The 71,726-nt window shown below is 38.1% G+C and overlaps 6 protein-coding genes, 1 long non-coding RNA gene and 1 other non-coding gene across 9 annotated transcripts; 5 read left to right on the top strand and 3 right to left on the bottom strand.

Moving 5' to 3' along the window:
- The first annotated feature begins 2,721 nt into the window (after positions 1–2,721).
- On the top strand, positions 2,722–5,918 carry LOC141658506 (uncharacterized). Its single transcript, XR_012549286.1, has 4 exons — positions 2,722–2,891; positions 2,991–3,058; positions 4,171–4,257; positions 5,728–5,918. It is a non-coding gene; the product is annotated as an uncharacterized LOC141658506 (long non-coding RNA).
- Positions 5,919–28,589: 22,671 nt separating this feature from the next.
- LOC141586168 (transcription factor MTB1-like) lies at positions 28,590–31,306 on the top strand. The gene has a single exon (XM_074407305.1). It carries the CDS (start codon positions 29,241–29,243, stop codon positions 31,050–31,052), a length of 1,812 nt encoding a protein of 603 aa, XP_074263406.1. The 5' UTR covers positions 28,590–29,240; the 3' UTR covers positions 31,053–31,306.
- An 832-nt stretch (positions 31,307–32,138) lies between these two features.
- Positions 32,139–36,676, bottom strand: LOC141586169 (uncharacterized). Its single transcript, XM_074407306.1, has 5 exons — positions 36,302–36,676; positions 35,274–35,379; positions 34,309–34,399; positions 33,106–34,171; positions 32,139–32,524 (listed from the first exon to the last, which is right to left on the bottom strand). The coding sequence occupies exons 1-4, from the start codon at positions 36,587–36,589 to the stop codon at positions 33,106–33,108; spliced, it is 1,551 nt and encodes a 516-aa protein (XP_074263407.1). The 5' UTR covers positions 36,590–36,676; the 3' UTR covers positions 32,139–32,524.
- A 37-nt stretch (positions 36,677–36,713) lies between these two features.
- Positions 36,714–36,785, bottom strand: TRNAQ-CUG (transfer RNA glutamine (anticodon CUG)). The gene has a single exon. It is a non-coding gene; the product is annotated as a tRNA-Gln (tRNA).
- Positions 36,786–42,206: 5,421 nt separating this feature from the next.
- On the top strand, positions 42,207–47,651 carry LOC141586184 (cytochrome P450 703A2). 2 transcript variants are annotated; one of them, XM_074407330.1, is made up of 4 exons: positions 42,207–42,303; positions 42,459–42,509; positions 43,967–45,048; positions 46,787–47,651. In XM_074407330.1, the coding sequence occupies exons 3-4, from the start codon at positions 44,119–44,121 to the stop codon at positions 47,426–47,428; spliced, it is 1,572 nt and encodes a 523-aa protein (XP_074263431.1). In that variant the 5' UTR covers positions 42,207–42,303; positions 42,459–42,509; positions 43,967–44,118; the 3' UTR covers positions 47,429–47,651. The 2 variants fall into 2 exon arrangements, with proteins under 2 accessions (XP_074263431.1, XP_074263432.1); XM_074407331.1 differs by lacking the exons at positions 42,207–42,303; positions 42,459–42,509 and adding an exon at positions 43,581–43,807.
- Positions 47,652–50,228: 2,577 nt separating this feature from the next.
- On the top strand, positions 50,229–54,390 carry LOC141586183 (E3 ubiquitin-protein ligase SINAT3-like). Its single transcript, XM_074407329.1, has 3 exons — positions 50,229–50,826; positions 52,285–52,671; positions 53,653–54,390. Exons 1-3 carry the CDS (start codon positions 50,575–50,577, stop codon positions 54,013–54,015), a joined length of 1,002 nt encoding a protein of 333 aa, XP_074263430.1. The 5' UTR covers positions 50,229–50,574; the 3' UTR covers positions 54,016–54,390.
- Positions 54,391–55,840: 1,450 nt separating this feature from the next.
- On the top strand, positions 55,841–56,281 carry LOC141587448 (uncharacterized). Its single transcript, XM_074408934.1, has one exon. It carries the CDS (start codon positions 55,841–55,843, stop codon positions 56,279–56,281), a length of 441 nt encoding a protein of 146 aa, XP_074265035.1.
- Positions 56,282–56,788: 507 nt separating this feature from the next.
- Positions 56,789–59,506, bottom strand: LOC141586167 (phosphatidylinositol 4-kinase gamma 4-like). The gene is made up of 2 exons (XM_074407303.1): positions 58,118–59,506; positions 56,789–57,461 (listed from the first exon to the last, which is right to left on the bottom strand). The coding sequence occupies exons 1-2, from the start codon at positions 59,393–59,395 to the stop codon at positions 57,084–57,086; spliced, it is 1,656 nt and encodes a 551-aa protein (XP_074263404.1). The 5' UTR covers positions 59,396–59,506; the 3' UTR covers positions 56,789–57,083.
- Positions 59,507–71,726: the final 12,220 nt, after the last annotated feature.

The raw sequence follows: 71,726 nt of genomic DNA, 5'->3' as shown, positions 1-71,726 counted from the left end.
CCTTTGCAGACCACTTTGGACCGGACCTGTCTGAGGATATCCTTCGGAGGATGGGGCTGAACAAAGATAAGACCGTTGCTGATTTGCACCCTAAGGCTTTAACCCGTTACCGCAGAACGTCGCCGAATGATCTCATGGATCAACAACTGAAGGGCTTGGATATGGAGGCGGCCCAGGCGAAGGTTGTTTGTAGCATGGCGCGTCGGACGCGGAAAACAAAGTCTTCGGCGGCGACGGCGTCGACACCGGTTCCGCCTCCCATCCCCCCCCTTAAGAAGGAGACGAAGGAGATCGTTGATATTACCGATGGGGGGGACTCTGATGCGGAGGAATCTCCCCTTGTCCGTAAGAGGAAGCGGCCGACTCTCTCGCTAAATCCGACCAAAGAAGGAAATGCGTCCTCCGGCCAAGAAGGCCAAGCACGGTACGTATCTATCCCGTGGCCCAGATTTAACCGGTTTATTAGACGTTTCCGATGTCAGGCTCTTCGGTATGTCCATGTATGATGACATGGATGCTTTAATTAAATTTCGTGCAGATCACTCGTTGTCGGCCGTTGCTCTTAATGAGCAGCGAGTGGAGAAGAGCCCCGTGCAGGTTGGTGATCAAAACGTCACTATCGTCTCTTCATCCCAGAAGGCTTCCCAGCAAGTGCAGGCTGGTTGTAACAGCCCAAGGTAACCTGCTAACGTGATATTGTCCGCTCTGGGAGACACAACCCCCTCACGGCTTTAAAACGCGTCACATTAGGAAGAGGTAGCCACATGATTATAAACCATGCTTCGTTCCCCTCTTCTACCGATGTGGGAAGGTCACCTTCCCTCCTCCCCAGAGGAGAAGGCAGCGTCCTCGCTGCCCACCGGCACAGGCCCCGGCTCTGATACCATTTGTAACAGCCCAAGGTAACCTGCTAACGTGATATTGTCCGCTCTGGGAGACACAACCCCCTCACGGCTTTAAAACGCGTCACATTAGGAAGAGGTAGTCACATGATTATAAACCATGCTTCGTTCCCCTCTTCTACCGATGTGGGAAGGTCACCTTCCCTCCTCCCCAGAGGAGAAGGCAGCGTCCTCGCTGCCCACCGGCACAGGCCCCGGCTCTGATACAACACGGAGTAAGGTTTATGATGTGATTTTGGAAAGAGATACCTTTAGGATGTTGATAGCCATACATAAATTGATGTTACCTTATGACATTGTTGTTTGAGATTTGAGTATCTGACTTTTCCTTGTTGTCTAATTTCCCTTTCTCCTTGATCATGAGCGTTACCGTTCATACCTCCTTTCCTCGCTTCATCTTGCTCCTCCTTTAAGTTTGACACTCGTATCTTGTGAAACTCTATCTTTGACATCCTTGTAAATTTGACTTCAATCCTTATCCCTAGGAAGTTCATCATACCTCTTTTGATTAGTTAAGTTTGAATCCTCTTAGCATACTTGTATCTATGATGTCTAACTTACTTTTCATTTCGCACAATTTCTAAATATTTCAAGCTACCATTTTTGGTTCGTTGTTAAAAATTTATGTTACTATTACAAAATTTTCCCTATTTGTAAAGATTTGGAAAATGAAAATTCGATTTAATTCTCTAATTGTTCTTTGAGTATAGACTTCTTTATCATGGTTTTGAGTTGCTAAACCTGAGATTTTTGTAAATTTTATCCAATCTCTATTCACTTTGATTTAATCATAATGCCTTTGTCAAAGTTTAATATTATATTTCAGGAATTTAACTCCCCTTTTAGTTTAAAGGTGAAACCTTTATTTCTACTTTGGCTTTTGCAAAAGAAAATTTGAGTAGATTACCTTTCTCTTATTTTGATTTTAACGTTGATCGGATGTTAGAACTAGTTATTGGAAACGTTTGATAACTTGTTCTTTGCTTGTCGGCGAATAGTTTTTGTTTTAAATTTGTCTCTGACTTGGAAAGTTAGCGTTCTTGTGTGCACGACAAGAGCAATTCCGTTCCATGAATGAGACTTATACTTTTGAAAACTCTTCATTAATGTTTTATTTTCATAACCTTCCATTTATACTTTCAAGTTTCGAGGACGAAACCTTTTAAAAGATGGGGTGATAGTAACACCCCGTATTTTATTAAGTTGAATAAAATTCTTTTAATTGCTATTTTGAATTTAATTACATCATTTAACGATTTATATATATATGCTTAGCTAATTAATTAATTTAATCATAATTCGATACGTTAATTTTAATAATCATTAATAAGTTTATTGAAAGTTAGTTCAAGTTTATTAAAGTTAGTTCGAGTTTGTTTATTTAATAATTTCCGTTTCTTTACGAGTCCTTATGAAAGTTGTTTTAAGTGAACCCGAGATGGATTTTGGGAACAAAACCGTCCAATTAGCTATTTTGAGCTTATTTCACTAAATTAGCAATTTTTATTAATATCCGTTAGTTTCGTAAAAATCGCTAATATTTCCGATTCAAGCTGATATCGTATTATTTCCGTTAACTAGCTGAGTTTATTTTATTTTCACTCATTAAATTTATTTATTATTAATTCCGTTTTATTAATGAAACTTTTACTAAAAACCGATTTTTATTAACTCGAGACGGTTTTAAAAACGAACGAAATTACTTAACGATGAAGAAACGTACGTATAATTAGAAGCTAGCAAGCTAGTTTGGTGTCTCATTATTATTATTATTATTATTATTATTTTATTGTTGTTGTTGTACACCCCCGTCCCTACCCCTTCTTTTCCCTTCCTTTTTGCGCGTTTCACCAGCAACAACAATCAGCATCCACCAAAATCATCAACACCGTTTCCGATCATTCAAACCCCAGATCCCGCCTCCATTCTCAACCAAATTCCGTAATTTTTGTACCATTCTCTTCCCCTTTCCTTCCTCCTCCTTTTAAGGTAAGAAAGTCTCCTTTCTGTAGTGGTTTCGTCTTTCGCCGTCTTATAAAAGTGTCGTCTTTTAGCTTCTTTATTCCGTTTTCTTGCCCTTTTATGAAGGATTCGAAGACCCGGGGTGAGGCTCGTGCCTTGTGGACCATTTATTCGGAGAATAAGGAGCGTTTAAGGTAACGGTGATAGGATTATTCGTTACTAAGTCGATTTTGTATGCTAGTTTGTATATTGGATGCTTACTTGTGTTAAAGTTTCATTCTTTATGAAATTTCCATATTATTGTAGCATGTGACGGTCTTATACAAGATTTACTTATTAATTTTGAGAAAAGTTAGTACCTTTGGATTCATGGTGAAGTGGGTAATTATGTTGGGTAATTTAATTGGGTGAATACTATCATTTTAATGCTTAAAATTTCGTCTTAAGACGGTCACAAATGAGCTTCTTTAATAGTGAAAATGGGGTATTTGATTTTTGTTTTGGCACATTTCCTGAAATTATAGGTGTTGAAATTAGGATCATTTTTAAGGCCAAAAATCGGGACATCTTTGGGACTCATTACAATGGGTTGTATGTATTTTAGGGAGTGTGGGTCATAAGGATTAGTGTTTGGAACGGTGTGTGAGGGTCAAAGTCCAAATGTTTCGACTTTGTTCTTGGACCGAAATGGACTGGTATAACACGATTTTCTGGGTGGGAAATTCGATTGTTTTGAACTCGGCTTTGGAGCCGTTAAAGGGACTGAGTCTGATAAGTATTAACAATTATTTAAGTGTCGACGTCTCACGCTCCCAACTCTTCCAGGTTTGAGAATAGTGAACAAATTACTCCATGTCGCATTTAATATTAGAAATTACTGAATTACTACTATCGCTCGGAAAGATATCGCTTTGTATTATTGAATTTGGCTTAAACAGCTATCCCTTTGTATACGATTGATCTTTCCCCAGCTGTTTACATGTTTTATTTTGAATGGGCTGAGTTGTGTTTGAAGTTATAAACCCGTCCTATGGACTGGTTGGTCACAGCTGGTTTTGGGTTATAATGGTGGCTGTTTAGGATCGGGTAAGCGGGCCGTTTGCCGGCCTAGGCAAAGGGCTTGGTGAGTGCGCCTTAGCCATAGGTGGCTGTTGAGGCGGAAATAGGGCTGCTCAAATGGTCCTCGAGTCGTGGTTATGGATTTCTTTAGGCGCCTAGTTTAGTTCATTTGAAATAATTATATTTCCGACTCATATTTTATATAATGATAATTCGTTAATATCGTCCTTTCACATAATTATTTTAGGTGACTCATATGTGGTTGAAGATGAAGAGTAATTTTGGGTTTTAGAAGCTTTCTCAAGTTTATTGCTTGTCTCTTTGCTAGCTTAAGGTAACTATTCCGAGTTACTCGACGAATTAATGTCACATTAGTAGTTAATGTGTGCCTGTTGTTTGATAAGTGTTTAGGTGAATGAATAATGTTAGTAGTAAAGATAATAAGGATGGTAAAATTGTGCTCATATTAATAGTTATCACATATTAGGATAGTTTACAAAATGAAATTGTAATTAATAGGCTCAAATGAATTTTATAGCGATAATTGTAATGTTTTGTTGATTGTGCCGAAAACTGAGCCTTAGTCCCTTTGACTGATGCGATGTCGATTAATTGAGTGATTGGTCACCGCAAATTTGACCCGTACTGTCGCAGGGCTGGGGTTGCGGGTAAAAATTCGGTTGGATGAAATTTTGAATGAATTAGATAGTCGGCCTTTTTCTTGTTTTAGGCCATTCATTATATTTTTTATCTCACATGTGTAATTAGTTGATTTAAGTAGCTTCTTATATTGTAAAAACGGCCCTAGATTCCCCAAAGCCTTTAATTTGGTTAATATTGTTAGAATTGGAAATTGGTATTGAGGATTCTGTTGGTTTATCTACTGATTAGACATTTATATAGCCTTTCATATGATAGAATATTAGATTTTATGTTGGTAAGTAGGACTTTTTGTCCTCTTAAGGTTAAGTGGGTGTCTTAATTGACTTGTGTGGTGAGTCGTGTGTGGTGTGGGCTAAAGTATTCAAGCTGGGACTAGGTCCTAGGTGAGTATTTCGGCCTTCATCATTGATAGGTCTTTATAGTCTCTGACGAGTATATGTTCACTGCTTGATAGCCTTTGTGTTCCTGACTAGTGGATTTAATCCAAGTTGGGGCATGACCTCAGGTACTTATTTTGATAGTATGGGGTCAGCTTAAATACTAGCCAACCCTTCGGTGGTGTCCTTAGGGTACCCACTTCATTATGTTTTAAAAAAAGTTGTGAGTCTTGGGTGCGGTGGTGTGTATCCGCATGTCTAGGTCTGCGCAGATTTTAGGCTAGGGTTGTGTTGTCTCTTGGCCATGTTTTCTTAATAGTAACCGTTGAGCCAAGATACCGGTTCGATTACCTTCCCTACCTCGTGGTATAGACTTGAGTTACAAAGTGACTATTGACCGTACTAAGAACTTATGCCTGTCTTTGATATATTGCCCTTTCTTGTATGGTGATTCTATGAATCATAGAAGGTGAGATGCAAGCCGGCTATGGTTGATAGAGTTTGGATTCCTGGATGTTATGTGATTCACATGATAGTGTAGTATGAGTCGGTCTAGTATTCACATGCTAGGACTATGTGTTGTTATATTGTTGTTCACATGATAAGCACGATTGTCTAGCATCTATATGCTAAGGCTATGTGTTATTCATATTCATATTCTTATGTTTACATGTTATATTAATTATGACATTTCATGGTTTAGAGGACTCGAGTTACTCCCCACTGACTGTGGCTTTCGTATTTGTATAAAATGCGAATGACAGGTAGGTGATGCATATATGGGGTACATGGACGAGCTAGCGAGCAAAGTAACCTTGGGACCTAGACTGGTTTTACTTTATTGCGACCCTTAAACCCCTTTTTATGTCACATACATTTTAGGGACATATGTCTCCCTTTCTCATATTTGGTTTGTATAACTTTCTTTTCGCGACTTTAGCGATGTTTCATTCTTGAGATTTATTTTGGACCTTGCATGTTTGACACCTTCCCTTTTGGATATCTTTATAACAGGTTCAGGTTTTAAAAATTACAGGTTTTTACCCAATTGAACCTATTACAAACATATCCCGTCGGTTTTTACGTAGAATTACGTGTTTACTTTTCCGCGATAAGTGAGGGTGTCACGATTGGTATCGGAGCCGGGCTGTCTTGGTGGGCGAGAGACGCCGCCTTCTCCTCTGGGGAGGAGGGAAGGTGACCTTCCCACATCGGTAGAAGAGGGGAACGAAGCATGGTTTATAATCATGTGGCTACCTCTTCCTAATGTGACGCGTTTTAAAGCCGTGAGGGGGTTGTGTCTCCCAGAGCGGACAATATCACGTTAGCAGGTTACCTTGGGCTGTTACACTGGTGATCAAAGCGTCACCATTGACTCCTCATCCCAGAAGGCTTCCGTCTCCCAGCTTATAGTGGAAGGCACGAAGCTGATCAAGGAGCTGGCGAGGTGGAACGAGCTGACCGGTGCTCGTATCATAGAGCAGGAGAAAGCCGTGGCTCAATCTGTTTTTTAGCTTAATGCTACTAAGAAGGTGGCCGTGTCGGCGAAGCTGGATCTCCTCAATGAGCAGAGGCTTAGGGGAGATGCTGAGAAGGCGCTCTTGGCTAAGAAAAAACTCAGGGAGGACGCTGAAAAGGAGGTCCTTGCTGAGAGAGCCAAGGCCGAGGCTGCGGCGGCCGAAGCTGCTAAGTTGTTGGAGAAGTGTAACCTTGTTCAGAGGCACGCCGACCTTTATCTCCAGCAGAGGAACGAAATCAGGGGCCAGTTTCAGATCCAGGGGAAGATAATTCGGAGCAAGGAGGCCATCATCAGACAAAAGGAGGAGGACATTGAGATGCTCCAAACCGCCATGCTTCCTGATATGTGCGCCCAATACCGGGATCTGGCCGAAGAAGCTGCCAGGGAAGTGATTGGGGAGCTCTTCCCTCTTGATGGCTCCTTTCCGTGGGACAAATTTGACGAGCTGTTTGACGACAAGCTCGAAGCTAAGGAGAAAGCCGTGGAGGAGAAGGCCAAAGAGGCGGTGAGGGTGAAGATAGAGAAAGAGGCGGCCGCGGAGAAGGCGGCTCTCGCTGAGAAGGCTAGGGCGGCCAAGGAGGAAGCCGAGAGAATGAGGGCTGCTGAGGCTAAGGCTGAGGCTGCTGAAGCTGAGGCTGCTAAGAACGCTGCTGGGTTGCCCATAGAAGAAGATGCTGCTACCGCTACTGATGGCAAGCAAAGAACGAGGCATAGGGAGACGGGCGGTCGTCACCGAGGCTCACCGGCGTCTCGGATAGCCAATGCTCGGGAGCCAATTATTAAGCCCTTCCTCCCTGCCATCTTTTGGCGCTTTAAATGACATATTTGTAACCTTTTGCTTTTCTTTCCCTGTATTTTGTACAACTTTGGTAGGTTGTGTTTTGGCTTATCCCTATGGGGACGGCCGTCGTCTGTATTCTCCTCACTTGTAACTTGTTATTATTTTCAAGAAGAGTTCGTTTCTTTTGCCTTCGGCTTGGCCGAGGTCTTTACCTCACTTTGAGCTTCCTTGCGCTAATGGTTGAGCGCATCAACTGTACTTAGCGTCTTTACTTTGCCTCTGGCTTGGCCGAGGTCTTTTTTTTTTTTTTTTTTTTTTTTTTTTTCGTCTTCGTCTGAGTCGTCTTTTTGCTTCCGCCTCGGCCCGGCCGAGGCGGTCTAGAGTGCGCATCCCAACTGTGTTTAAACGCTTTTTAAGGCGTCTCGATCGCTTTTGCGAGTATCAACTGCACTGGCCGTAACTGTCGCGGCGTCTGCTTCCTGAGGGTGATTGCCGCTCTTGTCGGTGTGACAGTGTGAGCCAGCGTCTGCTTCTTGATGTAGACTGCCGCTCTTGTCGATGTGACAGGTGTGAGTCAGGGCGTCGCTTCTTGGTAATGACGGCCGTGGCGTCTACCACTTGGAGTGACTGCGACGGCGTCTACCTCTTGGGGTGACTGCCGTGGCGTCTACTACTTGGGGTGACTGCCGCTCTTGTCGATGTGACAGTGTGAGCTGGCGTCTACTTCTTGATAATGACGGCCGTGGCGTCTACCACTTGGAGTGACTGCGACGGCGTCTACCTCTTGGGGTGACTGCCGTGGCGTCTACTACTTGGGGTGACTGCGACGGTAGTCTGCTTCTTGTTGATGACTGCCGCTCTTGTCGATGTGACTGTGTGAGCTAGCGTCTGTTTCTTGATAATGACGGCCGTGGCGTCTACCACTTGGAGTGACTGCGACGGCGTCTACCTCTTGGGGTGAATGCCGTGGCGTCTACTACTTGGGGTGACTGCGACGGTAGTCTGCTTCTTGTTGATGACTGCCGCTCTTGTCGATGTGACAGTGTGAGCTAGCGTCTGTTTCTTGAGGGTGACTATGGAAAAATGAGCACTTTGGTAAAAAACTTGGATTATTCTACATTAGATTTAAACATGCGTCGGGGTGTCTACAGCTGTCTTGGACACCTCCGCCGCTATACAGAGTTTTTCCCGAGGTTGTCAGTGTCCTCATGGCTCGTCAAAGACACACCCTCCTTAGTCAGCCGTCGGTCGCCTCCATGAAGTTGCCCTCTTGTTGCAAGGATGGGCTTTTTCCCTTCTCTGATTTCTTCGCCACTTTGAAGGATTGCATGTTGCACCCCCTGGCAGATATCTGGACATTGACCACTTCGTCCTTTTCGTCCTTGGAGACGAGCTTATGCGCTTCCCCCCTGTCCGAGACATACATCAGTGTCAGGGCCCGGATGGACATCACCGCGTCAGCCTTGCTTAGCGTGACTCGGCCTATGAGAACGTTGTAGGCGGACGAGCCGTCAATGACCACGAACTCAGCTAGGACATTCTTGGCGTATACCCTTCCGAACATCACCGGCGATCCCATTGACCCTGGGGTACCAGGGCCGGCCCCAAAAGCCGTATGTACAGTGGGCTGGTGTAGGGGCTTAAGTTTTCAACCTTCAGACCGAGGTTGAGAAAGCATTCCCTGAACATGATGTTCGTGTAGGCGCCTGTGTCAATCAGGCACCTCTTGACCAGGTGGTTGGATATGTTCAAATGGACTACAAGTGGGTCGCTATGAGGGGCGATGACTCCCGCATAGTCCTTCTTCCCAATAGTCATGTCGGGGATGTTGAAAGCGGGGACTGCTGTGTTGGGCACAAAGTTGATGGCCCGATACAGTCGTTCGGTGCCGTTTGTGCCCATGAGCGGACCCACCGTTCTCGTTGCCCCGATGACAACATGGATCACTCCTATCCGTTCAAAGACGGATTTCTTGTCCGAACCGCAGCGTCATTTTTGGCCTTTGGCAACGTACTTGCCGAGGCTTCCTTCCGGATCGCTCTTCAATGGCATTCTTCAGTCTTTCGGCTTGTCGATAAGGTGACCGGTGTGGCCGTGGTACTCACGATCGCTCGTGTCACCGTCCCCCTTCGCCTTGGGGGTCTTTCCCATTTCGGCCCTCGTTTTTGCTCGGGGCGAAGACCTCGGCGGCCGATACGACCGGGGGGTGCGATTTTTATACCGGCTGGTAGTACGTTCCCGAACTCCCCGTACCAACCGGGTTGTTTCTGGCGGACTTGTCAGACCGTGACCTATTATTGTCGCGACGTCTTTCACCAGACCGTGACCGATTATTGTCACGGCGTCCTTCATCCGGGTTGTCCTCCCGGCGGCTCTTCTTTTCTGAGGGTTCGGCCTCGCTAGAGCCTACCCAGGTTTTGTGATAGTCCTCCACTTTAATGGTTTGGTCAGCCAATTTTCTGGCGGCGTCCAAGGTCAGGCCGCCGCACTTGATGAGCTCGTTTTTTAGAGCTCCCCTTGGGAGGCCTTTCATCAGTGCGAAGACTGCCAATTCGGGATTAATCTCCCGGATCTGTTGAACCTTGGCGTCGAACCTCTTCACATAGCTTCGCAGAGTTTCGCCGCCCTCCTGTCTGATAGTCAGGAGATCCGATGTCTCTACGGCCTTCCTCTTATTGCAAGAGTACTGGGCTAAAAAGGCATCCCTTAGATCGGCGTAGCAGCATACCGAGCCATCGGGCAGCCCCTTGTACCAACTTTGAGCCATCCCATGCAAGGTCGTTGGGAAGACTCGGCACCAGACCTCATCGGGTTGCTCCCACACCGACATGTACGACTCAAAGGTCTCGGCATGGTCGGTGGGGTCGCTTTCCCCTTTGTATGTGAGTGCCGGCAATTTCAGCTTGGTTGGCACGGCGGTTTCAAGGACATAGGCACTGAGGGGCTGTCTGACCACATGTCGAACGACACGCGGCGATCGGCTCCTCGCATTCCTAGTCCGGCTTCTCTCCTCGTAGCGAGAAGGACTTCTCCTCCGACTCGGTGAGTCGGGCTTTTCTCCAACTCGGCGAGTTGGGCTTCTTTCGCTCCTCCGGGGTGTGCCTCGTTTGTCTTTGCCGCGACGGCGTCCTCTCGCGAGTGCGAGAAGGACTTAGGTCTACCACGACCACTCTGGGCTCCTCCGGTGTCTTGACAGGGTCAGCTTCTCCTAATGCTCCGTTCAAGTTTCTTGGGGTCACATTTTGGGCCCTGGTCTCCTGGACGGTTTCTGTCGCTCTTGTCGGCGTGACGGTGTGAGCGGCGTACTCCCACCAGGGTCCGGAAGCATCTTGGTTTCTTGCATCAACCACATGTCCCATGATGGTGACCCGTCGCCTGACGTGAGTGTCTGGTATTATTGGCATCCCGTACTCGGTTGAATCACTTGACCGTGGAGGGTTGCACAACTCAGTTTGTGGACGGTATCATCTTGGTAGAGTTCGGTTTCGTCGATCACGAATACCTCTTGTTGTTTCGACATCTTTTTAGCTTTTGGGGGTGGGTTTTTTTTGTGTTTATATTTTTGTTTGGGAATGAATGTGACTAGCTTCTAGTGTCTTCCCCACAGACGGCGCCAATTGTTTCGGGTGTAATTCCAGAGCAAGTATTGTTACCACCCGTGGCTTGTAGAATGACGTCTTTGCTTGAATCCTCCTCGCGGTCTCCTGAAACGATGAATAAACTGAGGGCTCGGCTTTGGCCGAGCGTACTCACTCCGACGCTCAAGTCAGTAAACTTAGAGAGGTAAGTTGTTGTTACTTGGCTAAGGATGTATTGTAGAGAGATAAGGAAGATATTACCAGATGAATAGTGATTCTTAGGTTAAATTGTGGATCCTTTCCTCAATGAAGGTTGAGGAGTATTTATAGACTTTCACCTTTTGTCACGTAGTGGCCAAATGGCCAAGTGGCTAGCAGGTGGAAAGACCGTTCTACCCTCGGCCGATGGGCCCATGGCAGGCCGGCCGAGGGGTCTTGGATATGAGTACGCGGATATGTGTCCCGGCTGGCTAGTTGCCTGGCCGAGACCCGGGTGACAGGCCGATGGGCTGCATCGGCTAGGCTGTCTAAGTCGTTGACTTTGCTTGTGGATATCTTTGACCTTGCTCAATATGTTTACTCGGTCAGCATGTGCAGAATATGCCCCATCAGTATAATAAGTTATTGCATGCTGAATGACAGGTTATCCATGACTGTTTAATAATGATTCATTTGTACCCATGTGATCTATCTATGATATACTTGTGAGATGTGAATGGAGTAAAATACTAAAATGAGGTAAGTAGGGTCGATGGAGGTGACCGGAGTCATACTCAGCCTGTGGTTGGCTGATCATGTTACTTTCATTCTTTTTCAGGCACATTAGTATCGGGGAAGGTCAAGAGTGAGGATTTTCAGATGACCCAATAGGATGAATATGTAATAGAGTTATTAGTTTTTAGTTTTAACAAGTGTATTTATCTTTATTCTTGTAAAAGCCTTGTATTCTCCGAAGGGGGAATACGGCGGTGACGCCCTATTTTTCCGCTGCTGTTTATTATTAATAAAAGAGCTATTTTGAGCTGCCTGTCTGTTTTTCGGGGGCGTTACAGCATATTATGGAAGCCGGATAAAAGCTTGAATTCTATGGAAAATTGACGAGCAAACACTCAGATTAATTGAGAGAAAATTGAGAAAAGAGTAAAAAAAACGATGTATAATATTATGATCAAAGATAATTTACATTTGCATATGTACATGGTATTTATACTAAACATCTAATGTTTTAACAACTAAGTAATATCTAGATATTTTCATTAACTAAGTTGACTCAATTACATACGGTATGAATAACGAGACTGCATTATCTTGATCGTGTGTCTTTGAGTCGCTTGTAACTAAATCGACTTCATCCGGAAACTTCTAGAGCATTCTTGGTCGCATTGATCGGCATTGGTTGTGGTCAAATGTATATTGAGGGTGGTGATGTTGTCTGCAAGACTGCAACTGCCATACTTCTAATAGCCCCCCTTCAAGTTGGACTTCGAGGAGACATGACAAGTCCTAACTTGGAAGTAAGGCAAACATGCTGATGTTCTCCATGGGCCTTAGTCAAGGTCTCTGCTATCTAATGTGCTATGCCTATATGTTTGGTTTGAATCAACCCTTCGAAGTCTTAAGTGTTTTGTCCTCTCCTGGAATACTGGATTAGCTGCAATTTGTTGTGCTGCTTTGTTATCACAATGGAGTGTGATAAAGAGTGGAACAGAAACCTCAAAGCTGTGTAACAAAGCTTCAGATTCTGGAGATGATTTGCTAAATGTGTTCTGCTTTTTGGTCTTATGTGATATCAATGAATTACCTAAAAACACACAAAATCCAGTTAGTGATCTTCCAGTGAAAACACAAGAACCCCAATCAGGGCTGGCTTTTAACATCTCAAGGGCACGCGTGACAGTACGGGCCCTCGAATTTTGGGGGCCCAATAGAGTGAGTTAAAAAATATATAGGGTTTCATGCACCTATGATTCACAAAGTGTAACTGGCAGAGGTGGGTTAGTATGTTGTCTATTAGTCTTTCTTATGCATGTATTAGGGTTCGCCTCCCCACATCTACATTATTGATTTTAGATTATTTCCTCCCGATTCCCTATTTCTGCAATTTTAATTTTAGATTATTTGCTTCTTTTCTTCATTTTATTTATTTTGATATGCGAAGTTTGTCTAAAAATACATATCAATAAAACATCTACATTATATTATACTTTTAAAACAACACTCCGTGTAAAAGAAACATGATACTTTTGAAAAAAACTGTGTAAATAGCATTTGGATTTGTTTATATACAAGTAGATACGTAAATATAGCGGTATTGGGCCCATTTTCACAATTTCGCACAGGGCCCCCGAAATCTCGGAGACGGCCCTGACCCCAATCTGCATCACAATAACTGCGGAGAATCAAATCATTATTTGCAGCTCATAGAATAACCCTAAATCAATGGTATGGTTCAGGTATCTCAGCAAATGCAGTGGTGCTGCATATGAGATAATTACTTTTCAGCTTGAATAGACCTGGTGTCCCATGGCCCAAATAGATGTCTTCTTCCAAGCAGTAAGTGAAGGTTGCGCTAATAAAGGATATAGAACTGTTGGGCCTCAACTTTCCAATCAATTGTCTGTCTTTGTATTTTTTTTGTTTTCTTAATAATTTTATACAAAAGTAAATACTCCGTAAATAATAGAAAGAGAGAAAGTATCTGAAATATTATCCATAAAATCATGAAAACATATATCCAAAAATGTCATTGAAAAGGTAAAGTGATGACATTCAATCATTCAACCAATGGCTCGAATAGAAAAACTGATATCACAAGTCTTACCGGCTAACTACCACGGAGATGAGGCGGGTACAATTATCTCACAACACCCATGACCCACCTGACCGCCTCGCCGCGATAACATCCCTACTTGTATCAAAACCTATTGATGATAAAGGTCTTCTATCAAACAATACATAGATGGGACACCACTAACAAATTGAACCCACAAATCAACCAAAGAGTCCATAAAACACATTCAACGGTACAACCCCACCATCACGTGAAATGGTATGGTCCATAATACACCATTACCAAAATGAACCTTGTTAATCAAATATAGTAATCGTACCAGATTAATTAGGTTAGCAACCAAAAGTTAACAAAAAAAAACGCAACTCACATGCTTGGAAAGTTTACAATTTGCATATTTATAACTACTTAATGTTTGTCACGTACATTTTGTTCAACTCACTACTGCCGCCTGCCGTTACTCCCCATACGCTTCACATGCTATTCACGTGCTCCTCACCTCTTTACTTTTTTTTTTTTTCCAATTATATGTCCTTTTAATGTTTAAAAATAATTAAAACCCTTCGTGATAAATCATGTTGACAACATTAATCTAAGTTAAATTAGGCAACTTTTGAATTTTATTTTGAGCTAGTAGTATTAGTAATTTGTAATTTTAGCGGCTTAAACTGAAGTTGATCAAACTTCTACGAGAGGAAATATGGATGTGATTTAATGATTTTAAACAAAGGGGATATTATTCATCTATGACCAAACCTGATATAATCCGAATTTATTATTATGCGGCGAAGTCAAAATTTCAACTTATCGAGGCAAAAAATATTCTGCAGGGAAAAATGGGTAATAGACTAAGACCCTGTTCTTTTGAACGAAAACCGTCTGAATTCTAAACTAAACTGAATTTAACTTAACTGATGGATCTAAACTGAACTAAAGTTAATTTGTGAAGAGAAAAAATGAACTGAACTGAACGAACTAAATTGAACTGAAATGAACGGAAATTAAGTCTAAAAGAACAAGGCCTAATATTATTAGGTAAACTTGAAACACACCCAAAAGATTTTTAACTAAAAACATCGGAAATACTATTTTTCAGAAGGGCGAGTGCTCTTAACTTCCTACTAAGTACTAACCCTTTCCTAACTCCGCTATTAATTATTAACAACTCGGGCCTCGGCTATCCGAAACCGGCAAGATACCATAGCATTGGTAGTTTACTACCCGTCATGCTCTCGAATATAATCTAAAAGGAAGAAAAAAAAAGGTAAAAGGGTATAAAAAGGAAGATTATAGAAGAAGAGAAAAAGGTAAAAGGAAAAGGTTAATGGAAGATCAAGATTGAGAGGAAGAGGACAGATGGGTTAAGAATATTGGATATAAAATCACGTGGAGGATGTGTAAGTTGTATAGTTGAATGTCACACAACACGTGATTCTTTATTGTAGAAGATGAGAGAATTTGAGATGGGAGTATGTCTTGCTTAAAACGGGTTGGATTTTAAGACGGGTCGTTGTGTGAGAGGAAATGGGTAGAGGGGATAAAGGTGGGACCTCCCATGTGCTTCTCCACTCACCCTAAATGGGTATTTTGTGAGAGAATATGGTATCCGTCTTATTAATAAGACGGATACCTTGGTCTGAAATAAGAATTGGTGTTGAGATGGAGGAGCTAAAGTCTAAAAATAAGTTGATGAAACGCGTGTTTTCATTCAATTCTTGGTTAAGTACGGAGCATCACTTTTTAGTTTTTTTCATTGTGACTTGTGCAATTCTTCCCTCAACTAGTCAACTTGGTAAAGTTGTAACTAAATTAAGTGGCTACCATGCATGTTTCATCAAATCTCAACCCTCAGGTCCAATCCTCGATTCACATTTTTTAGGTTTTGGTCTTCGGTCCAGTCCGATTCAAGACCGATTAAAATAGAATTGGTTTAGTCTTCGGTGCAGTCCGATTCAAGACCGATTAAAATAGAATCGGATCGAATAAACCGAATTTCAAGACTTTAAAGACTAATCATTAAAATATCATGTTTCACCAAATGTCAACAATCTTTGTAAATTAATTTTTGAATAAAAATATTTTCTCGATGTTTTTTTTCTTACGTTTGGTATATTGTCCATAAAACCTTTATTCGATTAAAGTTTTTATTGGATGTGAACTTATTCTAGAAACAAGTTTAGAATGCAGCGATTTTTAGTTTTCGAGTTGTTTTGGAAAAAAAATGTATTTTATGAACAAGTAAACATGATTGATGATCAAATAAGTGACAAACCTTACAAGTATAATGTGATTTTTCCGCAGATTCATTTCATCTAAGCTAAAAATACTACTCATCAAAACTTACAAGAAAAATAATTAGTTAAAATTTTGGGCCAAATAAACCGTCTATCTATTTGTTTTATCAAACAGACTCGTAGTTAGCAATTATAATTACTCGTCTACTCCTATGATATTGAAGTACCATAAAAAAAGCCATATACAATCAACTTCTCCCCTCGTTTTAGAAATACTTTCTAAAATATATAGATAATAAGATTTAAGGAGTATAAATACATATACATGTTTCAAGGTGATAATGGTCAGTTGACTAAGTGGATGGTAGAACCTTATGAAAATATATCATCGAAATAGTGAGAAAATATCTAAAAGATTAGAAAAAAGGTTTATAAAACAATAAATAGTGTTGTTGAAAACTATTTCTACTAAAACTCATTGTAGAGGGAAGTTGATTATTTTGAATATAAAATCTAAGATGATAGACAAGTTTTTTGGTGGAAACTATTTGGTATAGTTCGGATTCGAGCCGGGTAACATTGATTCATTTTCCGAGTTTGAACACAGGATTTCTAGTTTAGCTAAAACAACTCCTTTGAGTTAATCTAAGTGTTGATGGGTAAGATGATAGACAAGTTGGGATGGAGGAGTACAGAAGTTGGGCACCTAACGACAAATAACAGAAGAGCATCTAATCTTGAAGGCTGAAGCCATACTCACATGCCCATTTCAACTGGACCACTCATTTTTTAGAAACCCTGCTCCATTTTCTCCTAAAATAGAAAGCTTAGTGAGTTATGGTAAATATTTATTTTCAATTATTAACGACTATTTGTCTCTAACTCTGACTTCTAGATACAAACACGTGATGCATTATTACAAAATTCAATTTCATCAATTATTATGTTTGGTTATTTAAAGAGAAGGGTATTTTAGCTCAAACTCTACTCTTAATTTTGATGTATTAATATCAAAAAGTTATTAAACAAATTCGAAACAAATTAATGTGTAGCAATATTTATTTCAGTTGACTCAGACGGAGTGTACATTTAGAATATATGTCTCGTTCTCATATTTGAGATTTTAATCACCATATTTCCGTATCTTGTCTATCAGTGTAAAGGCAAAACACAATTAACACTCATTATAAGTTATAACTATATATATAAATGACAATTAAGTTGATATGAATAAATACTCAGTATAATATTTCCTTATATAATTAGAAACGTCTTCATGCTATAGTTTGTACTCTGTATAATTATATACTAGTTCAGTCTTAAATTATCATGATCACCCAATCTTTGTCTGAGATTGAATTAGATAGTCAAAAGAACAAGCACATTGGCCTTCATGCTAAAAATGTTGACTTTGTTGCTACCTATAAGGCTATAATGTGAAAGAACTAGGTCCAATAACATGAACAACTAAAGTTATTACTAAATCCATGTGAAATGTCAAAGCCAGTTATTATTGATGATAAAAAGTAAACTCATACTCTGTATTTCATCTATTTCCGCTTATTTAATTATTATCTTTATTCTTTTAAAATAATAAATTAACTAAAACCTTAAAAATTAGAAGCAAAAGTAAATAAATTAGTGGCAACAATAAAGTAGTTAATATACAAATTTATATGATAAAACGAATTTTAAATAAGGCAATGCCACACTTTCTCCGGTCCATACATCATAGATTCATAGTACATGAGTACCATGTGAATTTTAAGTATTACTGCAAGTGGAGTGTGAGAAATCAGTAAATCATCGACACACATATATATGAATCGGAATATGAGATGCTAATTTGTGACTTATTACCTAAAAGCCTACAACATCTCCGTCTTAAACTTAAATACTAACCTAAGATACTTCCGATGATCAAACAAACAACTTATAGAATTATAATTGGTCAATCAAACATAAGATACTTGCCTTATCACAACTTAGATTCAAGCTTCTTAAATTAGAAAGCTCCATACCTATAATTAGTAAGTGTAAATGTCCTAACAGTTTTCAGGTGTTGACATAGAAAAATCCAGAGGAATTGAGGAAGTAGCCTTATAGGTTGACCATGGACCAAGCACTTCGAATCTCAGTTTCCCAATTCCACCCACTGCCCACGGTAACTGGAGACGACGCCGTATTCAATATCAATAAATCTCTCTTAAGACGATACTATCCGTGTTAAGCTTAATTGATTAAGACGGGTCAAGTACATATCACTTGTGTAAATAAAAATGCATAAGGAAAAACAGTATATTGGTCTTATATACATAAGTGATATAATACTTAATCCGTCATAAGCTTAACACGGATAAACAGTGTTGTCTTAAATGAGAATTTGTGAGTCAATACTATGAGTATAAGTCAGGGTTACACGCCTATAACATCGCACCTACTATATTCTATATGCCTTTTACTATTAATTTTGCTTTTATTTTAATGTTAAGTAATCTACAATCATCTTGTACATTATTGCTCTAGTTTGACAATTAACAAAAGCCGATTTTCGATAACAAATTTTACTTTTTTGGGGATAATTAGCAAAATGTAAAATTATGTACAGTCGAAAATTTGACTCACATTTTATTAGCAGTTCGCAAAGATAAATTAGTCATTTTTCATGAATTATTTACTCTCATTGTTGTTTGAATATGCTTCTATTATAGGTCTTATTGAAAGATTAGTAGATTTTACCACGTTGTCCGATTTGATAGGCGGCCTGAAGAAAGAGTTTGCTGATCGCATAACAATTCATTCTTATGTGTAACGCGTTAAGCCACGTCCTTCGAACGATTATAGTACAAGCGTATAGCCACACATCTTGAAGGAAATGTAGAATCATATACAATATAACATACTCATATATGTCAAAACTAATTTGTCATAAAATTAAAACGGATCTTATGCATGCAAACAATAATATAAATAGAGGAGAAATCATGTCCTTACATATTGAATTTCGGTTATTTGGGCACAAAAGAGATCACCTTTCTCTTTTGTTCTTGAGCTTATTCCAATGGAAGAATGAAGATCTAAGTGTAAGATCTCTCCCTATGCTTAATACCCAAGGCTTCTCTTAATTAAATCAATATTATAAATACTAGTTATAATATTAATTATAGTAGAAAATTGAACCAAAAATATTTATAAACACTTAAGTATTTTCGGTTTTGATGAGAGATAAAGAGAGGATTTTATTTCTCTAGAAAACTTATATTTTGGATGAGTTGAATGAATGAATATTATCTAAAACATTTTAGAGTATTATTAGGTAAAATTATAAGAAAAACAATGATGAATTGTTCTTCTCCAAAACCGTGTAAGAGAGGACATAAAGGGAGCCAATGCATGAGGAAATTGTTCTTCACAAGGAACAATAGGTATGCAAGGCTAGGGTTGCCTTTAATCATTGTGTTTTCCCACTAATTATAAACAACATATAATTAGCTTAAGTCCCTCTATTTTTCGGCCCATTTGGTAATATGGAATCCATATTATTTTTGTCAATTGTCTATATGTTACATGTCATATGTCACATATATATTTGTTATGTATTTTTAACATATTAAAAATCAACGTATTAATAAAAATACGTCACATACAAAAATCGACTTAGTAATTTCATAATTACTTGTGCCAAAAATTTTACCAATTATAAATTACAACATATTGTATTTATAACAATTCATTCAAATTTAATTGTTACATTAAACAATTTATTTCATCCGAGTAATTATACAATTTAATTACTCAGACCGTATCTTATTTAATCACATTTCAATATGATACGTAAATTTTACTTCCAAAATCGTCCGTCAATTTTCAAGTAATTTAATTAACTCGTAACATTATACGATTAATTAAATAATCAATTAAGAGGGTTGCCCTTTAGGTATGACCTAGGGGGTCAACTGATCACCACCGTCACACGACAGTAATGTCAAACTCTAGTAAGCCAATCATTACCGATATATGTTGACCATTGACAAGAATAACAAAATTACTTCCCAATTGTATTCATTTTAATGAGACTTAAACATGTGATCATCATGATCAACATCATGATCGCATTATTGTCGGAGGACACATATTCCAACAATCTCCCACTTGTCCTCGACAAGTGTGCGTCACCAATTCTCTTGTCCTATTACTATCTCCCACTCAATGCAAGGTGTCTTTCAGGTCGTACTTGCAAGTGATCATATCGAGAGTGGTTTCCTCGATCTGGAGAATAACTGATTGACCGGATTTATCCACTCTGGATGCCATCCGAGCGTGGCCACGCATTTCCAGTTCATTACTCCTCGAGTGGCCCTGAGATATTGTTATAACCCTGACTAGGGGTGGACAATTCCTATCGCACTCATTCCCTTCGACTAGCCACAGCCATCATAACCCAAAATATGCCCATTTGACCCCATTTACGAAGGTCGTAGTAACACAAATCAAAGTTAATCTGAAACTGTGCCATCTTAGGCGAATAGTCTTTAGTCAAAAGAATCGACTCATTTGAATACTATAGCAGCTCTCGCCACGACCAGGCTATATAAATTTGCCAGAACTCTATAAGCGGTCATAAGGCCCGACAAAATGTTCCTAACAATCCGCCTATGTGATCGACTAGTCATCACACATGACTCTATGGCACTTGAACTTGCCATCAATCGCATCACACTCTAGTCACTTCGAGACGTCACCTCATATAAGTAACTATGGGCATAAACAATGTTAATCCATGTTCACTTTAACGGGGTTCAATTGTCTCCACAACCCGTTTGGATATAACAATGTACCAAGTGAGTTAATAATAACTCAAACGACAAATGTCGACATCACACTCGGGTAGTCAATATCATATTACAACCTTGTGATGTTTATCATAAGTGTAAACACTTATCGATTGCAATAGAAGTTTAACATCCCATGTGTCCACGTGTTCAAACTTCTTACACTTGCAATTTCCTTCACATTCATGTTCTCATACCATGAATTTTACCAAGCATACATCAAGGTTCTCGACCTTGGTTTTGGTTCTTTAACTTGAAAGAACTTTCTTATCGATCATCTCATAATGAACGAATTTGTGATGAATAATACAACTTGTACCGATCAAGTATTCCATCCACACATAATGCACTAGGTATATGTTTTGTAGAATCTTGTAACAATTGACAAGATTATTAGCTTAGTACTTCTCACAAGTCCTAGCTTTATTAGGAAAGATTGTTTTGAATAACCTCTTATTTAACCAAGTATCTTTCCAAAACTCCTCATTTCTCTTTCTGGGCTTGAAAGATTTGGGATTCTCATAAATCCTCATATGTGCTCGGATTTTCTACAATATGTGCAAACTCTTGACACACAATAGAACATCCGTCAATCACTGAAATCGCTCATCGGATTCTACTCGAGAATTCATGACGCTTCTATTATGGCTCACCAAGTCAATCATCATGCTCTTATGCATATGATTCATAATTGGACATGTACATGATTATTCTAATGGCGGAAACATTAGTTACTAATAATCATGAGATCAACCGTTCATAGGTTCAATGAACTACCATGACTGCTAATGGTAATCCCATTTTCATTCATACGAATAACCTACGCGTATGTTGATGTGATGTGTATCTCTTAATACTAATCCAACATCCCATGATGTAATTGGATTCATCATTGTCCATTTTCATCCAGAATTGAAAACTCAAAAGCTTCTTTAGGAAAGAAGATTGTTCCGGGTATAATTCCAGAGCAGTGATTAGTTACCACCCGTGGCTTGTAGAATAATGTCTTGAGCTGAATCCTTCTTGCTCCTATCGTCCCACTCGGCCTCTCCTGCAACAATGAACGAACTGAGGGCTTGGCTGTGTGCCAAGCGTACTCACTCCGACGCCCAAGTCAGTAAACTTAAAGGATTAAGCTGTGTTACTTGGCTAGATGCGTATTGTAGAGAGATAAGGGGGATATTACCAGATGAATAGTGTATTTAGGTTATAATTGTGAGATCCTTTCCTCAATGAAGGTTGAGGAGTATTTATAGACTTTCACCTTTTGTCACGTAGTGGCCAAGTGGCCAAGTGGCTAGCAGGTGGAAAGACTGATCTACCCCTCGGCCGAGGGACCTATGGCAGGCCGGCGGACAATGTTGACTCGCCGCCGAGGGGTCTTGGATATGAGTACGCGGATGTGTGTCCCTACGCAGGTTGTCACGCCGAGACCCAGTGGCGGCCGATGGGATGCATCGGCTAGGCTATCTAAGTCGTTGACTTGCTGTGGATATCTTTGACCTTGCTCAGTGTGTTGACTTGGTCAGCGGTGCAGAATATGCCCCATCAAAGATATTAGCTCGTCATTCTTTAATGAGTAATGAGTTTTATACATTCAAGGATGATAGCTCCCACTAAATTCTATGTCTTCACATGAGAATTTCCTAACTCCCACTCAATTCTACATATTTCGAGATGACTTCTTAATCGAAATTTGTCAAGAATATAAATATAAATTGCTTTGCCAAGTTACTAGGATAAAACCATATATGTTCCCATCATATCCTTTCAAAAATGCCTATTTTGAAGTGGTCTCATCTCAACCTTACGGAAAGAGATTTTAAATCTCTAACACACTCATGTCATAATGATGTGTAGTAATGTCATTATTCAAATACAAATAATATTTAGAATAGGTCCTTCGGAATATCCTTTCGGAAGGAGGTTTAACCATTTCATAGCGAGGTTAAACAATGACATTTGCGTGGTTAAAACGTTGGCTATTGAAGATATCGTAATATCAATCTTTGCAACTTAATCTTGATCATAACTAGTATGTTACCTAGGTTCATTTAGGCTCTTAAGCAAAACTCATGATTGAAACTATTGGTCAAATGATTCATAACCTTAGTCAAAAGCTTGTTAAGACTTTACATTAGTCATTTTTCTTCCAAAACTTCTTTTGGTCTCCTCGTGTAGTTATCTTGAGAATAAACTCTTATGATTACTACACTTGGTCTCCTTAGTTATATTGAACTAACTCGAGACCATAGATCTCATCTATTCGGTATACTATGTAAATAGATATACCTTTATTCAATCTTTATTTACACAAGTACACAATTATCTTGCCTTGTGTGTTGTGTCCTCATTTTTCTCCCACTCTATCTTTAGAATGAATACACTAAGCATTCAAAGATAGCATATGAGACACAAAGTAATGATGTTGAAGTATAAGGAGAACTACCTCATAGGTTGACTAATTGTTATTGATCTCATATGTGTACTTGGTGGTTGACATACCTTTAAGAGAGTTCATAGACTCAAAGTCACTTTATAAATGATCATACACAAGCCTTAAACATGTGGACATATAATGAAACCCGTCATTATAATTGTCTATTAGATCACTTTTAGTGAATGATCTTATGTTTCAAAACGCAAGCATTTAAAGATGAAATTTTAGAACATAAAGGATAAATGATAAAACGTGTGACTTGGGTTGCAAACCAAGTCACTATCATCCAAAATACAAACCATTATCCAAAATACCTTTCCATGTCGAACACGGAAACTTAAAGTTCTAAAAATTCAAAACATGACTTAAAATAAGACAATGAAAAACAAAGCTCCATAAAAGCTATCCTTAGCTTCTTCATGGTTTCTTATGCTTGCTTTTCTTTTCCTTTGTCTTTGCTTGGTGGCGGCCCTATTTACAATAAAAAGGGAAGATACATTATCACAACTTTGCATCATAATACCATAGTTGAATTTGAAACATAAAAGAAGGTTAGTCATTTACCTACTGGAGTGATCTTTCCAGCTTTGATATCACCAAGGTACTTGGAACAATTCCTTTTCCAATGTCCCATGCCATTACAATAATGGCATTTGTCAAGAGGACCCTTCTTGACTTTGGAGGTGCTAGCTTCACAAGACTTAGCTTTGGTGAATGTGGGAGCTTGTTTCTTGCCCTTTCTCCCATTCTTCTTGAACTTCCCCTTACTCTTTGTGCTTATGTTAAACACATCCTTGGGAGGGTTCACATTTAACCCCATGTCCCTCTCGGCTTGCACAAGTAACTTGTGCAACTCCTCAAGAGACACATCCTTGTCTTGCATGTTGAAATTCACCCGGAATTGCACATATGCCTTGACCTTAGACAAGGAGTGTAGAATCCTATCTACGATGAGTTCTTTGGGGATTTCAACCTTTTGAATCTTCAAGGTCTCGACAAGCTCCATGAGTTTGAGCACCTGAGGGCTAACCTTTTGGCCCTCTTTGAAGTCGAGATCAAAGAATGCCGCGGCCGCCTCATATTGGACGATCCGCGGAGTTTGTGAAAACATGGTCACAAGTTTGGAGTAAATCTCATTAGCATTGCCCATTTTGAAGGCTCTCCTTTGGAGCTCCGCCTCCATCGCAAATATTAATACATTTTTCATTGCGGCGGACTCCTTTTGGTAAGCCTCATAGGCTTCCCTAGTGGCCGCGGTGGACCTAGTGGAGGGTTCGGGTGGAGAGGCCTCGGTAAGGTAACGAAGCTTGTCGTCACCTTCGGCGGCTAATTTGAGTTGGGCATCCCACTCGGAGAAATTTGACCCATTCTTTTCAAGTTTACATCGATCCATAAAGGATCGGAGCCATGATGAAGTAGCGAGTGGTGTAGCATTAGGAGTTGGTGTTGGCATTTGTTATGAATAAGAAGTGGTCTACAAAACAAAAATAAGGAGTAAAACAAATGTCGTTTTAATTATACTCGTAAAAATGTATGATTTAAACAAGTTATAAGCATTTTTCTAGTGACCTCTACCCAACTAGATAAATGATTCCAAGACCCAAATTCATATCGATTTAGGCACGGTAGGGCCGATTCATCCTTTATCAACATAACTCGGTGGATTAACGTTTAATCGATTCTACTTTTAGAACTCTTGGTCGATAATATTACATTAACATTTATCTTTAGCCCAAAACACATTCGACAAGGGCACGGTAGGGCCGATACATCCCTTATCAAAAAACTTTTGTTGAGTTCAATCCAAATTTCGAATAAATGTGTCCATGATCCAAATCCATATCAACTTGGGCACGGTAGGGCCGATACATCCCTTATCAACATGAATTCGGTGGATTTAACATTCATCACCCACTTCCCCTACGTAACAAGGTTTGTACCCCGGTAGGGCCGAGTGCACTCCCTCGCGAAATAGGTTTTCATGGTTTCTACTATTTGGTAAGGCTATATCTCAATTAATTGTTTTAGCGAGAGGTCATGTCAATTTATTATCTATCACGTTTTAAGTGAACTAAAGCGGTGAACTACGATAATTCTAATTGACACGGTCGATAAACTCGATAAAAAGACAATGCATGTTTAGTTATGGCGATTTAGCGATGCATGTGACATAAAATAAAATGCAAGCATAAAGATAAATAAATCCTAGTATGGCCTTTCCTAAAAATAGAAAAACTATTAATCTATTACATATTCGGAAACCAACTCCATTGGTCCCTTGAACTTCGGTTGTGGCACGCATCTCGAGGTAACACCGTCTTTATGTATCGTCATTCTTGAAGAAATCCGTCTTTGGGAACTCCGAATGAATAAAATTACATAATAAATTACATAATTTCCTATTATACATTTGTAACTAAAATAAAATAAATCTATTAAATATTACAAAACGGTGATACGAGATCACAATAAAATTACAACCGAATCGATATTCCCATACATTTCGGGAAATACCAATTAAAATCTAAGGCCATACTAAGTAAAATTACATAATTCAAAATTACATAAATTAAAATTATGACAATCATAAGAAAATGCAGCATTATAATATGTATAAACATGCTCAATTTTTATGCTAAATCGCCTTTTAATTAGCCAATATCGTATATTACTCGGTTTTTACGGATTTGCGTGATTTCAACATTTTATAATCACAAAAATACATAAACTCATATTTATGCATAAGTTAATTACCCTAACCTCTTAGGACTCAAAATATAGTCTTCACTAATAATTTGACCATAATTAACCTTTATTTATAAAATTGTTCATAAATGGACCAAAAATTACAAAAATAAGCCATTAAACTTCAAATAAATCCAAAAATTTCAAATAAATTCAAAATTTGAAATTTAAATTCATGAACATTCTGGAAAAATTCCATGACACTCATAATGTTCAAAATCTTAGGTTAAAAAATTCGAAATTTTTCCGGAAAAACAATGTTGCGGTTTATCGATATTTAATAAAATAATCATAAAAACATGGAAAAAAAAAAATATTTTCATTAAGTTTTCAATTTTAGATCTGAAAAATATAATAAAATGCAACATTAGACGTTTTTCCTTAGTCATAGGTTATGTTTTATTAATTTTCAACTAATAATGTCACTATTTATGCCATTTTTCTTCAAAAATTCATAAATCATGCTAAAAGACTTCTTTATAGCCAATTATTTTACACACATCTTGTAAAATTGCATGTGACAACATATAAATTTTCTATGACCAGATTCGAAATTTAACTCATATTAACCTATTTTTCTCTTAAATTCATATTTAATAATGAAAAATTCATTTTTCGAGCATAACAAGTGTAAAAATTATGAAAAATTACAGGTTATCTCAAAATAATATATGTGATAACATATCCAAAGATCAACTTAAAATTCGAAGTATAGCTAATTTTCGACCAAAAATGACATTTTTACTCATAAAATCACATTTAAATGTCATTATTATTATATATGAACAATAAAAATCCGAAAAATTAACCCAAAAATCCTAAAACACTTTAGGACCAGAAATATTAACATGCATGTAATTATTTCGTGATATATCATAATAACACAAATTTTACAAGTTTTATTTTGTTATTCATATAACTCGGAAAAACTTTTAACCAATTTGCATGCAAACAACCGTGGCTCATGATACCGATTGAAGGAAATGTAGAATCATATACAATATAACATACTCATATATGTCAAAACTAATTTGTCATAAAATTAAAACGGATCTTATGCATGCAAACAATAATATAAATAGAGGAGAAATCATGTCCTTACATATTGAATTTCGGTTATTTGGGCACAAAAGAGATCACCTTTCTCTTTTGTTCTTGAGCTTATTCCAATGGAAGAATGAAGATCTAAGTGTAAGATCTCTCCCTATGCTTAATACCCAAGGCTTCTCTTAATTAAATCAATATTATAAATACTAGTTATAATATTAATTATAGTAGAAAATTGAACCAAAAATATTTATAAACACTTAAGTATTTTCGGTTTTGATGAGAGATAAAGAGAGGATTTTATTTCTCTAGAAAACTTATATTTTGGATGAGTTGAATGAATGAATATTATCTAAAACATTTTAGAGTATTATTAGGTAAAATTATAAGAAAAACAATGATGAATTGTTCTTCTCCAAAACCGTGTAAGAGAGGACATAAAGGGAGCCAATGCATGAGGAAATTGTTCTTCACAAGGAACAATAGGTATGCAAGGCTAGGGTTGCCTTTAATCATTGTGTTTTCCCACTAATTATAAACAACATATAATTAGCTTAAGTCCCTCTATTTTTCGGCCCATTTGGTAATATGGAATCCATATTATTTTTGTCAATTGTCTATATGTTACATGTCATATGTCACATATATATTTGTTATGTATTTTTAACATATTAAAAATCAACGTATTAATAAAAATACGTCACATACAAAAATCGACTTAGTAATTTCATAATTACTTGTGCCAAAAATTTTACCAATTATAAATTACAACATATTGTATTTATAACAATTCATTCAAATTTAATTGTTACATTAAACAATTTATTTCATCCGAGTAATTATACAATTTAATTACTCAGACCGTATCTTATTTAATCACATTTCAATATGATACGTAAATTTTACTTCCAAAATCGTCCGTCAATTTTCAAGTAATTTAATTAACTCGTAACATTATACGATTAATTAAATAATCAATTAAGAGGGTTGCCCTTTAGGTATGACCTAGGGGGTCAACTGATCACCACCGTCACACGACAGTAATGTCAAACTCTAGTAAGCCAATCATTACCGATATATGTTGACCAGTTGACAGTAACAAAATTACTTCCCAATTGTATTCATTTTAATGAGACTTAAACATGTGATCATCATGATCAACAGTCGTGATCGCATTATTGTCGGAGGACACATATTCCAACACATCTAATATCAAATCAATTTCTAGTACATCCCAATTCCGTTCCCTCGTACCATAGAGTTAGTCTTTATTTGGGATTGGAGTTAATAATTATGTCTTGAGTGACAAAATGAAACTACGAAACATGGTCATAATTGATTGAGTTGATCGACCAGCGGCATGCGAATGGAAGATCAATTTCAGTTTGTTAAAACCATACATTTGATAGTCTGCTTACAAAAGATGTTACGCGAGCATCTAAGTAACTCTAAGTCACAACGACAAAATAAAAGATAATTAACCACGTTAGATCGCAATCCTCAATCACTGATTAACTTAACTATAAATTTTCCTTTAAACTTATTTTGTTATTTTATCCATCACTAACCATGGTTACAATCTTAACAAGTTAACACCCACATTAACCTAACCATAGTTAGTGCACGAGAAATTTGCTTTGTGATTTAGATAGATAGAGAAAGAGAATTAGAGAAAGAGAGAGAAACAAAACAAGTGCAATTTGCATTGCCTTCCTCCACTTCTTTATTTCTCTCTTTCACTACTACTCCCCCTCTTATTATTATTATTTTTTCTTTTCCATTCTCCTCAAAAATCACAAGCAAAATTAATTGAAAAAAAATATATAAACCCTTCTTATAAATTTATAAATATAATTATAATTTGTTCATGCATTTGAACTGTCTTTTTCCATTGCAAAAGTTATCATCTTTCTTGTGTTTTTACAACAGTCAACAAATTTGTAAGTTGCCATTTATTTAGTTTAAATTAAAGTATTTGTTTTTTTGCATTTTTGTGAATATATTAGATCTGAATTTAAGTGGGTAGTTGTTAGAATTTGGATTAAATGATCAAATGTGCATGTTTTTGTCATTTAGATTATGTTAAGATTGTGTTTTTTGTGTGAAAGATTTGATTTTTATTAGTTGGTTTATATCAATTTGATTTGATATATAATAAAGCCTTATTCCCAACTCCCAACTCCCAACATGGTTCGGGGTCGGCTGACATGAATCATCATCTGAATCCGTCTAGGTTTGAATCTGCCAATACGGTCAAAGATAAATAAACAAAGTAAAAAATACTGAAAAAAAATTGAAGTGTGTTGTGAAATGGGAGGTATAGGAGTAGGTATGAATGAGGAGGATAAGGCTATGATCGCCTCGGTATTGGGTACTAAAGCCTTTGATTACTTGTCAACAAATCCACATACAGCTGCAACTTCAATGGTGAATGCTGAATATAGTGAAAACATTCAGAATAAGTTGGTAGATCTTGTTGAAAAGGCGAATAGCGCGAATTTTAGCTGGAATTACGGGTTTTTCTGGCAGGTTTCGAGGTCTAGGACTGGGGATTTGGTGTTGACTTGGGGGGATGGGTATTGTAGAGAACCAAAGGAAGGGGAAGAATCGGAAGCAACTCGGTTTTTGAAGTATAGGGTTGAGGATGATAGTCAACAGAAGATTAGAAAGCGGGTTCTTCAGAAATTGAATGCTTTGTTTGGTGGTTCTGATGATGATAATTTGGCTCTTAGTTTGGATAGGGTTACTGATATGGAGATGTTCTTTTTGTTGTCTATGTATTTTACGTTTCCTCGTGGTGAAGGCGGTCCTGGGAGGTGTTTTGCTTCAGGGAAGCATGTTTGGGAGGGGGATTTGATGGGGTCTGGGTCGGATTATTGCGTTCGAGCGTTTCTTGCTAAGTCTGCTGGGATTCAGACTGTTGTATTGATTCCGACTGAGTTTGGAGTTGTGGAATTAGGGTCTGTGAGACCTGTGCCTGAGAATCCCGGCTTTTTGAGAGCGTTAAACTTTGGTAATGCATCTACGCCTCAGTCTATTCGAACTAAACCTCCTCAAGTTTTGTCCCTTTTAACGCCAAAGATTGAGGAAGGTACTCCCGCTCCTGCTCCTGATCCTGATCCGTTTGCAAGTCTGAGATTTATTAATGATGGAAATGTAGTCCCGAAGATATTCGGACAGAATTTAAATACAACAATCCGACCCCAGTTCAGGGAGAAACTTGCTATTAGAAAGATGGAAGATAGAAGTTGGGATGCTCATGCGAATGGAAACAAGCTTTCGTTTACAAATCAAATTCAAAGAAATGGCGTCCAAAGTCCTAGTTGGGCAAACATTCCCGGCATTAAGCATGCAACTACGACCGAGGTTTATAGCCCTCAAAATTATAGCTCTCAGAACTCAAGACTGCAAGATTTTGTGAATGGTATTCGAGGCGAGTATCAAAACAATTCTCATCAGAAAAAGCCAGCTCGGATGCAGATTGATTTTACAGGAGCAACATCTAGGGCTGGTAGTACTGATTCTGAACATTCCGATGTTGGGCCATCTGGCCCGTCTGATGATGCCAAGTCCCGCAAAAGAGGACGCAAGCCCGCAAATGGACGAGATGGCCCGCTTAACCATGTTGAAGCAGAAAGACAGCGAAGAGAGAAGCTTAATCAACGGTTTTATGCATTACGAGCAGTTGTCCCGAACATTACCAAGATGGACAAAGCATCTTTGCTTGGAGATGCTATCTCGTATATTACAGAGTTGCAGAAGAAACTCGGTGACTTGGAAACACAACAGGAGGGCAGCACCAGCACCAGCACCGCAAATGCAGATGGACAGGGACAATCACAACCTTCGGTTTCTGACATTGAAGTTCAGGCAATCGATGACGAGGTCGTTGTGAAAGTGCGTGTTCCCCTTAATCGACACCCAGTTGCTCGAGTTATACAGATGTTTCAGGATGAGGAGATTGAAGTTATCGACTCAAAACTTGCATCAGGTACTGATACTGTATTTCATACATTCGTTGTCAAGTCTCAGAGTTCGGAACAATTGACCAAGGAGAAATTCTTGGCTGCGTTTTCCAATGATTCCAAGCCGTTGCAAACCCTTTCACCAACCGGGGGTTAGAAGACTAGTAGCTCTTGATTAGTAGGTGTAATTGTTAGATAGTAAAGGACGTAAAGAAGAAACCCATTTTACGACTTCTTCAGATATTTTGATTTTGCAGCAAGGAAGAGTTAAAATGAAATATAGAGGTAGAATAATAGTCAAATTTACGACAGTCATAGTCGATAAATCGTTCTATCTTGTTCATATTTATACATTACTTTTGCCATAAGCGCGTATTATTTCACAAGTTGGAAGGAATTGGTTGGTTGAACTATTCATTATTACTCGAAAGTTCAGTTTTGTTCCTGGCTACTATCGGTTGTGTTTATTACTTTATTTCCTTTGCCTTTGTGGTTCCTTTGCTAGATTGTGACATGTTCGGAAACAGGAGCTTCATCGGTGGCATTGATGTTGATTTTGCGTGTTACTCGTACTTCCCATTTATAACGACTCCTATGTGAAACCGTTATATGCCTACAACCATGTCATAATCCCGTTCATTGAGATATGTTGCATGAAATTAATCTGTTGTATGCATACTACGGTCTTATTTGAATTTTTATCTTCCAAGTATGTTGCATGTTAAAACAGGAATTTCAAGGTCTTTTATTGTTCAGAGATCTGCTGCATATTTTCGGCTTATTCTTGTTCAAGTTCCGGCATAGTAATTCTGCGCTGAACATTGCATAAATGCCTTCTGCAAGAGTTACTGTAATCCTAGAAGGTTATACCCCTACTGGTTAGAAGTTAAAATCTCAGCAAGAAACCACTTCCAAATTTCACAATAGCAGCGTAAGCACGCGTGGTGAATGTCAGCATTTAAGACGCTAGTATAATACTCCCCCGACTCAACAAATTCTTTACATTTGCATTTTTAGAATGTTTCATCAGATTCTTTACGTTCCCATTTTGGGGAAAATTTAAACAACTCAATTAAGAGTACTAAACTAACCTTGGGTGGCTTATCTAGTATACGTGATTTGCAGGCTATCACGTACACCCGAGGGTTTACCCAGTGCATACCGAAGGTAGCGGCTGCGGGTTCTCTCGTCACCAAAAAAAAAAAAAAAAAATCATATAAAGTAACTTTGGAGTTGCCAGTTATTCCAATCAAAGCTGGTCAATAAAATAGTTATGAATTTTACAAAAACTCTTGAGCCAATATATGCTTACAACCTTCACATTTCATGGGATATCCCTCAGAGACTCGGTCCCTGATGTGGTTCGTGATATTCCTTATGACCTTAACCATAAGAATTTATACGACCATTACAGCAAATACAACATTTTCACAAAGGGCCACCAGCCATATGGTTTCAGTATGGTGAACACGAATCGGATCCTCAGTGCTTCAAACCGACAGCAGCACATCTTGATGGAAAGCAAGGTCTCCTTTAAGTTTGCCAAATCCAAAGCAGCCGAGAATTGGTTAGCTTGATAAATATACCTTGAAAATAAGTTTGATCCTTTCCTGTCGGTCTCCTGCTGATCTGGAAGACGGTTTCAAGCATGGTATTAATTGCCTCCCGATTATATAATGTTTTTGAAGGTTACCATGACTGTATTTTAAACATTAAAGCAGCATCTGCTGCATTTCAAGCCGATGTTACTCTGACTCTATTTTTCCTCACATACTCAGTATCAACACCGTGAGACAAATGTTAAAATTACACCTGGAAATCGGATATTAGAGTATGATACGCGACCAATATTGGGCCTCATTGACCAATTTTGAGATCCAATATGTAGCATCATGGTCTCAAGGCCTTCAACTGTGGGGTTTACGACAAAGCTTCTGACGGTGAGTGCATTTGTGGAGTTTGCGACAAAGCTTCTGACGGTGAGTGCATTTGGGACATTTCTCTTGTTAAGGAGAATGGTGATCATGGTTAATTGGACACCATTTCTCTTGGTACAACTAAGATATGGACAGTAAGAAACAATGATCTGCAAATCATAAAAAAAATAGCCCCAAGTCGTGTCTCTAAACTCTCGGTATAGTTTCGCAAACTATAATCTACTTAAAATGCAAAAATTAAACCTTGGTGGTGGAAATGGTAAAGTAAGATACCTAAGAATTACTTTGCCCTGCAGCTACATCGTTGACTCCCTCAGCAACGACATTATCTGATATAACACTGTCCGTTTCAACCGTGTTATCTTTGCAGCCAGAATTCCGAAACCAGCATTGCTCGGGAAAATGACCCTTTTTCTTACAAATGTTGCAAAACCTAACCCTTTCACGATCAATTTCAGGATATGCCGTGTGCATTCCGGGCCTCTTCATTGGAATCCTCTCGGGCCCAAGTTTTTTAGCAGGTGGAAACACAGGCGATGCAAGCCTTGGACGGAGACCCTCGTTTTTATTTCCGTTTTGACGATACTCCTCTTCGTCTTTTAGCTCATTCATCAGCATCCAAACAGGTAAATAGTCTTCCTTCATCAATTCAACGCTAAATGGTTTCCAAGAAGGGGGAAGCTTGGAAATGATAACGTTGACATGTAACTTCTCCTCAACGTACATACCCGAAGCAATAAGGGAGTCTGCAATATGATGCAACTCCTGAACTTGCTCAAAAACTGATTTTTCTTCAACTATTTGGAATTCAATGTACTTCTTAACCAAAGATACCTTTGCTCCATACTCTTCATATAGATAAGTTACCTTGAGTTCTTCCCAAAGATCTCGAGCCGAGCCTCTTTTTTTTGAGTAATGACTGTACAAATTGTCGCACAATGTATTTATTATGTTTTGACGACATATATGGTCGTCATCACGCCATTTTTCTATTGCTGATAATGTCTCGGACAGTTCCCAATCGGCTATTTCCGCAGCACTTGGGCATGGATCCGAAAGTACATACCTGACTTTCAAATGGGTCAAGTATGACTCCATATGATCTACCCATTGCTGATAATTTTTACCATCAAAACGAACTAAATCAATAGGTACAAGTCTATGGGAAGTAGAAGGCACCCTTGATCCATTGCCCACTTGTTTTCCTCCATCCATAAACCCAGGTCTATGACGTGTGCCAATTTTTAGCATGGGTTCTGCTGTAGCCTGTCGAAAACCATTTGAGTGGGGTACATTTTCAGATATATCAGCATCAGCTTGTCTCTTTTCATCTCGACGCCTACATATGGAATCTAAGTCACACGTTCTCTCAGGCAACTATGTACTGAAAAGACCAATAAACTGCCTAAAGTATATGAAGTACATACGCTAATCGTCACAGTAGCTTTTCTGTGAGACAAAGCAGATAATACCCACCTTAGCCTTGATTCAACCTTTGTTATGGCTTCTTCAATGTCAGGAATGCTCTTACGAAAAATTGACCATTGATCAGCAGACAAACCAATCCCTGCGGGGATCAAATGCAGAAATCATTACACAAAGGGAAAAAGACACGAAGAACTGGGATATTTTCACTAATATTAGCCCAGAAGACTGGAATAGCAACGAAGGTATGATGCAACAATAAAATTAAATCCTACAAATTGTTGACAAGTAATGTATCTTATTCCCTCCGTCCCGGTCATTTGTTGTCCTATTCCATTTTTGGGTGTCTCAGTCAATTGTTGTCCTTTCTATTTTAGGATTGTATTTGATGAGCAATTTGATCATTCACACTCAATTTGGTTCACTTGTCATCTAATAATTGGCCCCCTTCCATTTTCTTGGTCTTTGTGCCAAAACCAAAGGACAACAATTGACCGGGATAGAGGGAGTATCTTTCTGGCTAAACCCAATTTAGTTTGAAACATGTACATTCACCACTTGGATTTTTTTCCCATTTCATCCATATGAGATGGTACACGTGAATCCGGAAAAAAAAAAAGAAAGAGAGAAAAAGAAGCTAAGCAAGAAAACGCTGGACTAAAAGAGCGAAAAACATGCAACCAAGGGAAAAATTGCCTTTTAGTAATGTAGTACCCACCATGATACAATACAAGGCAGGAGTTACATTCGTGATTTGATGTTTTATCTGTTTACAGAGTTACATACTTGCAAGCTGGTGAACGTGGAACCGCTAAAAGAACAAGGAAACCGATGAACATAGAATGCATAAGGATCGCTCAGGAGTTACAGGTTCACTGTGATTACTTCTATGTTCTGATATAGCTATACGCTATCGTTAGACTTATGAGCAAGAAAAATTCAGCAGTTCTAAACATCACAGTAAAATTAAAATTTGCAGTCAAAAAAAATAAATAAAAATCTAAGCATGTAGTTACATTTAGGTGTAAGGATCTGCTTCCCATCCTTGAAGAACGATTCTCCAATTGAGACAACAGTTTTCCCTCCCGAAGTTCGAACAGACACGTCTCTCTTTTGTGACAGCTACAAACATCGAATATTACTGAAGTGAGACAATGCAGGTATACAAACACACATCAACTAATTCTGTAAGAAGTAAGATAACGGTAACGAAATTATTCCTGCATTTACTCTACTTCTTCAATATAACAAAGCAAAAAAGAGCCACTTTTCGATTAATTTTCATACTTCTAAAAAAAGCAGCAATCTTTCAGCATTACAGATCATATACTCCGTAATTTTAACATGAAATACTACTTTCAACTGCAATTCAGTAGCTGGCAACACTACAATCCTATCGGTCCTAATCATTTGTTTACATTTGATTAAAATACACATTAACTAATTCTGTAACAGGTATGTTAACGAAATTATTCCTGCATTTACTCTACTTCTTCAATATAACAAAACAAAAAAGAGACAACTTTTCGATTAAATGTTCAAACTTCCGAAAAAAGCAGCAATCTTTCAGCATTGCATAATGCAGATCATATGTAGTTAACATTAAAAGCCTTCAACAGCAATATTCACTAGCTGCTGCCTGCAAACACTGTCTAATTACTCACTCCGTCTCATTCATTTCTTTACTTTTATTCTTTACAAGAGTTATTTTAATCAAAGGTACACAAATGACTGGGACGGAGGGAGTACAAATTTATAAATTCCAACCGCAATCTTCAAAGTTCAAACCCTATCTCATTCCTCCCTCCGTTACAAATTCTCAATCATTTGTTTACCTTCGATTAAAATACCCTTCCCAAAGAAAATAAACAAATGCAATCATAAATTATCCGGCTTTAGTCAAAATAATTGGGACGAAAACTATTTAAAACAAAGGTAAACAAATAATCGGGACAGGGCAGGCAAAAAGTAAATAAGGCGAGAGAGTAATAAAAAAAATAATAAACAAATGATTGGGACGGAGGGAGTAAAATAAAGGCGTCACCTTACAAATGACTCGACACGAATCCGCAATAACGGGTTTAACATCGATTTCTTCTTCTGGCGGGACTAAAGCGGTATCGGTAGCGACGGCGGGGTCGTGTTGGAGTAAAAAAGACTCGATAATTTGACGGATGAGGATCTTATGCGGAAGGTCGGAGAGGTCAAGGTTAAGTTTATCGGCGGCTAAATTGCGGACATGTTGTTCGGTGACGGAGTCGAGGTCGGAGGAGTTTAGGATGTCTATGACAGTGTTGCGGATTTGAGAGGAATTGTTGGAGTTCAATTCCATTGTGTTTTGTGTGTTTGGAAAAATGGGAGAGATTGTTTTATGGGGTTTGGGAGTGAGAGAGGAGGAAATAGGAAGGGTTTGGGGGGAAATTTGGGAGGGAGAAATGAAAAAAGTGGAAAAAAGAAGGTCCTACCGAGAATTGAACTCGGGCTACTGGATTCAGAGTCCAGTGTCCTAACCGCTAGACCATAGGACCTTTGCACGTTTTCTTTGCCAACTCTTAGTTTATAATTGGAACTTCATGGGGTATTCCCTAAACCAAAAAAGCATAGAAAAATATCTAACTCTTACATTCTCTATGATAAAAAAGCAATTTTATTGTATTATAGAATAAATTGTTAAGGAGCAAGCTCATGTCATACATCAGTGATATAAAGATGAAAGAATATAAGATAAATATCCACCAAATATTCAGGGTTTCTACTTGAAAGGTCTAACATTATTATGGGCTGTGGAAACTAACGTAACAAAGGCTCAATGAGAAGTATCAACGTTTCGGCACTTGGGCATAACAAATTGTAACAAAGTGTAAGGTACACAACTTGGGCCTTGGCCTTAATTATATAATAATGTACAAATGGCGGAGCTTGAAAAGGGGAATAAATAGCATTTGCAAGTCACAAACGCGTGGGCTCGATCTGGCAATCTATTTTGTAGATCTTGGTATTAGTAAATATTATTAGAAGATTGTATATATCTTTATATTTATCATGTATTTCCTTAGTTAGGATATTAACTTATTTAGAGATATTCTCTCCATGTAATTAGGTAACCTCTTGTACAATGTACCTATTTAATCATCTATGATATGCAACCCTAATCAGGGATTCATACACTTTCATGGTATCAGTAACCAGGTCTCATCCTTTGTGATTTCGCCACGGCAACACAAAGCGTCGCCTCTCAAATCCGGACTAGCCTCACGCCAAGATGCCCGGAGAAGAGAAATCTGAAAACCAAAAGTCCTCCCTTCACCCCGTACAATCTTCTAATAATATTTAGGGTTATTTAACAACAATACTCCGAACTATAGGTGGTATTCTTATATTACTCTCAACTTCAATTAATCTCACAATAAAACGATCTATTAACCTTATCTTCTCATAATACACCCGATAACCCACTACCTGCTAGTCAGGTCATCTCTTAAAAAAAATATCTAAAACAAGGATTAACATAATGACCTCGATTAACAATCCCACCCCATTACTTCACCAAAAAAATAAAAAACAATCCCACCCCATTACTTAATTTTCTTCACCAAAATCACTTACCCAGAATCAGTGAACCACTCAACCACCGCCACCACCATCTACCTTTCACTCACCACCACCACCATCGTTACCAAAATCAAACATCATCGCCCCCCCCCCCCATATGACCCCCAATATACCATCAAAATCCTCGGATCAAAACATCATTCCGTTTCATCCTCTTTCTTCTCTATCACCGAGTTCACCACTGTGTACGACGACGCGAGCAGCCCTTCCACATGTTGCGGCGGCTCTACTGCTTCCTTCTCCATCGAATTAGACGACGTCGTAGTTGAAGGTGTTGGAGGTCTTGTTGAAGGTTCTTGATCGTTGTCCATTGATGATGGAGAAAATGAAGAATCCAATGCAAATATGATAAGATTAATATCTTATCTTCACAAAATCCCCAGAAATAATAATCTGGAATTCACGAGCGCGAAATCCTAAGAGAAATCAATAATTATCGCCGGAGATCGATTAGATGATCAAGCATTTCTAGTCGGCATTGTTTGAGTGATTCGTGAACAAATTTGTAACTGAAGGAAGTAAGTTTGCCAAAAATTAGATTGATTCTAATTTTTTCCCCCTTTTCGGAAATCAAACATCACTGAAGTCTGAAGGGGATTATTATTATTATTATTATTATTATTAATGCCACGTCAGCAACACGTCACCTATTACCTGATATAACAGGTCAAAATTTAGGCGATTCTATTTTGAGAAGAGGGTATACAAAGTTGAGTTTATTTTAAGTTAAAACATTGTTCATATTATTTTGAGAAGATGGGTAATAGTATGGAGTATTCATATGAATTAACCCTAATATTTACTAATACTTGGGTCCATGGATAAAATGTTGGTGAGATCTTAGCTTGGGTCCATGGATAATATATTGGTGAAACATTGAGTCAAGACTGTAAGGTGGCAAGGAGCCTTGAGCAAGCCTAGTCCAAGGCAAAATGGATCAAAGGCGCCATAGGTTTATTTTGTGGGATGTTACAAACACGTTTGTGTATTAGAATTGTTGATCAGGTGGAGTCTTATCAAGTTCGGTGTCACAGGTAATTTAATAGTTTATTTTCAAGTTTGATGTCAAATATCATTGTGTTCTAGGATTTTTGCTTAAGTGCGGACCAAATTTAGGGGTATATTGGAGGGAGAGGAAGTTTGATATGCATATGTAGTACGTACGGGGTTGTAAACGAGCCGATCTGAGCTTGAGCACGGGTGGGCTCGGGCTCGAGCCCGGTTTGACCGAGCACAAGCTGAGCTTTGACCGAGCCGATTATGAGGGATCAACGAGCTGGCTTAGATCATTTACAGCTCCAAGCACGTACAATCCCAAGTAGAGACACATGGACATGCATGCAAGACCAGAAAAGCATGTGAGAGCACTCACATAACCAGGCGGTGAAATGTGATGCACACATGGCTAGGTAGTAATTAAGGTGTGTCGGTTAAGGGGTGATTATCATGACTTGGTGATGTTTGGAGTGCCTAGAAATTGGCTTGGGTTGCACAATAAGAGGAGTTTCGATTTCTCCATGAAGGTTAATGTCCGAGTTAAGATGATGGTCCTTGATTTGAGGGGAGGATTGTTAGGGTGCAAACTTATGTCCTACAGGTGAAAAAATGAAAAATCATCTTTATAAGTGTCCACGAAATATAATAGTACGAGTTATTTTGGGAAGGAGACACCAGTGTAGGAGAGGCCAAATAAGAAGTATCAATCTTTATTTTTATTGCCAAAACTAACCTTTGGTTGATGTTGAAGAGCTTTGATGAAGTATATGGTGTCAGTTATTTTATTTTATTTATATTTATATAGATTTTTTAAAATTCGTACATGAGTGTAGACCGTGCCATTAAGAAGAAGAGATCATCCACTTCACAAATTTAAGGACGTTTTATCCTAAAATCAATTGATAACAGAGAATAACTCCTTAATTTATAAAATAGATTATTCTCTTAATTTTCTTCAACGTAAAAGACCTTTATATATGTGAAATTTTCACAATTTTCCGTGTCAGTTTCAGTAGAAATAATGTTGAGAGAAGTTTGAGGGGAATTCAACAAAAAGATGTACAAGGACTGAAGGAAGTTAGGTGATCGAGATGTTTTCCTAAATGCATCGCACCAAACAACATATACATGAAACCCTTCAAGATAATCACAAATACTACTCCCTCCAATTTCATTTATTGTTCCCTTTTTTTTTTGGAATAAGAAATAAAAGAATTAATTTGGACCACACAATACACATGACCCCACATCAAATTGATTTTGGACCACACAAAATTGTCAAAAAAAGGAAAGAGGGAACAATAAGGAAAATGGATGAAAAGGGAAAGAAGAACAATAAATGAAATTGGAGGGAGTAGTATATAATAACTTGTATAAGAGCATTGTACAACTATAATCAATTTAACTGAGTTTATATGTATTTTTTTCGAGCTTTTATAATTTTTGATTTATATTTTAATTTTTTAATGTTAAAAATTGAAATCTAATTGAGCTCATGTATATTATTTTTCAGTTTCATTATAATTTTTTAAGTTAAGTATTTTTTAAAATTCGTACATGAGTGTAGATCGTGCCATTAAGAAGAAAAGATTATCCACTTCACAAATTTAAGGACGTTTTATCCTAAAATCAATTAATAATAGAGAAATAACTCCTTAATTTAGAAAATAGATTATTCTCTTAATTTTCTTCAACGTAAAAAACGTTTATATATGTGAAATTTTCACAATTTTCCGTGTTAATTTCCGTAGAAATTATGTTGAGAGAAGTTTGAAGAGCATTCATTCAACAAAAAAAATGTACAAGGAAGTTAGGTGATCGAGATAGATGTTTTCCTAAGTGCATTGCATCAAACCACATATACATGAAACCCTTCAGATAATCACAAATACTATTATATAACTGGTTATATAAGAGTATAGAACAATTATAACCAATTTAACTGAGTATATATGTATTTTTTTGAGCTTTTATAATTTTTTATTTATATTTTAATTTTTTAATGTCAAAAATTAAAATCTAATTGAGCTCATATATTTTATTTTTGAGTTTTATTATAATTTTTTAAGTTACGTATTTTTAAACTTAGATTCTTTTAAATAAAGCCCGTAATTTGTAGGTTTAAGCTCAAATAAACACATTATAAAGCTCGAGTTTTATTCTATACAAACAGTACAACTGATTGTATACAACTGATTGTATAATCTACTTACTATAGGTAATTTTGTGCTCACTTCACAATATATACAATCAGTATACATCCAATACAATACAATGTAAATATCCAATATATGTTGGAAAACCTCGGACTATAAGTATTTACATAAGATACTATACTCCTTTTATTATTCCTATCATTTATTTTCCCTTTATATTCCTCCCAAGAGATATTTTCGTATATTTAATTAATAAAAATAAATAAATGTTTAGCACGAAAAGAGTATATAAAACTCCTTACAACGGATTATCCGTCTTAAATAATCTTAAAACGGATTAAATATTATCATATGGTGATAATAAAGACAAGTTTTTTTGGCATTTTCTAGGCAATTTGTCATGTGATTTGATATGTATTTGAATCGTTTTAAACTTAAAACGGATAATAAAACAAGAATCTGTTAATAGAAACGTGTTTTGTAACATCATATTTGAATGGAAGTTATATATACACATTAATTATGTTAACTGTAGTTATCTTTTGTTGACAAATACTCTATGGCCCTGTTCTTTTGGACTTAAAGTCACTTAATATAAGTTCACTTCAGATCCTATAAGTTGATTCGATTCGATTCGATCCTATAAGTTGATTCGGATTCTATAAGTTGATTCGATTCGAATCCTATAAGTTGATTCGATTCGATCTTATAAGTTCAATTCGAATCCTATAAGTTGATTCGATTCGATTCGATCCTATAAGTTGATTCGAATCCTATACCTCACTTAATTTAAGTTCACTTGATCCTATAAGTTTAGTTCGATTCGATTCGAATCCTATAAGTTCGATTCGAATCCTATAAGTTCGATTCGATTCGAATCCTATAAGTTCGATTCGATTCGATCCAATAAGTTGATTCGATTCTATAAGTTGATTCGATTCGATTCGAGATCCTATAAGTTGAATCGATTCGAGATCGAGATAAGTTTGATCCAAAAAAACAGGCTTTATGTATGTGATTTATGTGAAGTGTAATTTAGACTGCAGAGCAATTAATTCTTTGAGAAAAGACTGGTAGCAAACTTATCGGCGCATATAATTTGCATGTGGAAAATGCAAACTAGACAACAAGAAGGTGCCAAACTTTACTATAAAGGACCTGAAGTTGCTTCGTTCTCATAATCTCTTCATTTCTTTTGTACTCGATATATTTCCTATCGTAACTTTTATTTAAGAGCGATCAATAAAATCGTAGTACAACTGAAAATAAATTAGCCAAATTGGTAAATCTCTTTAAACTTATACGGAGTATATCTCGATATTACTTTAATTCTTGTGCGCGAAAGTTTATTACTTATGTATGTCATCTACTTTCATCTACCTTTGATATGTAAGCACATAATACATGTTAATATTGTTACCTACTTTTTTTTTGCAGGAGAAAAGATTGTTAGTTCAGTCATCAACTTGGCATGCATACCATAATCAAGCAAGTTTATTAGCCTTAATAATTACTCTTTTTCAATTCATTTTATTTCCTAGGGAAATTGTGATTGATTAATTATAACAAATTAATTTTAAAAAAAAAAATCTTATGGAGTTTACCACTCTAATAACAATATTCCTTTGCTCAATTTTTGTTATCAAGATCTTATATCCATGGCTAACCAAGTACTATACCCAACCACCCAACCCGAAAAACCTAGCTCCCGGTCCACGGCGATGGCCCATAGTTGGAAACCTACTTCAACTAGGCCCAAATCCTCACCGTGATCTAGCCTCTTTCTGTGAAAAATACGGCCCATTAGTCTACTTAAGGCTCGGTAGTATTATCTTATTCTTAGGAAACTCAAAATCAACAAGTTATATAGAATTCTTGTGTAAAACGGACATGCACTAGAAATTTGTAAAACAATAGAGTATCTTTATTAGAAAGAACTCCGGGTAACTTTCATATAAGACGGTCTTATAAAAGAATTTTTAACTCGAACCAAAAATACATTTTCACCATGACTAATGTCTTTTTTTTAGTAAAAATAATTTCGATCAAGATGTATCTTTACTTTTGTTCAAAAATCTCGGACTATAATAATTTACGTACATATATTACAAAATTAACTCGGATGTATACATTGTACATATAATATTGGATTGTATCTGATACATATGATCGCTAAAAAATCTCGGACTAATAATTTACGTACATATATTACAAAATTAACTCGACCTAATAAAAATACTCCCTACAAAATTATCTTTTCCAATATGCTAAAAAATCTCAGACTATAATAATTTATGTTCGAAAGGTATGCACATTATGTTAACGGTAGTTGTCCAGACACAAATTTTTGTTTAAGACGGTAATATTTCTCTTAAACTTAAAAAAGATCACGTGTGGTAGTTAGTTGTAAAGGGAATGCCTCTTAGGGATTAATAAAAGGTTGTCTTATATATACAAGTGAGAGTATATTTGACTCATTTTCATCTTGACGGATTTGTCATCCAAAGGGAGACTTCTACAGTTCTTCTGTATACATGTGGAAATTGTGGATACTTATGTAGACAAGTAGACAACAAGAAGGGGGCTCCTTTTTTTTTTACTATAAAGGACATGAAGTTGCTTAGTTCTCATCATCTCTTCAATTCTCACCTCAAATACTTATAAGAGTGATAATAAAAGTGAATTAATTCTCTTTTTTACTAGTCAATATATTTCTTATTTTACTTTTCATTTAAGAGTGATCAATAAAATCGTAGTATACCCGAAGGATTAACGTAGCCAAATTAGTAAACCTCTTAACCTTATACTCTGTATATCGATATTACTTTGATTCTTATCGTTATTATTGTGTGTGAATGTTTATTTCATGTACTTGACTACTTTCATCTACCTTTGATATGTAAGCACATAATACATGTTAATATGTTACCTACTTTTTTTTGCAGGAGAAAAGATTGTTAGTTCACTCATCAACTTGGCATGCATACCATAATCAAGCAAGTTTATTAGCCAATAATTACTCTTTTTCAATTCATTTTATTTCCTAGGTAAATTGTGATTGATTAATTATAACAAATTAATTTTAAAAAAAAATCTTATGGAGTTTACCACTCTAATAACAATATTCCTTTGCTCATTTTTTATTGCCAAGATCTTATATCCATGGCTAACCAAGTACTATACCCAACCACCCAACCCGAAAAACCTAGCTCCCGGCCCACGGCGATGGCCCATAGTTGGAAACCTACTTCAACTAGGCCCAAATCCTCACCGTGACCTAGCCTCTTTCTGTGAAAAATACGGCCCATTAGTCTACTTAAAACTCGGTAGTGTGGACGCAATAACAACAAATGACCCGGATATAATCCGAGAGATCCTAGTCCGACAAGACGAGGTATTTTCCTCTCGTCCACGGACCCTAGCCTCGGTCCACTTAGCCTACAATTGCGAAGACGTGGCCTTGGCCCCAATGGGCCCAAAATGGAAGAAAATGAGAAGAATTTGTATGGAGAATTTACTAACAACTAAAAGACTTGAATTATTTTCAAAACATCGGGCCGAAGAGGCCCAACATTTGATCCAAGATGTTTGGGCTAGATCCGAATCGGATAAGCCCGTTAACTTAAGGGAAGTTTTGGGTGCATTTTCTATGAATAATGTGACAAGAATGTTGTTAGGGAAACAATATTTTGGTGGAGGAAATGCTGGGCCACAAGAAGCCTTAGAGTTTTTGTATATAACACATGAGTTGTTTTGGTTATTGGGCTTGATTTATTTGGGTGATTATTTACCATTTTGGAGATGGGTCGACCCGTTTCGATGTGAAAAGAGAATGAGGGAAGTTGAGAAAAGAGTTGATGATTTTCATAGTAGGATACTTGAAGAACATAGGAAGGCTAAAGAGATTAGGGATAGTGTTGGTGGTGGACAAGATGGTGAAATGGATTTTGTTGATGTTTTGTTGTCTTTGCCTGGTGAAGATGGGAAGGAACATATGGATGATATTGAAATCAAAGCTCTAATTCAGGTAAGCGCACTCGAAATTTCACGGTTTTTTTTAGGCTGTATTGTTCGATAATTTAACTATTTAAAAATTAAAATTTAAATGCCCTTTTTTCTTTAACATTTATAATTATGGACTTGTAGTATTATGAGATAGAATAGATAAAATTTGACAATCTTACCAGGAATAAATTTGACACTTTAACTAAAACTATTTTTGTGAAAAAAAAAGTTGTTAATGTAACTAAGGTGCTGTTTGGCCAAGATTTACAAGTGCTTTTACAATTGAAAAAAAAATTGAAATTAGGCCAAACACTATAAATTAGATGGATGTAAACTTTTGAAAAGTTAAAACTTAAAAAAAAGCCACTAAAAGCAGAAGCTGCAAATACCTACTTCTACTTCTACTTCTCACAATCTCTACTAGATGGGCAATTGTTTTGGTTTTTTTATTTTTTGTACTCTATAATTGTAATATTTTTCACTCTATTATTGCCTATTTTTTTGTTAATCGGCTGCTTTTAATTGTAAGTTTTTTAAGTCATGTGGGCATTGATTATTGCTATGTACTCCGTATATTGCTTATGATTTGGGTTTATGGTATTTTTTAAATATAAGCTCAATATTAATTATATAAAAAGGAAAAATAATTTACGATTTGAGATGAAAATAGTATGAGACGACCCTTTCAATAATGTATAAGACCGCCTTTTAGTGTGAGACGATCCTTTATATGTAAAAATTGAATGTTTGACTTATAAAAGTAATATCACATAGAATAAAACTAAAAGACAGTCTTATTTTAAAATTATTTTTTTCTTTGGCTAAGTACGTAGTAATTGTTTTGTAGTTCAAGTACCCACCAATATAAATGCTTAATGCTTTTGTTTATAGTTTGACTAATTGATTATATTTGTAGGTGAGTTTCATCATCTTGCAACATAATAAGTTGATATTGCAACTTTCTAATCGAGGAGATAACATCAGCTATGAATATCATAATTATGAGTATTACACAGTATAAAATTGCGGTTGTAACTATGACATTACATAATTTTTATTAGAAAAAATACGCTTAAAGGTGAAAAGTTTGACAAGTGTAACGCAGACCCAGATTATATAGTAAACAAAAAAATCAAAAAAGTCGAATAAAAGTAATTAGGCCAAACACATCAATTTGTTAAGAAACTACTTTTATAAAAGTTAGGCCAAACAACCACAACTTTTTCAAAAAGTAGTTTATGAAAAAACTCATTTTAGAAAGTAAAAGCTATTTCACATAAACTAGGCCAAACAGCACCTAAAACAACTTATGATTTTTTTTAATCTATATAAAATTTTCCAGTGAATTATTGTAATTTTATTATAGTACGAAGTAACTAATATAAAAAAAATAAAATGTACGGAATAGACATTAATTTAACATTATGAAAAAATTATATAATTATTTTAATATTATACAGTATTAATTAAGATACATATATACATGTGAAAAATGTGATAATAATAGATTAAAATGTATTAGACTCAATCATAAAACCTCCCATGTTATACCCAAAATAAATCTAGATTAACCTCTAACAAATTAGGCCCAACTTCTAGCTTGATACTTTTAGGCGGAAAAATTTCTAACTTTTTTATTTTCTTAGTATTATAGAGGATTGTACATGTATTACACCTTACAATAACTTGTATAGTCGTTGTATGTTGTATAACGATCTTACTCGGACCAATGGTACTGATATAGAGGTACTTCTATGCAGGACATGATAGCCGCGGCAACAGACACCTCGGCCGTGACAAACGAATGGGCAATGGCAGAAGTAATAAAACATCCAAGAGTCTTAAAAAAAATCCAAGCCGAGCTAGACACGGTAGTAGGACCAAACAGAATGGTCCAAGAATCAGACCTAACCCAACTCACCTACTTACGCTGTGTCGTACGTGAAACATTCCGAATGCACCCTGCAGGACCCCTCTTAATCCCACACGAATCAACCCGACCTACAAAAATCAATGGGTACGATATTCCTGCAGGGACTCGTGTTTTCATCAACACACACGGGTTAGGACGTAACCCTAATGTGTGGGATAATGTCGATGAATTCTATCCAGAGCGACATTGGCCGGTTGATGGGGTGGGACGAGTTGAGATTAGTCATGGGTCGGATTTTAAGATATTGCCGTTTAGTGCAGGGAAAAGGCGGTGTCCGGGTGCACCACTTGGTGTTGTGTTTGTGTTGATGGGTTTAGCTAGGCTTTTTCATGCATTTGATTGGGAGCCACCTTATGGTATGAAGAATGAAGAGATTGATACTGTTGAAGTTTATGGGATGACTATGCCTAAGGCTTTGCCTCTTTGGGCTTTGGCTAAGCCTAGGCTTGCTCATCATTTGTACCTTTGAGGTCGGTTTTAAGTCGGAAGTGTTTTATGTGTCGTGAATTATCTTGTTAAGTAACTGGAATGTGAATATAGCGTTGTTTCACATGTGTTATATAAGTTTTATGTAATAAAGAAAATTTAAAATGCATGTAAGAGCGTGATACTGAAATTTTCTGTTGTCAATCTTGTAAGAAGAAACGAGGATTGAAGAAAGTTATTATTACTCCGTAATTGGAAAAGTTTCATTTGTTCTCTCTTGTCACTATCTCTTGTCACTATATTGTATCACCGAAGATGTTTTAGTCTAGTGGTTAAGACGGAGGTATTGTGGACAATAGGTCCCAGGTTCGAATCCCCCGTCCCCTCTATTGTAATGCGACTATGTGCGCGCTTCGTAAAACCAAAAATAAATAAATTATATCGTATCATTTCATGGGTTGGCGGCACGAGACTACTGGCACTTCGTATATATAAACTAGAACGAAGCCCAATGTCGAGTTACCCCAATAAATAGTAACCGAGTAATTTAGGCCAAAAACATACGTTTTCTAAATTCTATGCTATGCGGTCAAAATTGATCAACACACAACCTGAAAATGAACCGATGGTATAATCTTAATATAAGCCAAAACAAACATCGATAGTAAGTCTTGTTTAGGTCATGTACTAAATTCGTCAAAACATCATTGTAATCATTTCAATCAGAAGTTTAAGTTGATGGGAGTTCGAGGTCATGAATGATTTTATACTATCTCCTTTAATTCTTAAGCTGACGGTGTTAGAGTATAAAACGAATCAAGGAACTTCAACCACTAGCTTAAGCTTTTGGTTGAGATGGTTTCTTGACATGGTATCAGAGCCAGGTGACCAAAGGTCACGGGTTCGAATCCCACCCCCCTCCATTCTAAAAAAAGTGGATAATCGAACGTGAAGAGAATCCCGCTTCGCACCCACACTTCAAGCCCAAAAAATGGGCCTTCGTGTGAGGGGAGTGTTAGAGTATAAAACGAATCAAGCTTACTTCAACCACTAGCAAGCTTTTGGTTGAGATGGTTTCTTGACACACACGATCGATTAAGTTTATCCGATTAGAGCCCGGAGACTTTTGTCATATCAATATACCTTCTTCTTAATTACGAAGACATTTTCAATTCATCTAGCTACTTAAAGACAACAAAGTTACTAAAGGAATGTTTGGCACTTTGACAAGTTGCTTCAACGGGGCTCTTTGTATGATGCGGATGCACAACAAATCCTTAAGGACATTACCCTTAAATGCGTCACTAGTGTGACATAATGGTGATAAAGCTATTGTTGTTCCTTAAACACAAAAGGAGGCCACTTAACCAACAAGAATCACAGAACAAGACTTTAAAGCATAGATTAATTTAATTGGACTAGTAATAGTATTTTGTAAACACTATATTTTTTTTTTTCAATAATCAATTATAATCGACTTCACGTGACCTCTACTCAACACATGATTCTGCTTAAGTCTCAATTTGACCAACCTCATGAATGGTGGTACAACACGGTAGAGTTGGTAAAAGCTGGCCCGATTCCAGAAATTCGACCCGCATTCAGAACTCGGTCCGATAGAACCTGAAAATTGGGCAAATCGAAACCGACCTGAATCGATAACCAATTGCAGCATTCTTTATCCAACCCGAACCGACTCAGCCCGAACTGTGACCCGATATTGACTCAACACGATGGATGATCTGATAATGAACTATAATAATAATGTACTAACTAAGACCAAATTGACCAAATTATTTTCCCTTAAAACTAGAATTAATACATCTAACCAATGTTTAAACATAAAATTACCCATCAAAAACTAAATAAATAAGATGAAATATATGTTGATAACGTGATCTGGTATTGACCCGCTGATAACCCGACCTGCCACCCATGAATTACCTGACCCGAAGATGAGCCGACATGAACTCCAATCGACCCAAACCCGTCACTAACCCGGCAAAACCAGAACTCGATTTGACTCGACCTGCTTTGCCCCGACCCGTCACGTACCTGAGTGACCCGATTGTCCCTCTACAAGATGATGGGGTAGGAATTAGAAGAATGTCACTGTACTTCATTAAATATCGACCTAAAAGTTATCATAAATATGTAGAAATATTGGATGACAGTCCACAATTGTCATACGGAGTATATATTATACTCCTCCGTCTCAGTTAATTCTTATTATTCTGAATTTGGGCCAAGAGTTATGCCTCGTTAAATTCTTTTGGCTGAATAAACTTTTCTGAACTACAAATTTATAAAGTGGTGTCTTTTTTTTTTTTTTTTTTTTTTTTAAATCATCATTTTTACAAAATCTTTACTTTCAAAAAGAGGAAAAAAATTATTCCAAACTCGTAACCGAAAAAAAAATATCCGATACTACTAAAAACTAACTCAATGTGAGTGCTTGACCAACACCCAAATTTGACTAATAATTTAAATTGACCTATCTTTATATGATCCGACTCAATATTTATTGGAGCGTACTTAGTTAATGACCTGTCAGACAGTAGTTTATACAGAAAAGATAATACTACATCAAAAACAATCCACAAATTCTTACTATTTAAGACAGCGATATCCGTCTTAAGTTTAAGACGGATCAAGTATACCCATATGAGATGAATAAGACAAAGATTTAATGCATGGGGAAATACAAACTGTTTGTCAACATGTGGCACATCACTTGACCCATTTATTCTTAAGACGGATATACCCGTCGTAAGAGAAACTTACACAAAACAATCTAATTCAAAATGATTCAAATCAAAAAGCCGACCAACCCCAAATCGATTGACCCGTTTGGCAGTTGTAGATATTGTGGAGTACATGATGAGTGTAAATTATTCGTCACTCATATTATTCCCAATTACAGAATTTGCTACAAAAACACGCCCGCAGTTACCCAATTAAGTAAACCCCCTTCCACTCTCAACTGTGAAATTGGAAAAATTAGGGTTCTTTCTTTTCCCCTTTCACAATCTCCAGACAGTGTATCCATCCATCTAACTACCCATCTACCCAAATCATATAAATTTCAAATCTTTATAATTTGGGGGAAATCCCAAGTGGGGTTCTTGATCTGGGCAATAATTGAATTTTTTATTAATATAATATTTCATTCAAAAATAGCTTGAAATAATGGATATGGATAGTATTGAATGTGTATCATCATCCATAGATATGGATGAAGATGAAGTGATTCAACATCATCATCATCATCGTCATAATATTCATCATCAATTTTCTCCATCAAATTCAAAATCATATTCAACAAATAATAATAGTAATAATATTGATGCAGGAAATAATAATATTCCCCCATCAACTAGTGTTCATGAACTTCTTGAATGTCCCGTTTGTACTAATTCTATGTACCCTCCTATTCACCAGGTTGAATTTTTTTTTTTTTTTTTAAATTTTTGGTTTTTTATTTGAGTTTAATTTTGATATTTTTGTATTTATTTGGGTTCGGCTGACATGAATCGAAATTGTTTCATAGCGGTTGCACTATTATGGGTTTGTATATTGTATGTGATTGTTGTATGATGTGAGTATTTCCAGCTTTTTAGTATGGATCTTGTTGTTTGTGAATCATGCTTAGTATAAAATTTGAAATTGTGTAAAGATTTCTGATTCTAGGGTTAATTGTGTATTGGTGAGTAGGAGAGTGCTGTGAAATTACTAAGAGAGTAAGTCATTTCATCTTGGGTCATTCGGAAACCACCTCTTTATGTTAACATAGGAGTAAATTTGGGTACTTCCAATCCCTTACCCCGCCTTTTCGCGGGAGGCATTGGGTAATGTTGTTGTTAAGTCACCTGTATCACTAAATTTACAATCTTTTTGGGGTTTTGGCTCTATTACTTGTGTTGATCAGTTTACTGAGTCTTTTATTGTTGGTGATAGTTCCTTGTGAGATTGATTAGATTATGGAAATCTAGACTTTAAATATGATTGGTTTCTTTCGAAAAATGCTGAGTTGATTGATTATAGAAGTGGCTGGTCATGGATTATAATGGAATAAATCAATGCAGTTCTCGACGCAATTTTCATCTTGGGTCATTCGGAAACAGCCTCTTTGTGTTGCTAACACAAGGGTAAGGCTGCGTACATCCGACCCCCTTACCCCGCAATTTGCGGGAGCCATTGAGGCAATGGGGTAATGTTGTTGTTGTTGTTGATTGATTGATTATAGAAGTATAGGCAATGTTCTTCGTCCTTCGGTTTGAGGCGGATCAAAATGGGTTACAGTATAGACGGAGGGAGAGATGTGGTAGCGTTGTAGGTTGATGGCTTTGTGGGAAATTGGTGTTTGTTGCCTGGAAGGCTGGAACTTGGAAGTACTGGGTAATTAGAGTGAAGTACTGATGAAATTACGAAAAATGATCTGAATCAATCGACAAAAATTAAAGGAAGGGATGAAGGAATCAAATCACTGGTTGAATTAGTAAGCAATTTTATTGCTTGAAAGTCACTAGTTTTGAATTAATTACTTGTGGAAGATATCATTATTCACATGCTGTTTTCATGGTTAATTGTTACTCCGCTCACGATTTGGTCCTTCGATTGTGTTGGTTGAGTTGTACCACAGTTGCCCTGGCTGTAGTATTCTGTTTGCATTGATGACATGTGTAATATTGTCTTAACTCTCAGTATCTTAAGTTTAACTCTGCCCTCGTGCTCCCTGGTCATAGGTAAGGAAGTTACAGTCATGCTCTCCTGCCAAAGTTCCATGACTTGTATATATTGATAAATTGTTAGCATTAATCGAGTTCCAGTTCATATTTATCACGTGTAAAGACAATAGTTGGGTGTTCCAGTTTTTCTGACAAATTGAAACTCTTGCAGTGCCGAAATGGACACACACTTTGCTCGACTTGTAAAACACGTGTGCAAAACCGATGCCCCACCTGCAGATTAGAACTCGGAGATATAAGATGTCTAGCATTGGAGAAGGTTGCTGAATCTCTCGAGCTTCCATGCAAATACTATTCCCTTGGATGCCCAGAGATCCTCCCCTACTACAGCAAACTGAAACACGAAGCAATATGTAACTTCAGGCCATACAATTGTCCATATGCTGGGTCTGAGTGCTCTGTAACTGGCGACATCCCTTATCTTGTGGCTCATTTAAGGGATGACCACAAGGTCGACATGCATTCTGGATGTACATTTAACCATCGCTATGTGAAGTCTAATCCACGTGAGGTGGAAAACGCGACTTGGATGTTGACTGTAAGTTTCTTCTTGCTCCCCTCCGTCCTTATGATCCTGAATATCTGGGCAGAACCAGCATTATTATCATTCATCAACCTAACTTTTTGATATGGAGTAGTTGTTCAAAAATTTTTAGTGCTCGACTTTGTAGCAAAATACGTCAGTACATTAGCAGCAGTTTCTTGACGCCTTGTACAAAAGTCCGTATTTCTAAAATTTTACCAATAATTTTGCTACTTAAATTGTACTATACTGTGTATTTGGAAGTAACTTTGGTAAAGAGGCACATTTGCATATCGTCTTGTATTTTCAACAAGAGGCCATAATAAGGGGAACATAGACCACAAATAAGGATAACCAACTCAAATTTCGTATCTCTAGAATAATTGAAGAACTAACGCATTTGATAAATGTTTTCAAATTACAGCTGTGTTAGCGGTGGTGCATTGCATTGCAAGAGGTGTTTTTCTTGTCTTTAGGGTATATGTTTGTTACAGGAAACAAATCTGTAACACTCTCCTTTTATCGTAAATATTTCACTATCTTGGTAACTTTTGCAAGGAATGGTATTGGAAAACAAGAGGGATCCTTTCATTCGTTCCCCTTTCTTATTGTTCTCCAGTGTTTTCCCTATCAGTTGACGAGTAATTACAGCTGCCTGAGTAATTGCATTTGGTTGCCTGTTCACTTTTGTCCTTCTTTTTCCCTGATCACGACCCATCTCTATTATCCAAAACACAGAAATAGAAAGTCTCTTAAAACCGTTTTAATGAAGTAGAATTAGCTACACACATTTATATCGTACCATGACTTATGTTAGGCGCTGAAAGCAACTTTTATAGGGATAGTTGTTACAATTAGCATGTGGTTCACAATCGCACTTCTGTAAACAGCTGTTTCTCTCTGCTCTGTGGTCATGAAAGAAATACTTCCAAGGTACACTTGATTCATGGCTTCATGCAGATGATGTACACAGTATTAATGGATTTCCTTTTCCAGGTTTTCCACTGCTTTGGACAGTATTTCTGCCTCCATTTTGAGGCATTTCAGCTTGGAATGGCACCAGTATACATGGCGTTCGTGAGATTCATGGGGGACGAGATGGAAGCGAGGAACTATTGCTACAGCCTTGAAGTCGGGGGCTATGGACGCAAACTCATATTTGAAGGAACGCCAAGAAGCGTTAGAGACAGCCATAGGAAGGTTAGGGATAGCCATGATGGTCTCATAATACAGAGAAACATGGCTCTTTTTTTCTCGGGTGGGGACCGCAAGGAACTCAAGTTACGTGTCACTGGTCGTATATGGAAGGAGCAGCATAACCCTGATGGAGGTGCCTGTATTCCCAATCTTTGCACTTGAACCTCTAGCCACGTGCCCTCGTCTCGTGTCCACCTGTCTGGGACAAAATAACAGTGTTACTCGTCTGATGTAAAAATTACTGTGTTGCCGATGTGAATAAGTGTATTCTAGTTTAAGATTTTCTAACACTCATTCTCTTGTGCATTGTAATTGACCGGCTATGATTTAGGCTCAAAACTCGGTTACTTGTCTGTTTCTCTTTTACCCAAGAGAGAGAAAAGGTCAAGTTCCTGTCGGCCGTCTGTCGGCAATAATTTCAATTGTACCAGAAAGATGTTAATCTCTTGAAAAAAAGTTGGGAATCTGTGACAGATTCCTGTGTAATGTACTAATGTGTATGCTTTCTTAAATGAACTTGTGTAATGCTGTTCAAAATGATGATGATCTTCTTGCTTTGACACTGATTCAAGTTAATACAGCCTTATCCGAGCATGAAAAGCGATGGTATGATCGACCACAAACTAGAATTGGTCACACTTTTCCGGCTTGATGGAAGGAGCACACAGAACGTGCCGCCTTCAGTCCTTTACTACACTTTTGAGACTTAAATAGTGCAATTCAAATTCGTTAAGTTCAAATCCATTATCATTATTATTTGACCGTATCTCAATCTCGTTCACCAATCTTCAAGTCCGAGTAAAAAAACCGATCGATGATGCGACAAACCCCAATTCCATATTTACCTCAACCCTCAAGGTAGCTTATCTTTCAGGTGATTCCAATCTAGGATTGCTTTAGCTATATAATATCCCTAATGCTAATCTTCAAAGATTGCCTCACTCAATAATTAAATTCACTATACATAGTAATACTCAGTATTGAGCAAACAATTAGTCTCACGGTAGACGGATATATCCGTCTAAAGTAAAAGACGAGTTAAATATGTATAAAGTTGTGACATTTTTGGGCCCCACCATGCAACTTATTGCTTGTCTTATGCTTAAAGTGGGTGAATATTTAGCCCGTGTATAACTATAGACGGATATCTTCCGTCTATAATGAGAATTTGTGTTGAGCAAATTCTCATTTCAGTCGTTAGGTGTCCGAAATGACGATGGAAAAAATGTGACCAGTTTATGATAAAATTCAAACATTTTCTGATAAAAGGTTATCATTACTTAGAAAGTAACAATTTTAGTTACTTTTTATCCTTAAATTATCACTTTTTATTATGACGACATTTTTTCGTCTTTAGTTAAAACCGTCTAAAAACAATAATTCGTGATGTACTCTGTATTCCATATTAACATACTGCGTATGTATGTACAGTAAGATTATAGATAAGACAAACTTTTTTCTAACTCGCTAGACATTCTGTTTTTGTCTGGCCGTCTCATTCTAGTATCTTAACTTTAAGACGGAATATACCCGTCTACCGTCTTAAACAAGAATTCGTGATGCACAGTAGAGTCCCACTAGTCTGCTTTACTCTGACACCTTGTTGTTAGCACATTTGTTTGTTATCTCAATTCTCTCCACTCTTCTTTTCCCACTTTCACACTCACACACCCTTTCTCCTCTCTTCATCACTACTCCTCAAATGTCCCCACCTCCCCACCAACCCCCCCGTCACCCACCACCACCACCACCACCACAACAACAACCACCGCACCAACCCCCACAACAACACCAACCACCACCAGAATACCAATACTACCCTTACCCATACCCACCTCCCCACCACCACCGTCACCACCGTCCAAGATCCCGATCCTTCGCCTCATGCATCCTAGCCACAACCTTCCTTCTAACTCTCATCCTCGCCGCCGCTATCACAATTTTCATCCTTTTCCGTCCACATGACCCCACCATTTCCGTCACCTCAATGCGGTTCCCTTCCTTCACCGTCCACACCACCGACGCCAACTTCACCTTCATCCAATACGCCGCGGTCCGTAACCCTAATCGGTATTCGTTCTCGCATCACGGCAGCTCACTTCAGCTCATTTCAGCTTCTGCGGGCCCGGTCGGGTCAATTTATATTCCCGCTGCTACTATTGCTGCGGGTCGGACACAGTTTGTGTCTGCTACTTTTTTGGTTAAGTCTTTTCCTGTTGGGGACGCCGCGCAGGGTGCGGGGGTTTCGGCTGTGGCGGATAGTGGGTCGGTTGTTGGGCCTGGGCCCAATATGGAGCTTGAGACTAGAATGACTTTGGTTGGGAGTGTTAAGGTTGTTCAAGTGTTTTCTCATCATGTTGAGGTTTCTGCCAGGTGTCGGGTTAGTGTTCGTGTTGCTGATGGATCCATTCTTGGGTATAATTGTTGATCAGTCAAAGCTTCTTGCTGTGAATTCCGATTCAGATTAGTCATTTTTTTCGAGATTGTATGATCAGAAGATCATTAGCAAGTGTAAAAAAAGTTTGGGAAATGTTTGTTATGTAGACTTATGATGTAATTTAGGACTATGCCATTATTTTACGAAGCGTGGCATTAATCATGATGTATTCAATGTATGTTGCGGAAGAAATTGTAGTCTAGTGTTTCGGATCCTTCCAGAGAATTGAGAGATGAGAGATCAAAATAGGTAAAGATGTTCTTCCAGAGAATTGAGAGATGAGAGATCAGAATACCGCGATCATACAACTTACAAGTAAAAACATAGCGTTTCATTTCTCGTGTTATAGATAAAGCCTCAAGTCGATTGCTCAAATCAAAATTGATCCTGAGATTTGGACGATTAAAGTGAGATCAGGAGACATTAAGCCTAAAAAGGTTCGCAGAAACAGCAAACTGTAGATACACAAACATTAAGCGTTCTAGATGCGCATTCCGATTTCAGAACACCAACCACTGGATAAAGAAAGTCTGACCTTAGTAACCTGATTACTTCAAGTATACTTTATTGGGCAGAACACAAACTAAGAAAACGCGACAATGATAGGATAGAGATAACACTAGTCTGACAAAGCCGACTCAACAAGCTGATAGGCTCCCAGACGTGGTGAAATCCAAACTGACGAAAATAACTTGACTAATATAAATGGTGACCCTATTATTAGTTATTACCCCATTCATTCATGCATATGTACCGAGTGTATGGACATGTATGTACTTATGGCCAGGCCTCACTATCCCGACATCTCATCAAGACGACGATCCATGATCCGGGACACTGTTTCCATGAATGTCGTTTCACTTGTGCCTGGGAGGATATCATCCATTGCCTCTTGAACAACCTCCTCTATTACGGATTCCTTCCTCACAGTCTCACGACACATGAGGCTTCCAATTGCATACGGCGTCAGCCCTCTCTCCACACCTTTCTTAAGCAACATGGTGGAGATACGCAGAGTGCGCGCACTTTCAACAGGCATGTCCCACCCATAAAACTTGAGAAGGGCTATGTCTTCCTCGGCATCCAGTGATTTGATGTAGTTAATGGTCTCTGGAGAGTATGGCTGCTTGGCTTGTGGCCAGTAGAGCCAGTCAAAAGTGCAATCTTCAAACTATATTTACAAGAGATAACTTGGTTGGATTAATCAATGAATTAACGCATCTTCAAGAACATGAAGCTTTTTCTAAGAATTCAACCTCCAAATAAAAAAAGGACTAGAAACCATGAATCTATGTATGATCAAACCAACAGTTTGAACAAGTTCAAGAAACGACCGAACATAGAGGTCACACAATGTTCTTGTCAAGATGAGTTGAATATGATGCGGGTACAGCAAAGAGATTTAAATTCAGTAAGTCTTTTGATAATAAAAACATTGAAGTCATAGCATAATAAGCTCCGAGGCACAAATCACAAAATCATGCAGAAATTTACCAGCGATGACACAATTTTATTCCTATTATAATAGGACAAGCATTAAATACGCTATTCGGGAGAATGGAAACAATCTGCGACGTTAACACAGATTTATAGTTTTATACAATTATAACTAATAGACCAACAAAAAACCACTACATATGTTATATGTACAAGTTCCAAGCAATCACAGAAACACAATTCAACAAAAAACCACCTTTATATGTGATTATTGAATAATTGACAAGGTCCATAACAGTTGGCAAACAGACTCCCATAGAATCAATCACAGCATTGACTTGTAAATAGCAGCAAAAAGAGACGAAACAAAAAGCAGGAAAGGGTACTTACACTCTCCGGCAAGCAGTACCCATGATCAATAGGTATAAGGGTAATTCGGCCAGTTTCACTGTCTTTGCTAAACAATATATTTCCAGAGTGCCTACCAGCATTGGCCAACCTCATGTCCAGAACAGAGATCTTGTGTACCTCCTCAACCGGGAAAGCACCAGGACCGATATCCTTACAGCTGCCATTGTTCTTCATGAACTTCTGCAGAGATCCAAACTTATCCTTTATACCATTAGGATGGTTGAATCCATTATGTAAGCACTTGACCATGCCAGTAGGTGGCACCCCAGAAAACCCAATTGCATCTCCAGAAATGACACGCCTCCCGCTAATTGGATGATCCAACAGGTAAGCCGTGACTTCCCTGAATGCTCCTTCCCCGACTCTTGTACCCCTCTTCAACCCTTCACCATCTGAAGTTAAAGGTAGTCCATGGGGGTTGTTCACTGCCTTAGGCTCCTCATCGATCGGCTTAAAAACAGAAACATACTCAGATCCAGTCGAGTCAAACATAAGGTAGGACCCACCTGACCCCTCGGCCGACATGATAGGCGAATGCCCATTAGCTAACCCATTTTTAGTCATCTCTATTACATCCAATACGGGTTTTGGCACACCACTCTTTGGATTCCCAACAACTGGCACCAAAATGTCCTTCTCCACTCCCGCATTATCTCCGTCACATTCATATTCATAATTCTTACCAATCACATCAGACGCATCAATTGATAACTCGAAGCTCTTACCCACAGGCTTAAACCTAACCTTTGACGACTTCCTAACAATCAAAAGGATCACACCATTGTCATTATGCTTCATAATATCATTGAACAATAATTCGTCATAAATAAGCTCATGATCCTCCTCATACCCTAACCCCTTAACCTTCTTCGCTCTCTCTTTGAAACTTAGCTTCTTCCCACACACAGTCCTAACCTTAATCGCCTGTAAATCCGTAAGCTTAACCATAATATGAAAAACATCCTCATTCGCAATATCATAATCACGTACGAGCGAATCACTACTCGACAATTCCCTCCCACCATACACTAATTTCTGGTTCTTGACCACAAACCCGGTTCGATTCTGAGTCGTTAGTTTAACTGACAGAATCGATTCATCTTTGAATAACCGTAATGGGGCCCTATGCATATTCCCCTGCACATTCACTTCTATCATAATCGATTCATCCAATTTCAAATCAAGCAAACTAGGGAAAGACTGCGGCGAAACTACGGGATCCTCCGACCTACTACTAACAACTAATGCAGCCGACATTATAATTTCTGTACTATAACAACAAGGAAAGATTAAAATTGAATAAAAAACGGAATTACTCGCAGTTAATGAAACCCTAAGCTTCAAAACATTAATGATATCAAAGTAATAGCATAAACTAGGAACAGAATCAATCAATTACTTACCTGATTTGATTTTTTTTTGGTATTTTTTTTAGGGTTTGAAATTGGGAAAGAACAATAACACAAAGATTAATGGAGAAGATAGACGACGACAAAAAGAGTCGAAGAGTAGTTCGTTTTATACGGAATTGAGAAAGTGACTGTGTATGGATTTTTCATGAGTAATTTATCAAATACACCCTCAGCAAATGCACTTTTTTAAAATAACTTCCACCTCATTTTTTTTTATTTTTTTACACCCAACTTAATGGCTCCGTTCAAAAATTGCACCCAATAACGTTTCCCGGCAGCTTTTCCGTCAGTTTTTAAATTTTTTGAGTTAAAACCTATTTTTTCGGACCATTTTGCCCTCATTTCCTCCTTTATAATTGTGTTGTGTTCTTCTTTCTAATTCCCCCATTCATTCTGTTCTTTCTCTTTCAATCCTTCTTCTTTTCCTCAATTTTGTTTGGATTTTGTTTCCTTCATTGTATTCTCATTCTCTCTCAAGGTAAATCATTCTCCATTGTTTGGATTTGGTTAATTTTGTTCATTTTAATTTCGATATGGTTGTTGGTAATTAGGTTGTGATTTTGATGTTGGTTTGATTTGTCTTTTGAAAATTAGGGTTAGCTTGCCAATCAAAATGTCAATTGAAAGTAGCTATGAAAGCAGTCATAACAGTGGCGTTGAAGAGCAACCCAGAAAAATGTCTTTGTGGTGTCTTGGTTGCCATTTTCACGTCTGGTACTAATGACAATCCAGGAAGACGTTTTGAGAATTGCAAGTTCTCTAACCCAACAGTGGGTATGGTTGGTTGTCGTTGGTTTCGTTGGCATGATCGCGTTCAAACCGAGTGGCGAGAAAAGATAATCAACAAGCTCAAGATGGAGAAGAGACTTGTTGATTATGAAGTTGGTTGTTTGAGTCGTGAAATACAATGGCTTAAGGAGGATAGGAAGAAGCTACAATTTGAGATTGAAAATCAAGAACAAAGCCTTCATGGCAAAGTATGAGAAGGGCGTTATTGTTGCGGCTTGTCTATGGTAGTGTTTGCCTGTATGATGCTCATCATTTTCATAGTAGTTTGTCGTATGTAAGTCTGAGTATCTATGTTTAATGTAATGGCAACGACAATGTGGGTTTTAAGTTCTTAATGATAATGTCAGACCTTATGTTCTTCTTAATTGCTTGTTCATTTTAATTGCTTGTTCATTACACGCTTAATTTTTTACATTGCATTTGGTTATTAGCACAACAAAAGCAAGTTCACAAATCTTGAAATATTGATAAACTGAAACTCGATGAATTGCATTACATCACAAAAGCAAGTTCACAAACCTTACACAAGTCCAACTAATTGTTCATAAGTAACAAAAGCAGGTTTAGAAATTTGTTGAATTGTTCATAAATAAACCTTACACAAGTTCAATAACAATAGCATTCATGACTTTGATCAAGACTGGTGCCATGCTTGATTTCCTTGAACATTAGAAGCTTGGATAAAAGCTCATGAATGACAATGAAGTAGGTGCGGAAGTGTTTGTTGATGGCATAGCAAAGGTGGAGGTGCTTGATGATGCTCCATTGAGATGTCTTTGTTTTCCATGCCTCCTTTTGGGCTGCCCTTGCCCTTGATTTCTCTCTCGATGTTCTTTGCCCATTCGGTCTTTTTTGTGGTCTCATTGCAGTGCCCTCACAAAGGTGTTTGGTGGTGCGGTGGGTTTTTGCAAGTTCTCTTGTAGTGACACGAGCCTCCACGATTCTTTGCAATGTTTAGACCTCTTCCCTCTCTTCAGTTGATGTTCTTCATTCTCTCCAGCTTCTTTTCTTCTCTTCTTTCCCTTAGGTCTTCCCGGCATGGTCCTTAAGGGTGGTGGTAGTGGCTCGGCATAGCAAGAGGTTCCCAATGTTTTACCCCAGGCATAGGGGAAACTTTGTTGGCATAGGTGAGCATGTACCTCTCCTTTGAATAGAAATCATCCACATAGTTTTTTGGGTCCATTCTCTTTTCCAAGATATATGCCATTGCATGTGGGCAAGGTAAACCAATTAAGTTCCAATGGTTGCACCCACAAGTCTTGTCTAACAAGTTCACAACAACTTGTTCCCCTCTCGAGTTCCACCTCAAATTCATGCTCATCGTTGCATAAAGGTAGCAAATCTGGACTCATCATTTGCCCAGTCTAAGTACTTATCCACATATGGCATCACTCTCCCTTCATATGATTTAGCACCCTCTCTCTTTTGACATAATCTTTGCATAACATACTTTCTCATCCATTCTAGTTGTGTAAGTATAGGTTTATCTCTAGCTTCCTTCAACACAAAGATTAAATACCTCACACACATTGTTTAAGAGAAGGTGTGACTTACGGTGTAGTGTCAAATGCATGCCTAGACCAATGCCTTGGGGGAATGTCATTCAAAAAAGACCATGCATCTCTTGATAATAGCTTCATGCCCTCCATTTCTTTTGAGAAATCAGCCTACACATTTTAAGATACATAGATACACTTTGTAAGAAATAACGATTAAGAGTAAACATAAAAAAACAAGTGCATTAGAGAAGGCATGCTTACCCTTGTCATAGCTCGGCTGCACCCGGAATGTTTCTTTGTATAATCGACCACTTTGAATCTCAATTTCAGATTGGCCCAAATGTGTCTTGCACAGAATCTGATATTGGCCTTTGGCACCACAGTAGCTAGGGCATCAATCGGACCCTTCGTCTCATCGGACATCACTTTGTAAGCCCTTCCCCTCTACTTTGCCTATATCACTAGCTAGAAGCTCCAAAACCAGGTCCAACTGTCCCTATTCTCCACCTCAACCACGCCCATGCTACTCGGGAATATGTTATTGTTTGCATCAACCCCAACAAAGAACCAGGACATATGCCGGGATATACACCCTTCAAATGACACCCATCCACTCCAATTATAGGCCTGCATCCTTGTATGAATCCTTCTTTACAAGATTTTAGGCAGACATAGAATCTTTTGAATATAGGTGGAGGCCTCTCAATATTGTCACACATCACAAATCTTTGAACTACCAGGGTTGTACTTCAATGTTCTTCTTGCATACTCCCATACTTTGGCATATTGATCCTTGCCATTACCATGAATCATGAGCCTTGCCCTAGCTCTTGCCAATCAACATCTCATGTAGGTTACATGAACTCCTAGCTCTTGTAGTACATGTTGGGGCTGGTGTCCTTAACAGTTAGTGCAAGGACTTATAAATCTCTAAAAGGATCAAAGGGCATACTTTTGGTATTATTATCAGTTGATCCACGTTTATCAATAACGGTTGGCTTGCTAGATAAGTTTGACGTTATTGTCATACAGATGACGGTGATCAACTGGTCCCTAAAAGTCACACCTATAGGATACGTTTGAGAGATGTGACAAGATGAAAATACAAATCATGTTGATGCCAAATTTGACTAACCAGTTAGTCCGAGTTATTTGACTAGTAATTAGTCAAAATGTGATGTTGAGATATTATATTTAATACGGATTAAATAAAATGGGCTAAGGCGAATTAAACAGTTAGTTCGTAAATTAAATATAAACGATTATATTTAATTAATGTATATTGAATAAATTATACAATATTGTCTTTGTCGGACATGCATTAATACTTCAACTAACCCGTGTTATTAGTTGATGTTTTAATAGCCGATAACCGATGACGATTTATAATAAAAACCGCGTCATATACATTTTAGCGAGTGGAGTCGGATCAGTCGGATCACGAGTTAAATGAGGAGAAAGTGGAAAGCCCACTCCCTTCTCTCATGACCCGCGGACCGAGGCAACAAAAGGAGAGGCTCCCTCTCCTTTTGACTGAGTGATTTTCATTTACAGAAAAACTAGGGTTTTGGAGATCATTTCTCTCTGAAACCTAGATCTCACATCGGAAAAACCTCACAATAGCTCTCTCGATATTGCAAGTCAATTAGAGAGCATTTCTAGCACAAGGGCATAGTCTCAGACGGTCTTGGGTGCAACGATTAGGAGGAAATCTCTGTTGATTTCTGTTCTTTACGCCGCACTACAAAGGACCCGAGGTTGATTCTTTATCTTTGTCGTTTCTATATTGTATTTATGTTTTATGACGATAATCGCATGTTAAATTTACGTTATAATCCTTAAATTTAAAGGGTCTTATACGGATATTACCCCACAAGTGGTATCAGAGCGAGGCCACGTAAATTTTTCTATGTGTTTTTCATAAAACGATTTTGAAACGATTGTTTTTGTCTAGAAAACCGTGCCGTCACATGTTTTACACGGCTGTTTTGGTTTGTTTTTCGTTTTGTTCTTTTACATGTTATTTTATACGGAGATTACAGCAACATGTCAAGTTTTGTCAATTATTGAATTGATTTTATATGTTTTAGATCAAATTGAAATTGGTTTTGTATCGTAAAATCTGTTTTCACGAGGGTTTTGCATTTCCAGAAACTTTTGTACTCGATCGAGCAAGTTTTTAATCGATCGAGTGGTTTTTCTGTCTTGTTTTTACTCGATCGAGTCCTTGCTGCACTCGATCGACCACTTTTAAAACCACTTTCGCTTTCGATCGAGATGTCCTCGTACTCGATCGAGCAGATTTGCTGATAAAAGTACTCGATCGACCACAAGATTAGTCGATCGAGCACTTTCTGTTTGGCAATCCTCTCGATCGACTAGCAGTTCAGTCGATCGAGCTCTTTTATTCCTCGGTCGAGCACTTATGTCCCTGGATCGAGTGATTTTTGGTTTGGCAGCTTTGAAAATTTATTCTTTTGTTTTAAATTTTCTTTTGGCCTGAATATGTACTTTATACGGATATTGTACACTCGCTATGATTGTGAAACGGTTCACACACGTACCATTAAGTTATTTTAAAGCGTATTTAAAGTAACGGATTGTATTAGATTAAAATTAAATTGATAGAAGCGGTTTTATCACATGAATTTTAATCATTAAAAGGTGGTTTGGATAAATTTAACATAATTACGGAATTATGTCACGAATGAATTTGTTTTTAGTTGATGCATTTTTATTTATCGTTAATTTTGAATGCTTTTGAATGCTTTTTATTACGTATTTATTTTTACAATCAGTTGTAACTTAGTGTGGCCTTAGTAGAACGTGTTACCGTAATGATGGAACACGGTCTTGGTTGTATTTTGAGATCTCGTATCTCCGTTTTGGATTTTTCACTTGTAATTACAGTTTTTAATTAGAATGTAAATAGGTTTATATTTTGTATTTTTAATTGTAATTTTGAGAAGACCTAAGATGGAGAACCGGATGCTCACTCCCGCTACTTGGATCAAGATGGAACATCAAGACAAGCTTTTCGGGTCCAACGGTGGATTCCAAAGTTGTATTATGTTCTTTTACTAGGATAGGCCACACTAGGAATTTTATTTACGTATTGCATTCTTTTATTTATTTTTCGTAACGATAATATGCATCATATTCCGCCTAAAAACCAAACCACCTATTTATTGCATGAAAACTGACACATATAGAGGTCACGAGTTAGTTTTCATTGACATTCTCATGTCACACGATCTATGCTAAGCCATCACCTAAATTAATTCATTCACGCAGACGCTAGTTATTCGTTCACTTAATATGAATTATAATTAAGTTGATGGGATCTCCCTCGTATAAACCAAAATTGAGAACGGTCTTTATAGGTCAAACTCCAATGAGTCCCTTCTTCGTCGGTAGGCATAATATGACCCCTTCTACGTCGGGTAAGTTGGAACCGATTGACCTATTTTATCTCAACACTATGGTCACTCGTACGATCCTGTGATCATGGTGGACTATAGATAGGATTTACGGAAATCTATCGACCAAGAGTTCTTACGGAAGAATTAGCTAAACAGTTGGCTTATCAATTTACAGAAATTGAGTCTTGGGATCACTTGTATTGTTCTTGAGGGAGATCAATTATGCAAGTGCTTGAGTCTACACGTTAATATAAATTAAATAGACTTAAATCACCTCGATGAGTTGCTTATTTCGTTTTTGTATTTCTTTCTTTTTCAGTGTAGAACACGAACTTTTAAACTGCTATAACGAAATGGCTGGTCCCACTAACGACCCAATGCCAAGTGCCACATTGGACCGTGAGTCCTGGCTTCGGATCTTCATGAATCGGATGAATCGGTCTACTCGATCAAGAATGATGGATCAAACTTCGCGGATGGGAGGCGGCATTACGGAATCTTTGCCGCTGGCGACGGAAGCTCAAATATCTATTAGAGCCCATCCCAAACCCGGTCCCACGACTAGAGCTAATGAAATCGCCAAGTTTAACGATTTCTGTATGGAAGCGGGTGCGATTAAAAACGTACTCATTTTTGCAATGGAATCCAATTTGCAGAAACGCTTCATAGCCCATGGTGCAAACAAGATTTTCACCACGCTCACTAAGGAATTCTCGAAAGCACCGAGAATCGTGACCTATGAGCATACCACTCGCTTCTTTGATGCGAGACTCCAGAAGGGCCAACCGGTTAGCCCACACATTCTCGGCATGATTGAGAATGTCGAGAAGCTGGAGACCTTTGATTGTAAAATCAGCGAGAACATTGTGATTGACCGCATGCTTCATTCACTCCACGATGGTTTTGCGCTCTTTAGAGCGAATTACTATATGAATGATTTGAAGAAAACTTCCCATGAACTGCACTCCTTCTCGTACGGGCACGAGAAGGACATGAAGTTCGGTGGGAGCATGAAACAAGATGTTCTCGTTGTGTCAAACAAAGGCAAGGGTAAGGGCAAAGCTAAAGCGAGACCTAGCGATAGGTAAGGCGAAGTTTAAGAAGTCGGGTTCAGGTAAGAGTGGTCCTGGTGAGTCGAGCAACTCATCAGGCGCGATAAAGAGCAAGGATGGTAACATGGAGTGTCACCATTGCCACAAGACCCAGGCATTGGAGGCGTACATGTCCCGTATACCATGAGGACATAAAGGCAGGTCGTGTTAAACCTGTTGGTATGTTTTCTTCCTCTTCTACTTTTATTCATATGATTGAGATTAACCACGCAAGTTACGGAACTTGGGTACTAGATACTGGTTGTGGTTTTCATCTGTGTAATCATGTGCAGGGGCTCCGAAACATCGAACCCCTCGTAAAGGGTGAGGTGGACCTGCGTGTCGGGAATGGAGCACGAGTGGCTGCCGTCTCGAGGGGAACATATGTGATCCAGCTTCCTAGCGGATTGGAGTTATTTTTATATAACTGCTATTATGTACCCAGTCTTTCTAAAAACATTATTTCTGTTTCTGCACTTGATAAACTTGGTTTTTCATTTGTAATAGAGAATAATACTTGCATTTTCTCATTACACGATATGATTTACGGCAAGGCAGTCTCCATGAATGGAATTTATGTTTTAGATCGGACAATGAAATATTACACGTAATGAATAAAAAGTTAAAGGTTGGTGACAAAGATCAAACGTATCTATGGCACTGCCGCATGGGACACATTAATGAGAAACGCGTAAAACAGCTCATAAAGAATGGAGCTATCTCGGCCTTTGATTTTCAATCATTTGGCACGTGTGAATCATGTCTCATCGGTAAGATGACTCGGATTTCCTTCAAAGGTGTGTAGACACCTCGTTTCTGCACCCCTCGCAAACCACCCGGTGATGATTGGGCCGCATGTTTGATTCGCGGAACGATTTGTGACAGTTCGTAAGATTATCGTCAAGTGATTGCTCAAATATTAATGTCAACCTCTTAGTTGTCATCTACGTCCCGATACGGTCGTTTTGGCAGTAATTAGAGTACATTCGGAGTCCGGGTCAAAAACCGTCTCCATTTTCTGATAACTGTTAAATCCCGAGTCAGAATGTTCTGGAATGTTCCGGATATTTCTATTCCATATTTCTTAAATTTTATCTTTTGGCAAACAATATCCCGTAATATTCAAAAGATAATCGAATTAATTCCGTCCTACCATAACTTAAACACGGAAATCTTTCTTAAGTAGGAGGAAACCTCCTGGGAACAGACGCAGCAGGTGCTGCGCCTCTTCCAAGAGACGCAGCGGCTGCTGCGCCTCTTCCCAGGCCCTTCTTTGCATGATTTACGTATCTTTTTTATATCTTTCCGAGATTCACTTCCAAAGAGTCTCCGAAACCCTATTCCTCCGTGTGATTAGTATAAATAGGAGCCTCCGTTCCTCATATTTCTCACGCGAGTGTCCGCCCTTCTCTTCTCCCTTTGCATTCTAGACTTTGTTCTTACTAATTGGCGCCTACGTGCTTGAACATTCGACCACGTAAGCTCGGATCCTTCCGGTACCGACCTCTCTCCGTTGCATGACCGACCAATTTGACCACTACACTCAATCAATCTAATTAATCAACTTGTTAAATCGTTTTCCTCTTACGAGGGCACTCTTTCCTTACGTTCGCGTCGAGCATCACTAATCGATCTTCTTAGTTCATCTCGTTCCGTCAACATGTAAGTCTGAGGGTGTATTAATCTCTCTTTTATTTATTGTATTTTATTTATTGAATCATCGTTGTAAGGTTTATGTCGAAAGTACCTCATTAAAACCGATTTCAAAAACCGTCTTTAAAACCTTTTTTGCGGATTTCCAGTAAACAGACGTCGAGAAAAGACGCAGCAACTGCTGCGCCTCTTCGAAGGAGCGCAGCACCTGCTGCGCCTCTTCGTGAGGCTGCCGCAGTTCCTGCTTCTTTTCTTCTTCCTCGTCCTCTGTAATTCGTGTGTTTTCTTATTTGTTTTAATATATTTGTTCCTTAATTCGTTCACATGATAATTCACATGTATATTTAACCGTCATCATTAACATGTTTTAATCGTCATAAATCCGACTTAAATCCCTTATAATTCATATTTGCGGGTTTTCGTCATTAATATTCAATCCGAGTTTTAGAAATTCAATTCGTTCATATTGAGTTTAAGGATTCATTGTTGATATATTTGCATCGATATTCATTGTTAATCCGTCGTCAATTCATCATGTTTAGTCTAATTAATTCGGTTAGTTTAATTCATTAATCATTTATTAACATCGGCCCTTCACATAATTAATCCGTTTATTTCCGCCTCATCCATGTTTTATTGTTTTTATGACTTTAATCATATGTAATTAATATGCTAATCACTTTCATCCGAGTCAATTAATTTAAACCAATCCATTAATTTACCGATTAACATTAACGGTTTGCGATTCGGCTTCGGCCCAGAACTCACCCTTGGAATGACGCGCAAAGAATCGCTGCGCGCTCTTCCAAAGGGCGCGATTACTTCTCTTCGCTGTTCCAGATGACTTCGTCTCAAACTCCTTTTCTGCTTTGACCTAGTTTAATTAGTTTACGTATTAACTAACTAATATTCGTATTATCACCTTCTGACCTGTCGTGTTTTATTCTTTTATTCTTTTTTATCAAATTATCCGTTTTAAAGGTATTTTCGACATAAATCGCCTAATCCGTTGTAATTATTGTAATTTTCATTATTGTAATTTATATTTATTGTATTCATTGTATTTCCTATTTCTTGTATGTTTTCACATGTAATTTGACTAAAATCCAACTTCGACCTAATTGTATGCTAACTAATTGTTAACCGACTTAGCCTAATTCTCACATGCTAGGATTAAAACTTGGATGTTGCATTGCATGCATATAGCCGACGATATATCAAGTATAAACAACTTCCCTAATCATTAGTAGAGGCCGCTATCGAGGCGGGCGGGATTAGGTGTTCGATCAAAAGAGCTTCCTAATACGTACCCTCACCCCTTACTCCAGATCTCCGTGAGCACCCGTGTTCATTGACATCCACGAGAGTCATTCTAGACATAGAATGCTAAGGGTAACGATTGCTTAGTGTTCATGTCACTACTTTATGTCTTGACATGACATGAGGTATTCGAACGGTTCCAATTTCCCATAAAAATTGGTGGCGACTCCATACAAAATGCAAACGCTTGTTTTCGAGCCCCTTCACCAAGCGCCCCCCGTGGGCGGCCCGCTGTCCACAGTTTGGCGACTCCGCTGGGGATAATACACTTACGTGTAGCTAGGGTGAAACTTGAACAAGGTTAGGGAATAGTTTGTACAAGACAATTGTCGGTTTTCATAACTCGGTCTTCCTAGACCGTTTAATTCGGCCTTCCTAGGCCCAACCCAACCCTTTTGACCAATCGTCCCGTCTAAACGGTCCTAATTCTTATTTGGGCCTAAGGATGGATAGCGATTGACGTCATCCATACCATGATGCTTACTCTTGTTTGTATCAAGGGCCTTCACTACTTGAGGAAATGGACTAGGAATCGGCCTTACTCTTGTTTGGCACGAGCCTCTCCACAGACTTCGAGTTTGATGGTTCGGTATGGCAACCCACCCTTTAAACCAAAACCCTTCTAAATGCACTCAGCATCCCGTTATAATGCTTGTATAAATATGTAAACCATACGTGATCACCATTTCAAAACAAATCATGACGAATTTTCAAAAATCAAAACCCAATTTCAATCAAAAATCTCGAAATAGGGCCTTTAATTAGCACAAAATCCGGTCAAAACTCTGTCCGTTTGTCAAGTCAAAATTCGGGCCACAAGCCCATTTCAAAACCTCACTTCGAGTCCACTCCTACAACTACACTACAGTTGACTAGGATGCACATTTTCAAAGACCTTGTCTTTCTTCAAAACTCACTCAACACAAGTGGCACACACCCACTTCACGAGTCAAATCTTTTCCTCTTTTAGCTAGTGTGATAGAATGGTCGATCGTGTTTTGATTCGTCGCCGATCTCTTATCCAGTTTCCAGGATGCCTGGGTCAAGTGATGAAACGAACCTCCAGCAAATTCAAGAAAGTAATGATCGAATCCTGGCCGCGATAACCCAAATGCAAATCACTCAAGAACAAACCTATGACCGCCTTGAGCTTATCGAAGACCGTATCTTTGATGTAGAGGGAAAGCTACCTCCCCCTAAAGGTGGAGAGCTACAATTTTCCGATGACGAGTCTAAAGATGAGAATCCTGTCCTAGGAACAATCGCAACAGAAAAGACTCCAATACCTAGAGGAGCAATTGATGTACCTTAAGGGGGATGACATTTACAGGGAGAACAATCGTAAGTATGAAGCCGTCAATTCCAAATTGCCCACTAACTTTAGCATGACGGATATCCCTAAGTTTAAAGGACACGAGAACCCTTTGAACCACATCCGCGCCTTCAAGGACTACATGTATATCAAAGGCATCAAACCCGAGATGTTCTTAAGGATCTTTCCTTCATCTCTTGACACCATCCCGAAGCAATGGTTCTACACTTTAGATCACAAGAAGGTCGCTACTTGGGAAGACGCCGCAATCGAATTCTCTAAACAATATGCGGATAACGCCGAGATCCAAGTCAACATGCGTACTCTAGAGGTTCTTACCCAAAATGACAAAGAAGGATTCACCGACTTCCTAAGTAGGTGGAGGAAGACTAGTACTCAACTAGTTGAACGCCCGGATGAGGCCACTCTTGTGGAAAAGTTTGTAGATAATCTCAAGCCCATATATGCCAACCATTTGAGATATCAAAACATCAAGACCTTCAAGGACTTAACTGTACTGGGAACACGAATCGAAGATGACATCCGTAAAGGACTCTTGTCCAAAACGGTAGATCGAGGATATCAAGGGTCCACGAGTCGTTCATACGGCTCTACTAGCAAGACCGACGAAGTTAACCTTCTCGAGCCATCCAAGAAGACTAGCCCACCAAGGAAGTTCACAAACCTTGGGGATACTTACTCCAACGCTCTAAAAAGGCTAATGAAGCAAGGTAAACTCCAACCCATTGGACCTACTCCCGAACCCGAAATAAAGTCCAAGTTCTGGGATGAAAGTTCATACTGTGAATACCATAGAGGCAAGGGGCACGACACGGAAAAATGCTACAAGTTGAAACACGTGCTTCAGGATATGATTGAAGATGGCCGACTCCCAATACCACCGGGAGGTAAACCCAACAACACTCAGAATCCTCTTGGAGTTCTAGTGATTACAAGTGATGAATCTACCTTAGATTGCTCACACCTCATTTCTCCCACCGAAAATGAAATTCATGCAATTGAGAACGAAAGACTCTACTCTACCATCTCCCCTACCATTTCCGACTTCATCGCATGGGCAAGGAGTGTA

This window comes from Silene latifolia, chromosome 6 (genome assembly GCF_048544455.1).
Source record: "Silene latifolia isolate original U9 population chromosome 6, ASM4854445v1, whole genome shotgun sequence".
In the NCBI taxonomy this organism is placed as follows: domain Eukaryota; kingdom Viridiplantae; phylum Streptophyta; class Magnoliopsida; order Caryophyllales; family Caryophyllaceae; genus Silene; species Silene latifolia.
This window is presented reverse-complemented; position numbering and strand designations above follow the sequence as displayed.

Excerpts from the sequence above, each read along its gene's own strand:
- LOC141586183 (XM_074407329.1), top strand. The coding sequence starts at position 50,575 with ATGGATATGGATAGTATTGAATGTGTATCATCATCCATAGATATGGAT. Across the intron at positions 50,827-52,284 it reads TGTACCCTCCTATTCACCAG|TGCCGAAATGGACACACACT; the intron begins GTTGAATTTTTT and ends AAACTCTTGCAG. Across the intron at positions 52,672-53,652 it reads ACGCGACTTGGATGTTGACT|GTTTTCCACTGCTTTGGACA; the intron begins GTAAGTTTCTTC and ends TTCCTTTTCCAG.
- LOC141586169 (XM_074407306.1), bottom strand. The coding sequence starts at position 36,589 with ATGGAATTGAACTCCAACAATTCCTCTCAAATCCGCAACACTGTCATA. Across the intron at positions 35,380-36,301 it reads CGTGTCGAGTCATTTGTAAG|CTGTCACAAAAGAGAGACGT; the intron begins GTGACGCCTTTA and ends CGATGTTTGTAG. Across the intron at positions 34,172-34,308 it reads AAGGTTGAATCAAGGCTAAG|GCGTCGAGATGAAAAGAGAC; the intron begins GTGGGTATTATC and ends TTCCATATGTAG.
- LOC141586167 (XM_074407303.1), bottom strand. The coding sequence starts at position 59,395 with ATGTCGGCTGCATTAGTTGTTAGTAGTAGGTCGGAGGATCCCGTAGTT. Across the intron at positions 57,462-58,117 it reads GGTACTGCTTGCCGGAGAGT|TTTGAAGATTGCACTTTTGA; the intron begins GTAAGTACCCTT and ends TTGTAAATATAG.
- LOC141587448 (XM_074408934.1), top strand. The coding sequence starts at position 55,841 with ATGCGGTTCCCTTCCTTCACCGTCCACACCACCGACGCCAACTTCACC.
- LOC141586168 (XM_074407305.1), top strand. The coding sequence starts at position 29,241 with ATGGGAGGTATAGGAGTAGGTATGAATGAGGAGGATAAGGCTATGATC.
- LOC141586184 (XM_074407330.1), top strand. The coding sequence starts at position 44,119 with ATGGAGTTTACCACTCTAATAACAATATTCCTTTGCTCATTTTTTATT. Across the intron at positions 45,049-46,786 it reads AAATCAAAGCTCTAATTCAG|GACATGATAGCCGCGGCAAC; the intron begins GTAAGCGCACTC and ends ACTTCTATGCAG.